General features: G+C 38.7%; 2 protein-coding genes across 2 annotated transcripts; both read right to left on the bottom strand.

Annotated features, from left to right (window-relative positions):
- Positions 1 to 19,549: 19,549 nt before the first annotated feature.
- LOC308677533 (keratin, type I cytoskeletal 19-like) lies at positions 19,550 to 28,647 on the bottom strand. Its single transcript, XM_081344014.1, has 8 exons — positions 27,814 to 28,647; positions 25,473 to 25,555; positions 24,456 to 24,612; positions 23,533 to 23,694; positions 23,002 to 23,127; positions 22,199 to 22,419; positions 20,681 to 20,706; positions 19,550 to 19,992 (listed from the first exon to the last, which is right to left on the bottom strand). The coding sequence occupies exons 1-8, from the start codon at positions 28,384 to 28,386 to the stop codon at positions 19,850 to 19,852; spliced, it is 1,491 nt and encodes a 496-aa protein (XP_081200140.1). The 5' UTR covers positions 28,387 to 28,647; the 3' UTR covers positions 19,550 to 19,849.
- A 16,055-nt stretch (positions 28,648 to 44,702) lies between these two features.
- Positions 44,703 to 55,306, bottom strand: LOC308677538 (keratin, type I cytoskeletal 19-like). Its single transcript, XM_081344019.1, has 7 exons — positions 54,758 to 55,306; positions 49,333 to 49,415; positions 48,863 to 49,019; positions 47,522 to 47,683; positions 47,262 to 47,387; positions 46,169 to 46,389; positions 44,703 to 45,412 (listed from the first exon to the last, which is right to left on the bottom strand). Exons 1-7 carry the CDS (start codon positions 55,220 to 55,222, stop codon positions 45,364 to 45,366), a joined length of 1,263 nt encoding a protein of 420 aa, XP_081200145.1. The 5' UTR covers positions 55,223 to 55,306; the 3' UTR covers positions 44,703 to 45,363.
- Positions 55,307 to 72,089: the final 16,783 nt, after the last annotated feature.

The following is a 72,089-nucleotide window of genomic DNA, read 5'->3' as shown; positions in this document are numbered from 1 at the left end:
GCTGGGATGTCTGCGAACATCTCTTTTTAGTCTTTTATACTTTATATTCAAACTGCAGAGGGGAAAAATAAGAATAAAGCCAATGTCTTGTAATTTGGAGGTATCATTATTATTAATATATATTAATTATAAACTAGTCAGATGCAAAGGTAGACTGCAGGGGTGTCAAACTGCCAGCCCGCAGGCCAGACGCATCACAATGAAACCGTGCCCACCCCATTGCCGGCAATGCGGAAAAAGTTCTGATACGTCGCACAACATCACTTGACATTGCGAGTTTGACATGTCTGACCTACAGTATGAGGTTTAATCAGATCTATTTATTAAATTGGGTTTAACTTAAAGGTAAATTAAAAGTAATCTGTTCACTGACAAAGTTTCAACTTTAATTTGTTTCAAGTCAATATCCATATTAAACTCCAAATCTAAATTTTTCCATCTTGTTTGACCACTTCCTAAAAATAATTCAATCTTTTACAAGCAACCAAATTTTGTTTTATTGGGCCAATTTCATTCCACATAGAAAGCTGACATTTCCACTCATTTAGCTAAATGGATATGCCAGTGGTAAATGTCCCAAAAGATTAATAAAATACCTTCTTATAATTTAAAGCCACACGGTGCATGGTAACATTAATAGTATTAACTTACCTTGAACAAAATCCTAGTTTTTAGATACAGTAAAAATTGAAGGGTTGTTTTTTTTCAACTACAAAGGTAAACCTTGTAGGATAGGCAAGCCATGTGTGAGTTCCGGCACTTTTTTTTTAACAAAAAAAGCACTGGATAAAACTTTCTTTTTCCTTGTTGCCCTGGCTCATTCAAGCTATAAGAGACTTAAAAAGTGGTGATTCTTTTTCTAGGATGCATGTTCTATCTCCTCTGTTATACTCACTGCATTTGATATATTTAGGGCTTAGACAGCTTTTTGGCTATGATGGAGAACAATTGATTGCATTGGCTTCTCAGAGTTCTAAAACAGGTAGAAATTTTATAATCTTACTGACAAGGTAAGTTATCTTTGCTGTTATTCTTTAATATCCTCCTCCACACTGTGCACATTGTGCAGAAATATTTGAATAAGGTGGCCAGTGGGACACAGCAACTTTTCATTATCTGTTCCTCACGCTGGGATTTCATTAAGTAAGAAGTCATGGTTCTTATGGCTCATTTTCTTTTACCGGATTCTCTATCCCTCTAACTGGAAACCTGACACTATACTGAGATATATTTGAGACTAACATTGTCAGAATTCTGCAGCAGGGGTTTCTAGGAATCCCCAATAAATCTAGAGGTCACGAAGCTGGGAAGGCTGTACTGTGTTAAGTAAATCGTGTGCCTATTATTATCAGGGAAAGCATTGTTCCTCCAAACTTTTTTGCAACAGCAGATGGCGCTAACACCTAAAGAGAGACTGCTTCACCTGATAGGTTTTAAAATGTGTGGACTGGATCAAAAAATGTGTGGATTGTTAGTTAACAGAGTCTTCCCTGTGGATAGTGTGAATAGTAAGAACTTCATGTATCCAAGTTGGAGCAAATTGCTCTAACCATCCCTGCTACCAGTTAAGATCTCCATAAGTACCATGGCAATTTTGAGTGGCAAAAAAACTAATAATAAAAATAGTATCTGCATATATAGGGAGGAAAGGAGAGGAACAGTGGTGGGTATTCAGCTGGTTCGCACCACTTTGGCAGAACTGGTAGCTAATTTTTTGTTGCCCAGGCCCAGAATGGACTTCTGGAAGCAGCATCCACAAAGAAACCAGTTGTTCACCTATTTGAGTCCCACCTCTAAGGAGGAAGATAATTTGATTAAATAATTGATCATTAAATTGCATCATCCCATCCGAACACTGATCACCCCAATTATCTGTTGAACAGATGGCAAGTTCACAGGTACAGAGATACTAGAGAACTTGACATTCAAGTTGAAGCCACGTTTGAAAAACACTGCTCTAAGGGATAGCATGGCCCAGAAAAATCGAGGAACGGTTGAGCAAACTGTTTTCAAATTTTAAAAATAGATGACCAAGGGGAGTTTGAGAAATTTTGTGGCAATGGTCTTAACAAGCATTTTCTATTTCAACAACCAAGGGAAGATAAAGAGAGTAGTATAGTTTAGAAAAGTAAGTCCTTCCTGCTACTTTGCAAATACCTAGCCTATTCCTATTCTCTCATGAACTGGTATAGCCAGACCTGTTTAAATATGTAGTAGAGATAACTTCAGATTTATATGCCATATTTATATGCCTGCTCTTTTTTTAAAAGAATGTCTTTACACGCTAAAATGAACTTTTAAAAGGGTGACTTGCCTGTACTACATTCCTTTCTGGTAGACATATTGAAGAAAATTTGCAATTTGCTCACCGGTTGCTCTCCGGGTGAGGTTCAAGGTGTTAGTTATGACTTACAAAGCCCTTCATGGCATGGGTCCGGATTACCTACGGCAACACCTGCGACCGGCGTCAACTTCCCTCCGTCCAGTGCGCTCCCACAGAGAGGGCCTCCTCAGGGTGCCACCGATCAAAGAATGCCGATTGGTGACCCCCAGGGGGAGAGCGTTCTCTGTGGGCGCGTCAGACCTCTGGAACCGCTTACCGGTTGAGCTCCGGACGGCCCCCGACCTTCTCTCCTTCCGGCGTGATCTTAAAACATTCTTTTTTGAACAAACTGGCCTGGTCTGACGGGATGGGGTTGGGTTTTTAAAACTAGTTTTAACTTTAATATGTATTGATTTTATGGGCATGATGTTTAATGGTTTTTTAATTTTTGTATTCGATTTTTATTGTGTATTGCCCTGTTCACCGCCCTGAGTCCTTCAGGAGAAGGGCGGTATAGAAATCAAATTATTAAATTATTATTAAATTAAATTATGTTTCATTTAAATAATTTTATTTATTTATATTTATATTTTTATTTAGTGACTATATATTCCACCTTTAGTATTTTCACACATAACTCAAGGTGGCGAACATATTCAGCACACCTTCTGCCTCCTATTTTCCCTACAATAACAATCTTATGAAGTGAGTTGGCCTTGGAGAGAGTGACTGACCCAACATCACCCCTCTGGCTTTCATGGCTAAGGTGGAACTTGAACTCATGACCTCCCCGTTTGAGCCTTAAGCACTAGACCAAGCTGGCTCACATAATAATGAATGGGGGGAGAGGAATTTCTTTATTTCTTTATAAAATGTAAAAATTTGTAACTACTGTATAGATTTATTTTGCACCAGGGAAAGAATGCAGACCAAATCGCACTCTACACACAGACATTAAGTTAGTTTGAATCATCTATTTAGTGAGCTAAAGCACACAACTCTATTTGATTAGATTGTTCTTCACAGCTGTGGGAGGACAGTGCACACCCACCCCACCACCACCCCCTGCAGAGAAAAAATATTTTGGGAATATTAAAAGGCAGGATATTATATTTCCCCAAGGATCTTAAAGGCAGAAAAGTAGACCAATTTTTTCTTAATAGGCCCCAGTAAAAATTCAGGAGATCACCTTTTAGGAATGCAGTTTTGATAATCCCATTCTGCCCCATTCAATGGGCAAAAGTCCATTCAAGACAAATTATTTGGAAAACCCCTACAGCAAAACTGACAGCTAACAATAGCAGAGTGAACCAGCAACCCCTCACCCAAAAAATCCAACACAGGAAGGAAGCCATCAGCCACAGCCTCAGAGAAGCAGGATATGACCTTTAGGACATAATAGGATTAACCCACCACCATTAGAATAGCAGAAAGGCACATAGAATCTCAAAGTTCATGTCACAGGAACAACTCCAAATACAAAAGCCCCCAAAGTATAAAAACCCACCACTCCCAGCAACATGTGGTCAGCTTTCCCAGAGTCATATTTCTGTCTGTCTCTGCTCTTCAATAAACTACAGCCTTCTTTCTAAAGCAGTCTCCAGTTTGTTTATTCTCAGCTTGGACTGGACCCTGACGAAGATTTTTGTTTCAAAACATCCTAATACCTTTAGCTACTTGCACATTTTAGAACTGAGCATTAACAACAACAACAACAAAAACCCAATCCCTATACAAATTAAGTCTTGCTCTGAATTCTCTTCTCCATTTGGAAATGGTTATTCTCCTTGTCATAAGCCAGAAGTGTGTCTACCATCTGTGTCCTCAGAGCTTTTGTCTATGGAGATTCTCAGGTCTTGGTTGTCCCAAAGGTACTTTTTCAAGGCCAGCTGGACAAGGATTAACAAAGAAAGTCCAGTGCATTGACTCCAGGATCTGGCATCGAAATAGAGCCTGGGGAGTGGGGGGGGGGGTTTAGCCCCCAGCATGCAGGGCTTGCAATTCAGTGAGCAAACAGGAGTACATTCTGGATTCTGCCCACCAACTGCCTAGCAGACAAATGACTGGGCAGTAGTTGTCTTTTGTAGGTCAAAGAGCTTATTTGGCCATCTGGGAAAAAAGTTAAGAGCATACATCCATTTTTATAGGAAGCAGCTATGTACTTGGCAAAACATGTGGGAATATAAGACTACAGTTAAAAAAGTAGCAAGAACAACTTACAGGGGTGGGTATTATTTGGTTGCTAAGAGACACACTGCTTAAAAAAATAAAGTTTTAGAGATTGCCTCTCATCAAAATAGACACCTGATGATGGAATGATTACAAAATCAGATAAAATGTCTCTTTTTCAATAAAGCTGTATACACCTAACACAGTTTTATCACCACCATTTATCACTGAACTGAGTAGGAAATTATATCTCCATTTATAAGCACTTTGCTGAGGATTTTGGCAGTGTGAGTGTTCAGTGCTCCAGAAAAACAAAAAAAATGGGTTGGACCTGCTTGCATCCTCTGAGCTGTCTATTTCAGTGCTAAAGACTGGAACTTCTGATTTTTTAAAGTATTGTGGTTGTTATTGCATTAATATCACAATGTACGTTGGTGCTCCTGCCTGCTGGGACAAGGAAATGAACATGAATCTTAACAGGAAAAACTTTTCATTGATTTATGACATTTGGAATTATTCCCAATCAGTGTTGCAACTGTAATCTCGAAACTAATTAAAGTTATATATTAATGGAAAATGCCAAGTTTTTAATACCTTGTATTTGTTTTAGACATTGCGGGGCAGTATACATGTGAATTTAAAAATGCATCCTTTGCAAACACTGTAATTGCAAATGCTGTAGCCTTTGCATGCTAAATATGATGCATTTTTAAAGTACTTCGGTCCTCAAGAGCTTTACTAAGATAGTATAGTTTTACATTACAGCCAGCTTCGATTACAGTCTTCCCATTTTGGCTTACATATATTGTTGAAATCTGACTTCAGCCACCATTATCATTATATCAATGGTCAGTCGTGTCATAATTGTTATTCAACAACATCTAGAGCCCCAAATCAGGAATAATATCAACAGTGTTAGTGTAATCCAATGGTTTAGATGTTTGCTCTTGTTCACTTATCTGCCATCTTTTAAAGTATTTTTTTTTCTCAGAAAACCTATAACATACCAAGGGAGCCTTCATGTTTCCTTATTTTTTTTATAAATTACAAAGAAAAAAGTATCCCTATTAATTCACAAAAGGGACCAAGTTCACAAACTGAACTCATCATCTATTGATTTTCATTCATGCTTGCAGTCTTCTCCTTCTAACATCCTTCAGTAAATAGCAATCTCAAGAGTCCAGCTGGGTGTTATGTTTTGGTGTACATGTACATTAGAACCGTCCTCCCCCCCCCCCCAGAAGCTGATCTTTGTCTTCTAAACAGTGGTTTTTAACCTGTGGTTCACAGACCCCTGGGGGTCCATGATGTCTGCAAGGTCTTGAAGAAATGTTATGATTTAAATCTTGAGTTAAGTTGTGGGGGTCTGTGGTCATGAGTCATGGCCACAAAAGGTACTTAAAGGAGGTCCGTGTTGAAGAAATGGTTGAGAACCACTATTCTAAACAATATTAGATTTTTAAAATTAGTTTCCCCTAATAATAGAACTTTGCTGCTTTAAAACATCAAGATTTTCCAAGCACCATTTACTGGGAAAACTATTGATGTGGTAACCACTAACTGATACCTAGTTTTCTTACCACCCCAGGAGGAATGCAAAAGAAATGATACAAGGAAAATAATAAAGAATACGACCTGCCTTTCATCTGTTTAATTTTCATTAGGTATTGTCTTAAACTGAATCAAATCAAATCCTGGGAGTGGAAAAAAAGAGAGAGCGAAGAACTTCTCAATATTGCAAGTGGAACACACTGATTTTGGAAGCTCCTGTACTGATTCATTATATGTTGCAGGAGCTCCTCGGTGGTGCAGTGAAAAAGCACACATCAGACTCCTGGATCTTACATTCCAGAACAGCATTCTCCTGGTGTGCACTCCTTTCAGATAGTTGCTGAAGAGGCTATTCAAGAACTCCCTTCTTTTCTTTTCCATTGCAACTGCAGCTCTCTTCTTAATGGTGAGCAAAGGAGAAGTTAAGAGGGTGGGCCAGATTCCAGTTCCTGAATGATGGGACACGGAGAACTCAGACCTTGGTAAGCGGGGTGGGGGGAGTAAAATGATGGAGTGCTTTAGTCAGCCTGGAAGAGGCAGGCAAATACTAGATTTATGAGGAGAGCTGTTTCAAGACTGACATTTGATTGGAGGAAGAATTATTTAAGTGGGAATTGGTTGCCAGTCTGGATCTGGATGAGACTATGGTTTGTTAAGATGTAATTGCACTCTTAACTTGCATTCCAACAACTGAAGTTGTCATGGTAATGAAGAATTGATTGCTGCAAGATAGCACATTAGGTGACAGAATCACCCAGATTTCATATGTGCCATGCTGGACCTCTATCTGACCACTACCTATTTTAAATACAATGAAGTTTTTACAGGCAAAATCATGGCTGGGCCATGGGTTCATCTGTGTCCTCCATTGTGGCCAATCTCTACATGGAAGAGTTATAAACCAAAGCTCTGAACTAAATTCCACCCACTCACTGATAAAGGTTTATGTGGCTGATATTTGGGTCTAGATTAAAACACAGGAATTGGAAGCATTCGCCAAACACATCAACTCTGTGGATAGGTACATCATGTTCACTTAGTAAGATGTTAAAGAAAATAGTCTGGCCTTCCTGGACTGTGCAATATGCATTAAGGAAGACAGAAGTTTTAACACTGAAGTGGATCAATATTTACATTTTGATTCTCACCATCCACTGGAGTACAAAATGGGGGTGATCAGAACCCTATACCATCAGGCTGAAGACCTGTCTACCAACAAAGATAGAAAAGAAAAAGAACTAAAACACACCAAGGAAGCCCTTGGTTATTCCAATGGGGTCTTCATCAAAACAACAACAATTTCTACTACTACTACTACTACTACTACTACTACTACTACTACTACACAGCAGAAGCTCTTCCATAACAGACAAAGAAAAGAGCAAGAAACGAAGCAATGTTGTCATTTCATATGTTGCAGGAATATCTGAAAAGCTCAGGAGGATTTTCAACCAACACAACATATATGCACACTTTAAATCCAAGAATACACTGAGGCAAAAGTTTGTCCACTCCAAGCATAAAACACCCAGACACAACTGAGCAATGTAATATATGCAATACAGTGCAGTGGGACATAGGCAGATCTGTACATTGGAGAAGCAAAACAACCACTTCACAGACACATGACACAACACAGGAGAATAAACCCATCAGGACAAGTCAGCAGAGGCTTCCGGTTTGACGTCGTAGTGAAACGGATGCAGGAATGCAGGGCTTTGCTTTCTGTGCCTGATTTCACCCTGCAGGGGCCCCTGAAAGGGCCTAAAATCACCCCAGAGAGGCGATGAAGAAGGAGGGGTGCCTCATGGATCACAAAGGGATTGCAGTTGATTCATTTGATCTGAGAAAAGCCCTCTGAACTGGAAGGGTAAAGACTAATTAGCAGATCATAAACAGCGTGTTTGGAACTGGGTGAGAATACTGATCTTTTCTTTACTATTTTACAATTGGATTTTCTGGAAAAGGCTCCTAAGAAGCTAAAAACCTCCAAATGCAAGAAGGAAGAGGATTGCAGCCCCACTCTTCCAGAGGAATGAAAGCGGCACTTTATTTTTTTTATGGGGGACAGAAACATTTAACACTCAAGTGGAAGTAATATAAAGCTATAGTTTTGACAAATCTGAGAACTGAGAAAATTGTTAAGATTTTCTCTTTGAAAAAATACTGGGGTGAAATATAAGAAATCAACCTTCTATTTTAAGAGTTGGAAAATGGATATTGAATGACATCTAATGGTGGATTAGAGTATAGCACCACAGCTGCAATGCCTGATACAGACCTGGCAAAAAGCCTAGAAATAAATAACAACCTACTTTCTTTGTTGTTTGATGACTTTTAACTCAACAGAGAACAGCTGGCAACAGAGAAAAATATTTTGGCATACTTACTACAGTGTGAGAACTGAATTGTTTTGAAACCTGTTGACCTTCTGGGATTATAAATATATACTAAGCTCTGATTTTAATCTTAAGAACTGTTTGGAGAGGAAGAAAAAATTGACTTCTGGCTATGTTTGTCTGGGGAAAGTTTTTGGATTGCTGTTAGGCTGGTTGAACATTTTGAACACTCTGAACATTTTGGATTGTAAATTTTGGCTGATTGACAATTTTTGGATGCCTGAGCAGAAGGACTACTACAAAATATTGCTTTCAGTAGTTGACCTTTATTCTGGAACTTATTGGATTATAAAGGCTATATATAAAGGCTAGAAGAATCAGATGAGACTTTCTTTTACGGATATTAAGATTGGTGGTATAAGACAAAATTAGTATCAGGGGATTACAGTAGTTCTGACAGAATATCTGGAGGGGGGGGAAATAAAATGGATCCTTTATATCTAGCCAAAAATGGTAAGAAAACATACCTAATACTCCCATCAGAAGCCCCCAGCCAGGTTTACCAGGGAACTATAGGAGTGATGCCTCAAGATAAAGGAAACATTTTTCAGAAGGAAATACATTCTATGTTACAATTAATTCAGGAGACAATTATTTCACATAAAGAAGATGCAAGAAGAAATCATGATGGGATTAAAAACAATTTTGATAATATAAATGAGCAAATGTCTAATTTAAATTCACAACTAGAAAGTATAAAAGTATAAAAATCTATTTACATATATGTGTTATTTATTCTTTTGTCCACATTCAAGCAAATATTGGCTCATATAATACCCCATCTGGTATGTCAGATCTTCTGTTTTTGAGTCTAACTCTAGCTTTCTTTCTTTCTTTTCACTACAAAGAATGAACAAACAAGTCAGAAAACAGAAGATGGACCAGAGGAAATTTATCTAAAGACACAAGATATAAAAGAAGGAAAACATAAATTGGCACAGACAAATAAAAATCTGCAAGACTTAGCTATAACACTGAAAATGGAAAAGGCACCTTATTCTTTAGGTTTTCAAAATATACCTGAGGATAAGGAAGATGATTTTAAAAAACAGATTATAAAGCTGTTAGGGGAAATGTCAGAAATTGGGAGACAAAAAATGAAAAGAGAAATTGAGGGAAAAGGAAAGTGGTAGTTGTTTAATACAACTGGGTGGAATTCCCCCTCAAAAATACCCTACTTAAATTGTTTTCCCCATTCCAAGCAGTATTTACAAAAACAAAAGAAGAACTTGTTAGTGATTTAATTACTTTGGCCTGGAAAGCTAATTAGCAAAGAAAGCAAGCAAGCTAGAGTTAGACTCAAAAAACAGAAGATCTGACATACCAGATGGGGTATTATATGAGCCAATATTTGCTTGAATATGGACAAAAGAATAAATAACACATAGATGTAAATAGATTTTTATAATAAGAACGATATGATTTATAATTAGAATAGCACTCTCTTTTGATATGGGAATTATAAAAACACCAGGATGGCTTATAAAAATGAAACTTTCGGCTACACAAATGTAATTAACTTTGAGAAAATCAACTTAAATAAGAGCTTGAAAAACAGGACATTGATTTAATAAAGACTTTAATTGCACATGCAATTTAAATATAAAGTGGTTAGAAAAGAGGTTAAAATTGATACTATTTGTATAATACTAGATAAAGAGGATGTGTATATCTAATTTTGTATGTATTAATAATAGTAAGAATTGTATTTGTTTAATGCTGAGAAAGCCAAAGATGGAGAAGCTCTATACAGTCAGTAAAAACAAGACCAGGAGCTGACTGTGGCTCAGACCATGAGCTTCTCCTTGCAAAGTTTAGGCTTAAACTGAAGAAAGTAGGGAAAAGCACTAGGCCAGTCAGGTATGAATTAAATCATATCCCTGTTGAATATACAGTAGAGGTGACAAATAGATTTAAGGAATTAGATCTGATAGACAGAGTGCCTGAAGAACTATGGACAGAGGTTCGCGACATTGTACAAGAGGTAGCAACCAAAACCGTCCCAAAGAAAAATAAATGCAAGAAAGCAAAATGGCTGTCTGAGGAAGCTTTGCAAATAGCTGAGGAAAGGAGGGAAGCGAAAGGCAAGGGAGAAAAAGAAAGATACGCCCAATTGAATGCAGAATTCCAGAGAATAGCTAGAAGAGATAAGAATGCCTTCTTAAATGAACAGTGCAAAGAAATAGAAGAAAACAATAGAATAGGGAGGACCAGAGATCTTTTCAAGAAAATTGGAGAAATGAAGGGCACGTTTAATGCAAAAATGGGCATGATAAAAGACCAAAATGGCAGGGACCTAACAGAGGCAGAAGAGATTAAGAAGAGGTGGCAAAATTACACAGAAGAACTATACAAGAATGAGCTTAACGTCCCTGATAATCACAATGAGGTGGTCACTGACCTCGAGCCAGACATCCTAGAATGTGAAGTGAAGTGGGCCTTAGAAAAACTGAGCAACAACAAAGCTAGTGGAAGTGACAGTATTCCAGCTGAGCTATTCAAAATCTTAAAAGACAATGCAGTAAAAGTGCTACACTCAATTTGCCAGCAAATTTGGAAAACTCAACAGTGGCCACAGGATTGGAAAAGATCAGTTTACATTCCAATTCCAAAGAAAGGCAGTGCCAAAGAATGTTCAAACTATCGCACCATTGCACTCATTTCTCATGCTAGTAAAGTCATGCTTAAAATCCTACAAGCTAGACTTCAGCAGTATGTGGATCGAGAACTACCAGAAGTACAGGCAGGATTTCGAAGAGGCAGAGGAACTAGAGATCAAATTGCCAATATACGCTGGATCATGGAGAAAGCTAGGGAGTTCCAGAAAAACATCTACTTCTGCTTCATTGACTATACTAAAGCCTTTGATTGTGTGGATCACAACAAACTGTGGCAAGTTCTTAAAGAGATGGGAGTACCAGACCATCTTATTTGTCTCTTGAGAAACCTATATGCGGGTCAAGAAGCAACAGTGAGAACTGGACACGGAACCACTGATTGGTTCAAAATTGGGAAAGGAGTCCGGCAAGGCTGTATACTGTCGCCCTGCCTATTTAACTTATATGCAGAGCACATCATGAGAAAGGCAGGGCTAGATGAATCAAAAGTTGGAATTAAGATTGCCGGAAGAAATATCAACAACCTAAGATACGCAGATGATACCACTCTAATGGCAGAAAGAGAAGAGGAACTGAAGAGTCTCTTGTTGCGAGTGAAGAAGGAGAGTGCAAAAGTTGGGTTGAAACTAAACATTAAGAAAACCAAGATCATGGCATCCGGCCCTCTCAATTCCTGGCAAATAGATGGGGAAGAAATGGAGGTAGTGACAGATTTTATTTTCCTGGGCTCCAAGATCACTGCAGATGGGGACTGTAGTCAAGAAATTAAAAGACGCTTGCTCCTCGGGAGGAAAGCCATGGCAAATCTAGACAGCACACTAAAAAGCAGAGACATCACCCTGTCAACAAAAGTGCGTATAGTCAAGGCTATGGTCTTCCCAGTTGCAATGTATGGCAGTGAAAGTTGGACCATAAGAAAGGCTGAGCGCCAAAGAATTGAGGCCTTTGAACTGTGGTGCTGGAGAAGACTCCTGCGAGTCCCTTGGACTGCAAGGCGATCAAACCGGTCAGTCCTAGAGGAGATCAATCCTGACTGCTCTTTAGAAGGCCAGATTCTGAAGCTAAAACTCAAGTACTTTGGCCACCTAATGAGAAGGAAGGACTCACTGGAGAAGAGCCTAATGCTGGGAAAGATCGAGGGCAATAGAAGAAGGGGACGACAGAGAATGAGGTGGCTGGATGGAGTCACTGAAGCAGTAGGCGCGAGCTTAAATGGACTCCAGAAGATGGTAGAGGACAGGAAGGCCTGGAGGAATGTTGTCCATAGGGTCGCGATGGGTCGGACACGACTTCGCAGCTAACAACAACAATGCTGAGAAAATGAAAACATCATGGGAAATAAAAAGGTAAAGGTAAAGGTTCCCCCGCACAAGAGTGCTAGTTGTTTCCGACTCTAGGGGCCAGTGCTCATCTCCGTTTCAAAGCCGAAGAGCCAGCGCTTGTCCGAGGACGTCTCCGTGGTCATGTGGCCGGCATGACTAGACACCAAAGGCACACGGAACGCTGTTACCTTCCCACTGTAGTGGTCCCTATTTTTCTACTTGCATTTTTACGTGCTTTCAAACTGCTAGATTGGCAGAAGCTGGGACGAGTAACAGGCGCTCACTCTGCTACGCGGCATTCGGGATTCGACCTGCCAAACTGCCGACCTTCTGATTGACAAGCTCAGTGTCCTAACCCACTGAGAAATAGAGGGGATCAAAAACAATAACAATACTGGACTGTGCAGCATTGAATAGATTTATACTGAAGTTAAGATGCAACATTGAGTAACAATCTGAGGACCCAGATTGTTGGGGGCAATAAGCTGACTTTGTAATAATGCCGCTTGGGGGGGGGAAAGCCCTAATAAGCAGGCATATACATAGAATGAAGGCTATTGCTAAGCACATTGATTTGTGCTTTAAATTGTAAGCCGCCCTGAGTCTTCGGAGAAGGGCGGGATATAAATGGGATTAAAAAATAAATAAATAAAAATTAAATGTATTGTGTAGTGGGTTGAAAACCGCATGGCAATGAAGAGGCAGATGAGTACCGCATGTCAGCTCTTTATTGTGGTAGGCACGTACTGGACGAAGGGGGTTACCTGGACCCCTTATATACCTAGCCAGGTGACACTCTGGCCAATCCATCCGTTCGTATCTCCCGCTGAAACCCTTCCAGCCAATCCGGCCAAAGCACAGCGCCACCTGGTGGTACCTGCAGAGCTGCTGCTCACACCCCCATACATAACAAAATGTATCCAGAAATCACTTTTGTTTACTAAGCATTTATGATTTGCAATAATAGAAAATCAGTGAAACACTTATAAAAAAAGAGACAAGAGTCAGCAGTCCATTTGCCTTTGAAGACAGCAAAATGCACATTCTGGACAGAGAGGACCATTGGTTTGAAAGAGGTGTCAAACAGGCCATCTATATTAAAATTGAACAGCCCTCTCTCAACAGAGGGAGAATAATATGACACCACCTATGTCCTGTTTACAACACAGTCCTTTCAGCAGTTCAGCAGTTCAAAAAAAGGTTCCCTATCCATTTGCAGCATTCACAGTATTTACAAATAAACCTCCAAATGGCCTCATCAACTTTCAGAAAGAGTGCTAACAACCAGATTACTGCAAGGATTCTAAATCCTTCCATTCCCCACCATTCAGTCAGAACTGAAGAAGCTTCCTGGATGAGAAGTGACATGTCTTCAAGGAAAAATGATGAAGTCTAGCTGCCTCTTGAAAAAGCACCTGTGGGACAACTATGAACTGGATGACTGAGAATCTCCATAGATTGTGTACACACACACACACACACACAGAGAGAGAGAGAGAGAGAGAGAGAGAGAGAGAGAGAGAGAGAGAGAGAGAGAGAGAGAGAGAGAGAGAGAGAGAGAGAGAGAGAGAGAGAGAGAGTCTGCATCATTGCCCTGTTCTTAATAATGTGCTATTGATTCTTTCTGTATGTTTCAGGCAATAATCATATCCCTGCCTTGACCCTGCCATGGTCATGTGGCCGGCATGACTAGATGCCAAAGGCGGACGGTACGCTGTTACCTTCCCACCATAGTGGTCCCTATTTTTCTACTTGCATTTTTACATGCTTTCAAACTGCTAGGTTGGCAGAAGCTGGGACGAGTAACTCTGTTACGTGGCACTCAGGATTCGACCCGCCAAACTGCCGACCTTCATATCGACAAACTCAGCGTCCTAACCCACTGAGCCACCGCGTCCCTTCTAAAGCAATAGAAAGATATAAAAAAAAAATCTTCTAGTGCTTCCTAGGTTGTGTTGGTCTTCAACTTGAATTATCTATTATCCTCACACTTTGGGGTTGTGTGGGAAACAGTCCAACACATCTAAAAGGCCACAGGTTTGGGGAAAACTGCATTGCAACATGTATAATAAAGGAAACATTTTTCCCCTCTCCATTTATTTATTTATTTATTTATTTATTTATTTATTTATTTATTTATTTATTTATTTATTTATTTATTTATTTATTTATTTATTTATTTATGGGATTTATATCCCGCCCTATCTCCTGAAGGACTCAGGGCGGCTAACAACAAAACATATAATAAGTACAGAAAATAAGATAAAAATAAAATTAAAATCATCTGTGGAATAAATTAAAATTAAAAACTGAAAATAAATTAAAAATTGTAAATATAATTAATTAAAATGCCTGTCAGTCCAGGTCAGCCTGGTGGAAAAGGAGTGTTTTGAGGCCGCGGCGAAAGGATTGGAGATTTTGGGCCATCCAAAGCTCAGGGGGGAGCTGATTCCATAGGGCTGGCGCTCCCACAGAGAAGGCCCTCCCCCTGGGGGTCACCAGCCGACATTGCCTAGCTGATGGTACCCTGAGGAGGCCTTATCTGTGTGAGCGTACTGGGCGATGGGAATTTGTTCCCGGCAGCAGATGGTCCTGCAAGTATCCCGGGCCTAAGCCATGTAGGGCTTTAAAGGTAAGTACCAGCACCTTAAATCTCACCCGGAGGGCAACCTGTAGCCAATGCAGCTCACGCAGGAGGGGTGTAATATGGGAGTATCGGGGTGCTCCCATCACAACCCGTGCAGCTGCACTCTGCACCAGCTGAAGCCTCCGGGTGGTCTTCAAGGGCAGCCCCATGTAGAGAGCATTACAGTAGTCTATACAGGAGGTAACGAGTGCGTGGGTGACTGTACGTAGGGCATCTCAGTCCAGAAAGGGGCGCAATTGGTATATTAGGCGAATCTGGGCAAATGCCCCCCTAGCCACAACTCCAATATGATCTTCAAAACTGAGTCGTGAATCTAGGAGGACGCCCAGATTGCGTGCTCTATCAATGGGAGGTAACATCTCTCCTCCTATAGTCAAAGATGGAACCTCTTGGACTAAACGAGATGACGGTATGTAGAGCCACTCAGTCTTGGCCGGGTTGAGTCAAAGCCTGTTTTTTCCCATCCAAATCTGTACCGCTTCTAGGCAACGGGACATCACATTTCCCCTTGGGAAGCAGCCAAAGCATCATTTGGAAGGTCAGGAGAAAAAAAAATGTATTTAGAATATAGCAGATATGATTTTCATCAGAAATTGATAACGATCAGAAGTCTCATGCATCAGGCTGTACAGTTACAGTTTGTCCTCGACTTATGACCACAGCTGAGCCCAACAATTATGTTACTAAGTGATACAATTAAGAGAATTTTGTTCCATTTTACACATTTCTTGCCACAGTTCTTAAGTGAATCACTGCAGTTGTTAACAACACAGTTGTTAAGTGAATCTGGCTTTCCTATTGATTTTGCTTGTCCAAAGTTCACAAAAGGAGATCACCTGACCCCAGGACACTGCAACAATCATAAATGTGAGTCACTTGCTAAACGTCTGAATTTTGTGATCATGGGGATGCTGCAATATTTGTAAAGGTGAAAAACAGTCATAAATCACTTTTTTCAATGCATTGTAACTTCAGTCAGTAACTAAATTAGCTGTTGTAAGTTGACGACTACCTGTACACTCCCACTGGCATTCTGTACTTGAGGGCACGATGACCAGCTGAATTTATTTGACAGCAAAAGCAAGACATGCTCAGATATAATAAAGTAGCATTTCTTTCTATATTTAACTAGAATTCCACACACTAGAAGAGACAGACAAAGCCAAAAAGGAAACTGTTTTTCCATTGTATCATTCTAGAGAAAACCTGTCTACCTTGGACAAACATGCAAGATGGTTTCTCATCACAGTAATTACCTGAGTCAACATTGGTTTTTCTAAAACTGAAATCCTCTAGGCATCTCTATTATTACATCTAGCAGGAAGTGGTGGCATTATATAGTCCTCTGGGCTGTTTCTCAACTTCCCCCAGGCTCTTTTGTGCTGATAGAGAAAGATCACAAACTAGATATGCAGGTGAGCATACAGTGCTTTGAAGATTTCAACAACACGGCTTGATTACTTGCAAAGTGATCTGCTGATTGTAGTTTGGTTTGGTTTTTCATTTTCACAAGTTTAAGCTACTTAAAGGTAAAGGTAAAGGTTACCCCGCACATGCGTGCTAGTCGTTTCCGACTCTAGGGGCCGGTGCTCATCTCCGTTTCAAAGCCGAAGAGCCAGCGCTTGTCCTAGGACGTCTCCGTGGTCATGTGGCCGGCATGACTAGATGCCAAAGGCGCACAGAACGCTGTTACCTTCCCACCGTAGTGGTCCCTATTTTTCTACTTGCATTTTTTACGTGCTTTCGAACTGCTAGGTTGGCAGAAGCTGGGACAAGTAACAGGCGCTCACTCTGTTACGCGGCACTCGGGATTCAACCCGCCAAACTGCCGACCTTCTGATCGACAAGCTCAGCGTCCTAACCCACTGAGCCACCGCGTCCCGGCTAAGCTACTTGGACCCCACTAAGTGGCTGCACTTTCCTTTACAGTAAGCTACTTGTCTTATCATGGATATTTGTTCAGAGTATATAATTATTCAGAGCATTTTCACAACCTGCAGGAGGCATGGCACTGCCTTTTCTAGAAAATACAAACAAGGATGTTGTTTGGGACTTCACTGAACTATATAAGGCAGGATTAGACAACTTTTAACTAAAACCATGTTCCTAATGTCTCTTCAGATTGCAGTTATGCTGAAATGTTGAGACCCTGCCAGTCTGGAAATGTCATTGCATTCCAGACATGCCTTCTCCTGTCTCAAAAAGAAAAAAAGGAAAGAAAAGAACATGAAGATGTTCCTCAGCCAGAAAAATTTGCCCATCCCAGTACAGGAAGAATTCCATCCTCGGTAAATTATGATCGCTGCAAGACCTGATTTGTAAATTTCCTGCTTCTTGACCCTCCCATTTATTTGTAGAAGGCTTCAAATTGAATAATCTAGTGGGGATTATAGAATGCCAGATTTGAAAAGGAATAGTAATGGGTTTTGGTTATCTTGATAATATGTATTTATTATGCAGCCTAGGATGGATAGGTGGATGGAAAGATGGATAGATATTAGACTATTCATATCAGATTCTTAAGAATCTGGGACAATATTTTCCAGTGGTAATAATCTATGTATTTGGCATAAATGTTCCCTGTGAATTCCATAGAACTTTTCTCTCTTTCATACCACAGCAGACAAAACAATTCAAAACAATTTCTAGAGATAAAGATTTGGATGCAGTGGGTGGGGAATACTCACACTTTGTTCCCAAACTGTAACAAGTTGCTTTCTCACAATTTAGGTAGTACCTTGTTTGTGAAGTTGTATGAGATCACAACTATATCAATAACATTTGCATAATGAGAGGCCTTATATAAAAAAAAAGAAATTCAGCTATTGATATTCCTAGCTTTCCCCCCAAAATTTCATCAGAACAGAAGTCTTCATAGTATTCTACATTCATCGTACAATTTATCTGCCTTTAAGGTAGGGATCCGCAGCCAGAGATTTACAGACAACCACCAAGTTGTCTGCCACCCAATCCTGAAAGCAAAAATGTAATATAAACCTGGTGAGTTGCAAAACAGAATGCCAGTTTTGGTCACCTTTATTTCCATGAATGTGTCTGTGGCCTACAGGAACAGAATACAGAATGGGTGATGACATCACAGTGCTTTATGTAGAAGTGAGATTCCGGCTGCCTTCTCTTTTCCCTGCCAAGAAGACAAAGGACCAATGTACAGGAGAGAACATTCTGAGGAAATAAGGATAGATTTGGATCTCTATTGTTGTTAAACTTTTAAATGTTTAGGACACAGTCTGTGACCCATTGGGTCATCCTTTCAGAGTAGTTCCTTAGCAGGATTCTCAGCACTTTCAACAAGGATGAAATTCCCAATGTTGATGCCATGACTTGAAAAGCTGGGTATATACTAAAAGATAGCTCCTGTTGCATGACGCTATATAGTGCAGTCAAATGACAGCACAAGCAAGGATTCATGATGTTTTGTATTATGTTGTAATCCATTATCTAGCTGTGGATGGATATTAGGTGTGCATCCCCATGTACCTCAGAGCAACCATGTAGCTTTGAACATGAAGGGTTGTAAGCTACAAAAAGAGACCCGTGGTCTCAGAAGTCTCAGGCAAAGTCTGTTAAATCAAAGAAGGGAAAAAAATGAATTGTGAAAGATTCATCTGTTTAAAAGATCATTAATCTTCTTTTGGCCTTTCAAGAATATTTATTTTCTTACAATGTTTTAATATTGTATGTGCTTTCTATTTCATTCTACAAAATAAATAAGACCATTCACCTACCCATGTTTTTGTAATGAGAGTTGACTTTTTGGGTTCTTTTATTCTAGGATCCCTACTTCCCATTTACATCTTTTAAAGGAACCATCTAGGAAAAATATCCCAGGTCTAAGAGGAAAATGCAGAGAAAACCAGACCAACTGTTGGAAATGTTTTAGTATGTTCACTTAGTTATTGTCTTGTATTTCTCTGGGTTCAGACTCAGACCTGAAAAAGGGAATAGAATAGAATGGACATAAGGAGCAAAAAGAGTCTTGCTTCAAATGTCTCTTGAAGCAGATTTGGGAATATTGCCTCCCCACCCCCACCCCAAAGAACCAATGGTGGGATAAATAATCAATAATAGTGTTAACTATTATTCAGCAATAACAATATCACAGAGATGGGGATTAGTATTATTTTTTAAAAAATGCTTGTAATGGACTAGATATCTTTCACAGAATTTGTTTGACCTTTGAAAAGCATAGTGCGTTTCTAGCAGACTTCTTGCTGAAATACTTCTTAATTTCTCTAGAGTTTTCTGAGCAGATGGCTATGTAATTGGTGTAATCACATGGACAATCCAGAATGTACTAGGGATGTAGGGAGTTAAAGCAAGGTGGAATAACTTCCTTAGCTCTTTGTATATTCTAGAAAAAGCAAGCATAACATTCACCTTCTCCATTGGATCTGGTGAATATTTCTTCAGATATCTTTTAAGTAATGAAGCAAATTTTTGAAGATCATAACCTCCCTAAAGGGAAGTTCTTTCCATGTACTTTTTTTCTGGTCTGCTTGCTGTTTTTCCAGAGACAGTTGTCAAACTCTGAACGAGTGGTAAACACCCATGGAGCAAACAAGAAAGACGCCAAGCCATTTTTATTTGCAAAGTCAAGCCCAAAGAGGATTTTTATTATGATGCGCAATACAGAATGAGAATTAGCTAAGATGAGTCAGGCAAAGCTGGAAAGGAACCACTATGAAGAAAGTAGCCAAGCCGAGGCATACTTCTGCAAAAAGGATTTGTGGCTATGCTGAAACTGCTTTCTCTTTAAGGAAGGAAGCCCATCCAATAGGTGAGTGCACTTTTCAGGAGATTCAGAAGTTTCCAGAACGCACTTTGCCGGTAGTAATGCTGCTGCCGCCGCCACTGCTGTAGCCACTGCCGCTGATGACACCACCACCACCACCGCTGCCACCACTACCGTAGGTGATTGTGGTGCTGCCTCCTCCGTAGGATGCTGTTGCAAAGAGAGAAAGCCGACGTAAAATAAACAGTAGAAGGCCTGTGTATCTCGCATACTGCAATGAAAGTTGCCTACGGCCATTCACATTCAATCCCTGCAGTGTTTCTCACTCCCTAAACAGAACAATTTCCAACTGATAGCTAATAGTCCAGTGGTACAATTCTGTTTTTGTGTATGCCCTGAATTGTGCCTATTCCTTTAACCAAGATGAAAACCAATCAAGCTTAGCACTTAGCTGCAAATGCAGCTGCCGACCCTGCCTGATTTGGTTTACAATGTTGTATGAATAAAGTCATAGTAATCTATGGATCATTTTTACCATGTTCAGTTCTTGTCTTCCAAATATAGAAAACTAGTTGGAATTAATGAGATTTAAGTTTGTCAATGAGTGTACAATAAACCTTGACACATCTCCATGATTTCAAAGAGAGCCCTGAGTATTTTACATTACATCAGCAGGGGGGCAACACAATTTTACTTGACAAGGAGTTTTGCATTGTTGTGAACCCTTCATGCAAGAACCAAACTAATTGGAAGAGGTTTCTGCACAGAAGTTGCCAAGTACAGTAGGTGCAATGCAACTTCCAAGGAAAGTTTTACTCAGACTATAGTCACTGTGAAGCACTCCTTTGAATCTTTCTATCACCCCAAAATTTGTGACTTTAACTAAAGTTTTTCTTACCATCTTTTGGAGACCAACCTGGGAGTCTGTAAAGGAAAAAAAAGGAACAGGATTGTTAGAGAGAGGACAAAGGCAGTCCTGGATTAGTCATTAAACAAAATAAGTATGTGCTTAGGGCGCCAAGGTAAAGGGGACACCATGGATTTCTTCTCCCCCCCCCAGCTATTATGCCAGTAACATTTTGACAGCCACATTTAACATAAATCTAAACTAATTTTCAGTTTTAGTGTTATTGAATCTTAATGTCAGCTAAGCAATGGGAAGGCTGAGGAGCTCTACTATTGGTTACATCAGTTTATGGCATCAGTTGGCCTCTGTCTGGCCTTGAGGAAAGAACTTTGTCCTGGCCTTAAGGAACAGCTGTGAAGTGCCACTGAGATTGCTAACCTTGTAACCTGCTAATCTTTCTGACATTCTAAGTGACATGGCAAATGGAGAGGGTTTCTTTTTAGACTGTCAATGTGCCCCAAGTCTGTGTTGATTCATGGTGACTGACTAGGCCGGGGGTAGGCAACCTCGGCTCTTTTATGACTCATGGACTTCAACTCCCAGAATTCCTGAGCCAGCTTGGCTGGCTCAGGAATTCTGGGAGTTGAAGTCCATGAGTCATAAAAGAGCCGAGGTTGCCTACCCCTGGACTAGGCTGTTTCCTCCCAACATTTTCAGAAGTGATTTGCCCTTGCCTTTTTCCTAGGGATAAGATAAATGGACTGGCCCAAGGTTTCCCAGGTGGCTTTGTGTTTAAGATAAAACTAGAACTCACAGTCTCACTGTTTCTAGCCTTAAACTAAACACCAAACTATCTTGTTATTTGATTAGTATATCTATATTTTCAAAGTTTACTAACTGAAGCAGATTCTTCATATTGCAGTCCTCAGCACTGTTTATCATGATTATTTTGAATTAAATCCATAATTGAATGAAACTTATTAAAATGAGACATCAGTTATATAGAGTATTAGCCAAAGTGGAAATCTCTCAAAAAGTAACTTTTACTATATTTGATTGAAATACAAATTCTAAATAACAAAATAAATGCACCAAACCAGATGGAAGTGAAATAGTTTAAATTCCATCTTTTCATTTTTCTGCACCTACTTGTACCTAAGGAATATGTAAAGCAGCTAAGAAATGGATAACAAAATCCAGTTCAAGAAGGTACTGCAGTTCAGAATTCATACTATATAAAAATGTGTCCTTTTTATTGTTGCAGAATAAAGATAAAATCTAAATATTAGAACATTTAGAAAATAAAGAAGTTTATCCAAACCCTGGCACTCTCTAGGTTTAGAAAGGCAAGCTGGCAATTTCTTGTTACCTATGGTAAAGATTTTTTGATTGACTGACTGATTGATTGATTAGTCTGAATTCAAGAAGGCATTTTTCTCAAGTGCAATATGGGCAGCAGACTAAGAGTATTGCTTCCATAGTCAAGTGTGATGAGCTATTGAAAACCTCGTCACTTTCAATAATTTTTTTACATTACTAAGTTGTTTTCATTGTGAGTTAGTTACATACTTTGAGTCCTGGCCCTCCAACAGGTTTCGATAAGTGGCAATCTCCTGTTCCAGCCGTGTTTTGATATCCATGAGCATCCTGTATTCATGATTCTGGCGCTCCATATCATTTCTTAACTCAGCCAGCTGTTCTTCTACACCAGTGATTAGGTTCTGGAGTTGTGCTAGCTGAGCACAGTACCGTCCTTCTGTGTCTGCTAAATTGGATTCCAAGCCAGCTTTCTAATAAGGGAGAAAAATAAGAGGATATAGAAATCTGAACGGCTACCAACACTGAATTGCAGAATCTGATCTCCATCATAAAACAGCTTGATTCCACTTCTAAGAACTTGAATAATACTCATTGGCACCAGTAGGTTATTAAATGGGGACAGATAGTGCTACTGTATCTTGCAATTATTTCCATCTAACTTGAGATACTTTAGAAGCTAGATTTTTTAATGGACAGACAGGATAGATAAATCTTGCAACTTCACTGTCCCTCAATTTTTCATTTTTTCTAAACTACTTATTTCTTTCAGTTTCCTGTTTTCCCATTTGGATCATCCCATTTCTATGCTCATTTGAGACTTTTGCTTTTAAAATTCTCAGTAAAATGTGTATGCAATTTAACATATTTATCCTAACATTATTTGTTACATTATTTTCGAAAATGTAAGTATTTATTTGATATACATATTTTAAATTTTGCATTGTAAAATTCAGAGAAATGTGAATTTCAGTGGAGAGCTGAATTTTGATTTACTTATTGTTTGGAAATGAAAAGCTACAAAAATACTACCTAATTTGAGCAAAGCAACATACCATGCTAAGATGGGATTGCAGCTCAATCTCCAAATTCTGTATTGTACGTCTTAGTTCTGAAATCTCAGTCTTGCTTGTCTGTAGTTGTTCAGTGTGGGTAGCAACTTCACGATTCAGTTCTTCGGTCTGGGTACAAGAAGGATTAAAATAAAATAAAATATATTGAATAATGTTGCAAGGCTTTGACTAGCATATGTCTAATTAATTCCTAGTAGAGTCAAATATACATAATTAGGAACATTCACAGACTTACAGTATAATCTGAAACATGTTTGTACAGGGATATAGAAATAATTCTATCCCATATATGTTACATGGAAGCTGTAACTCAACATATATCTGGAATAATATATATAAGGGGATATCCTGAATTTCCCCATTACTTCTACTGTTTTGTTTGGTTTTTTTTGCAGGAAAAAAGGAGAGAGGAAGAATGTTCTGTATTTTTTTATTTAATAGAATAAAGAACCTTCTGAATGAAAATCCCAGGATGTTGTGAAAAGACAGACTATTTCCGGAAAGGCAGCATACCTTGGTAAAGAACCAGGCCTCAGCATCTCTGCGGTTCTTCTCAGCCATTTGTTCATATTGTTCTCGCATGTCAGCCAAAATTTTAGTGAGATCAACTCCAGGTGCAGCATCCATCTCAACGCTGACCTTTCCAGTTAGCTGAGTACTGTATTCTTTCATTAACTTTAGGGGGTGGGGAGGCAAAATAGGCAGAAAATTAGTTTTCCCTCCACGTAGTACCTTTTTTCAGCTATCTGCAAGCAGCAGCTGTGTCCCTGAACACTTTAATGCTTAGAGTAATCTTCTGATGAGCAACAGTAATCAACATTATCGATTGTTCTATATATTTTTGTTAGGCTTAAAGGCCAACTGGCATTTCTAGTAGCCATCAAGAGCTGGTTTCCTACTCCCAACTCTAGAAAAAGAAAATAATAATATTCAATTCCGCCCCCCCCCCCGCCCCCCATCTTTCCCAGTGAAGAGATTTTTTTGGGAGAGAAATGACAGGCAGGCTCTATATTTATGTGAATGCTGGCTTCCAGCAGCCCAGTCCAACAATTCACATAGGTGCCATCTTACTATAAGATGGAACCTGGTACCATTTGAAGAGGCACAACCTCTATTTATGTAAAGAAGCTGAATGCAATGTGTTGCCTCCTATCGAGTGTCATCCTAGAATTCATCCAAAATTGTTATCTTACTGTGTTGAATTAATGATTTGAAGACATCAATCAGATTTCATTTCTGCCTTAGTCCTACCCATATTTTTGTCTTGGCCCCATCCAGCTTTTTAAAAATGCAGCCATCAGCCATCTGCTGATCAACTTTTTTATACAGAACTCATGAAACAGTAAGAGTCTACCTATGGATGTGATGGATAATTTTATGCTGTCTTCTCATGTGACTGACATGCTCTTCTCCTTTTCCTTTCCCCAGTTACCCACCTCCTCATGGTTCTTCTTGAGGTAGGCCAGATCTTCCTTTTTCTCTTCAATTTGCATTTCCATGTCAGATTTAAACAGAGTTAGTTCATCCAGGACTCTACGCAGACCATTGATGTCACTCTCAACACCCTGGCGGAGATGCAGCTCATTCTCATACCTGACAACATTCAAGGAAAAAAGTTCAAGAACTCCAAATAGGAACAAAACACCTTGCAGCTAAAAAGTCTTTCACACGTTTTGCTATCTCTATGTATTGAAACATACAATTTTTCAAGCACTTTTCCATTTTTTTTCTCCCTCTCTTCACTAGAATGTTTTTTTTAAGGAGATCACATACCTACTTTATAAAAGACAGTATTATGTTTGAGGGACTACCCAGTGTGATTCCATTTTGAAGGTTGTGATATTGCTGATCAGCAGCTGGAACTTGTATGCTTAACAGACATACAAACCATCTCCCATTTGACCCATTAAGATGAAATAGTTTCAACAACTATCTAAGTTATTAAATTTGCATCATACATATAACTCAGCATTTGAATGCTCTATGCAGATTAGCATTTCTATCTGTACTCTTTCCCCCTTATTTGTGACAGTGGATTAGAAGCTATCTTACTTTTATTCTGTTAATGTTTTAAGCTCAATGAAACTCATCAATTGCTACATATCTTAGATTTGAGAGAGAATGTTCTTTTCAAGGGCCCCTGCATGCTTAACTATCCATTCCCACACCACCATTTTTCTTTACTACTATTGCTATGCTTTTTTCACATAACAATGAGAAAGCCTTTTCTCTTCTTTTCTTCTTATCCATCATTGTTTGCTCAAGGCCATCAACCAGCTAATATATATTCCAGCCTTGGATAGGGCTAACTCATGGAGACATAGACTTGTATATACAGTTTCAAAGGGGATCTGGTTCACTTTTATCTGAATTTTTCTATTATCTTTTTCTTCCTTTCTTCAGCTCAGAAAGAGTCTTTGGGGAATAGAAAAATAAGTGGAGAAAAAACTCACTTCAGTCTGAAGTCATCAGCAGCCAGTCTAGCATTATCAATCTCCAAAATAATCCTAGAATTGTCAATCGTACTGTCATTAATCTACCAAAGAAGAGAGAAGACAGGGAAAAAATATGAATATAGGAAGAATTTTTAGTCCTTGAAGATGTTTAGCTTAGTCATTAAAACATGTGGAGGGGTTAGGCAATTTATATACAATTTCTCCTTTAGCTGTCTAGTGTAGGAGGCATTGAGATGGCTTTGGAGAAGATGTTCAGAAACTGTCATAACAGCAAAAGATGTTGAAGCATGTGTTAAACTATGATTCCACGGGTATAAGAAAGAGGGAAGATAAATTATCAGCAGACTTGCAAGGTTGTTTTTACAACCTATGTCAATAAAGTACAGTTTTAGGCTTCCTATGCAGCCAGTTTCATGATCTGGACTATCTCTTAGGGCCGACAATTAGGGTTTTCCCAGTACTAGTCAGTCTTCCTGGATAACTGAAAGTTTTAGGTTAGTGTAATCTGATTTTGCAGTGCATTATGGGTTTGCCCGGAATCATATTCAGTCAGCCAGTGGAAGCTTTGCCTCCATCATTACTATATGAAGTCTTTTATAGCAACTGTCTGTAAAAATTTTTTTGACGTATGGCTAAGAAGAGTTCTCTGTACTGTACCAATATGTTTAGGTAAGCAATGTTAATCCTAAATATCAAAATAAAAAACAGAAAAGCATGACTGGAATAATGTAGGTGGTGCTGAGGTATTGACTGGAATATTCCTTAGCATCACTTCCAGTCATCCAGATATACATATTGGATAGGATTCTGTTCTTGGTAAGAACTTAAGCAATCCTCTAGGTAACTTTGACATGTTGTGATAATCTGGCATTGTAGCTTAGTTAATATAAATATATTATCTAAGTGTGTCCTTCCTGGCTAATAAAGTATAAATATTTTTATATTGATTCTTTACATGTAGCTTATTACATATTTATGCTAGATATTAATTATGGTCTTAGTGCTATAAAATGTTTTTCTTGGATCTAGAAAATGCAAGTATAGTTTCTACATTAAAATTTAATATGGATTTAATAGGAAGAGCAGAATAAAAAAAATGTTTAACATTTTAAAGACAAATATGAATTGTATGAACTACGTATGTATCAGTTTTGACTTTCCACGTTTACCCTACTGTATAGAGTGATGTGGAAAAGATCATATGTATTTCTTAAACTTGGCGACCTTAAGGTATGTGGACCAACTCCCAGAATTCATCACAAATTCATCTATCTGAATTATGTTTGGCCAAAATAAATTTACTTACTAAATATTGGCTTGATCTTTTTAACAAATCATATTAAAATTCAGCCATCATTTGCCATTTTTCATTAACATAACTAGTTAATTTACCTAAGATAGGAACAAACATTTCCAAACCATTCATTGTAGGCAAAAAAAGGACTAAGGGGGAGGGGGAGCAAGAAGAGACATGGGATTCTGTGATTCATCAAGGATACATTCTGAAATCAGTTGGGACTTAGCATTTTGATTCTAAGTCAGTCAAAAATAGGGATATTCATGTTTGCTTCTGGTGGATTCATTATACCCTGTATTTCCCAGTTCTCTCTTTTCTAAATGGAAAGAACATGTCATAGAAACACTGATTGAAGATGAATGATAACAGGTTTAGCTATTTCTTCACATAGCAAAGACCTGTACAGGTGCTAAATAACAAAGTGCAAACTTTTTACATCAGGGAAGGTTTGCATTGATTTTAGTGGAATTTTATCCTTAGGCAAAACAGAAAAGACAAGAACCCTAATTTCTTTGCCTTGAATAGTGCAAGAAGTAGCATCAGTCATTGACATTTGGGAGAAATGGTATCCATTGTGATGCAAATCTGAATTGCAACCAAGCAATAAATACCATACAAACTGATGCTATAATTTAATTGTTGGTTTTTATTAATATGTATTATTTTAACTGCCTAGGGAAATTACAGAAAAGCAATACAATATATGTGTTTCTGTGTGTGCATGTATATGCACAAACACAACACACACAGATACACATGCACATATATACATACAAAGATCAAGGGAGAGAGAGAAAGAGACAGACATATATACATAGATACAAAGGTGTTTCCTTGATCTATTTTTGTTTAAAATCACAATCTGAAAGCATAAGTTATCATACAGAATATGAAAATAATCATAGTTGTACTTTAGAATAAAGGATAAAAGTATGAAGGAGGAGGAGGAGGAGGAGGTGGTGGTGGTGGAGGAGGAGGAGGAGGGGAAACTTTCAAACTTGATCTGTTAACATCAATGTAATTCTTTGTTCAGAATCCTACCTTGTCACGGATATCCGAAATTATCTTGTAATAATTGCTGTAGTCCTTGGCTGGGCTAGTGGGTCCCTGCTTTTGATGCCAGTCTCGGATCTTGATCTCTAACTCAGTGTTTGCCTCCTCTAGGGCTCGCACCTTATCCAAGTAATTTGCCAGGCGGTCATTGAGATTTTGCATGGTGATCTTCTCATTGCCAGACAGAAGGCCTCCATCACCGCCACCACCACCAACCACAAAGTCGAGGCCACCACCATAGCCTCCACCAACTCCACCACCATAGCCTCCACCAACTCCACTACCATAGCCTCCACCAACTCCACCACCAAAGCAGCTTCCATAGCCAGCTCCACCTCCAGAAACATATCCACAACCACCTCCTAAGCCACTTCCATATCCATAACCGCCTCCATATCCTGAACCAGAAGATACAAACCTAGCTGAAGAGGCAGATACACGGCCACCAGCTCCCCCATGGATACTGGATGGTCCAAGACGGACAGAAGCCACACGGCCAGAACCGCCACCACCACCACCACCATAAGAAGAAGCGGAGCTTTGGTAATAGTATGTAGACATCGTGAAAGAAAGTTCAGATGCAAGACTGTTACTCGGCTTGGTTTAGAGTGAAGAAGCTAGCAACTGCAGTGTTGCCTTCCTACATTTATAGTCACAGAGGTGTGCTCTGTTGCATTACCCTAGTATATTCTGCCAAGACACACCCTTTTGGGAGAGGCTTAGTGGAATAATCTGCTTGTTTTGAAATGTAACAGTTCCTATTTGTATTGTATTTTGGAGTCTGGATGGCTTTTCCTTAAAGTCTTATATGCCCTTGAGTGTTCTTGCATTGGATAAACCAGCATTACTCCTTAATCCAGAATTCATACTTTATAGTTATTACTGTTTCAGTTCTGTTCTACTTGACTCCAGTAAAGCATGTTCGTGTTTGCAACCTTCCGTCTCGCTTATTGCCTGCAAAGAACCGGCTACACAACAATTCCCATATCCAAACTGGGGAGTTCATATAGAGAATAAGAGAGAATAAAGGACACACGCAAATCTGATCCTGAGAAAGCTTTGGAAGATCAGTTCTTGCACTGGTTGGAATGAAATGTTCCTTTGGATGTGTAAAAAAGTACATGGCTTCAATCCTAGGCAGGCTGACCTAAAAATAATTGTGAATTAAATATGCAGATTACTCAGCTGAATGCTTGACTTTGAGAAATTTTCTTTAAACTTGACTTTGAGCATGTGTGGAGTAATTTTCCTTCTTCTTTAAAAGATTCATCAGGAACTTTACAACTTTCTGATTCTGAGATATCCAAGCCTACTTTACCCTTCACTCCATTTTAATTATTTATAAACTCTGATATTAATGGTAGTATTGGGCAAAGTTTTTTTTAACAAAACTTTTCTCCTGTGATAATAAATTATCTCACTTATGGATGCATTTTCAATTGCACTTCAGTTGCATAGATAAGAGAGAAAGAGACAAATAATAGGGAGTTTTTCTCTTAATCAAGAACTGTATATGCTGACCAAGCAACATTCGTTAAAAACAGGAATGAAGACTGAATTGCAGATATGTATGTTACAGGCAGCCAAAAGAAAAGATGGAAGCGCTGTGTCCTGAGACTAGAAACTAAGCTCAGACATTCTTTCTTAGGAACTGGTTTACCCCCAATAGCCTCTCTGTGTGGTGGGAAAAGTAGTCCCTGCAGCCTCTGAAAGAAATTACAGTATTGCATTGTCAGGTTGGAAAAACATGCTTCAAATGAAATTGGCTTTGAGCCATGGAATATCAGCAGATCTGCCAGGGGAATGACTGATATTTGCAAGCATCTTTTGCCAGATCTATATATCACTACGGATTTGGAACTTGAAGAAGCAAGTTTAGACAAGTCCTGTGTGATTATGAAAAAAATTCCAAGAGGTTTATTGAATGTGATTAATGGTTAATCCTAAACTTCATCTTATTGCTAGCCAGTTCTTCATTAATGGTAATTCTGTTGTTTGGCTCATTTTGAAACTAGCTAAGGATATTATGACTGGATTCACACATCAATTATTTATTGAAAAAAATACAGTTGCTTAGATATGTCAACAGACTGAGCCATAAACCATCTTTTACAAACCACAAACTTTGTGATTTCAAAACCCACTAAGCAAAAATTGGATCTTGATGGTTTTTTTGCCAACCAAAAAGTTTTTACCAACTAAAGAGTATCACATTATGCTTATTTTTTATTTTTACATTTTGTTGTCTCTTGTTTCACTGCCTCCCCCACCAAACAGATTAGAATAATCAGTTCATTAAGAATTACCTCTGTATATTTATATATCCACACAATAATCACAAAGATACTGCTTCAGTTGATAATATCTGCAGCAGGCAACAAAATATTTCCCATGAAATTTTAACATTAGTGGTGGACAAAAAAAGAGCAAGAGTCACAAAATCAAACTTATTTTAAAAACGTCCCTGATAGGTGAAATATATGTGTTAGTGTGATTACATCAAAATTGAGAAAATATATGAGATAAATAAGTATAAATATGGTATAATATGACTAGATTATGGGTGAATGGGATAGAAAAATTGCCTTTCACACAGTGGTTATGGAAAATGCATAGAGCAGCCACAGAAGATAAATCCCAACATCAGGAAGCAAATTCTGTCCCTTCCATAATTTCACAATGAAACACAAATTTTGAAATTATTATGCTTAAAAACTGAGGCTGAGTCCAATGTTTATAAATCAGGTCTGCATATGTGTGGGACTACAATTCTCATTTTTCAAAGCCATCATCATTAGCCAAGATATTATTTTGTCCAAGTATTTCCATTTAGCAGGCATGACTAAAAAGAGTAGTTTATGATGTTTCTGTCTAACAAAAAGTAAGAAGCGAATTTTCCATGATAGTTCTTCCTCCCTTTACAAAAATTATACCTTAAGGAGGCACAATTTCCTTTGGTGCAATAATTCCAGAAGGTAGGTGTGTTTGTGTGTGTGTGTGTGTGCGCGCACGCATTTATTTTATTTATTAAATTTATATGCCACCCATCCCACCATGAAGTGACTCTGGACAACTTACAAACACATGCATGTGTGTAAAGTTAAACTATTACCCTGCAATTTAATATTTTTTTTCAATCATGTCAATATTTACCTTCATGCCAAACTGATCGTTAGTGCTACATTCAGAAGGCATTGAAAGAATAGTCTTACCTGGTGCAAAGTTCAAGCATCTTTAGAAGATGGAAAAACCAGAAATATTGAAATTCCCATCAGATGTCAGCATTCGGGCAGCAAACCAAAGCATTTTGTATATAATGCATGGCATTGTTTCCTGGGAATGCCTTAAAACATATCCATTAACAAATGTACATTTCAATCTATAACCGGATTCTTTTTAGTCTTCCTCTTTGATGATATATTTCTTTTTAACAACAACAGCAGCAATAATGAATGTTCTTAGCCCTGAAGGAACCAGAAAGCAGGCTGTTGTTTTTGCTGCAGAAGATTAAATAGGCAACTCCATCAGTGCCGTTTTGACTATACAGTAGCTGTCCACTTTGCATCACATTGATGAAAATGAATAATTTAAAATGCATCTTACTTTTTTCAAGAGATGTCCTGTTGCTGAATCTTTATGGGGCATAAATAAAGCAACATGTTTTCTCAGTGGCAATCTCTGTTCTTTGGAACATTTTTTTCATTGGAGGAAGAGATAGCAAAGCCAGTTTAATCTTATTTAAGCACTACATGAAGTTAGCTTGGGTGATTCAAGACAGAAAATAAGCTGTGGTTTATTGAAGAATAATTGAAAAATAAGAATGATCATTCATTAGAAAATGATGAAAATTACCATTGAATGAAAATTATTCTTAGGAATGTAATGTAATGTTCAGTGTAGATTGAGCAAATGATCAGGATTTAATATCACTTTGCTTTTTTGTGTATTACAATATTGTCATAATGACACAGCTCATAACTTCAGGTTAGCCCCAATACATTGTGTTTAGATTTCACTGATTAATTTTATGTTCAGCTTCTCTCTCTGTTACAGCTAATAAATTGTTTTTAGATTTCACTGATTAATTTTGTGTTCAGCTTCTCTCTGTGTGACAGCTAATAGATTGTGACACCAGAAATTTAATCTATACCTAAATATCTTTTGTTCTGAATTTAATCAGTTCAGAATTACTTAGTCTCTTAATTATGATATCAGTGTCTCATACTCTGTTGTGCAACTTTTGTTGGGTGGTGACTATAATAAATTAGATTTGTTGATTGACTGGTTGGTTTGAAAAAGAACTATTATAAAATAATCCCTAACACTATTTGAATGAAAACTATTAATATTAAATATAAAGAAAAAAATTCAGCATTCTATCAATGTTTCTAAGACCTTTGTTCTTTGGAGCATCAGAATAATTCAAACCATCTGCAGATTAAAATTGGAAACAATATTGTTCCACTCAAAATGACCAGTGCATACAATATAGTTCAGCTTGCCCAGTCTGGTATCTTAAAATATTTTGAATGATACATTCTATTATTCCCTGGAACTGTGGCACAGATTTTTCTTAATTAAAAGTACTCTGAAAGTGAACACTAGATTATAAAATTATACTGGCTCAAAATGATGACATTTGTAATCATAACTGGAAGTTAGTACATCAGAAAAGGCAGATGAATTTTCCTCCCAGGCTTGAAAACAATGTCCACTAAACTTTAATTCATGGATATTTACTTCCAACATCCCGTTTTCCCATTTATCTATTCACTGGTTGGGACTGGACTTTCTAAGAATAATTTTGCTTTTAGGATGCTGGTTTAGGATAGGAGAGACAGGCCATGGTCTAATAGAGCAATTGCACTCAAATAAGCAGGGAGTTAATAAACTACCCATACTGGCTCTATGCCTATGTCTTGCAGAGGAGAGGCAGGATTTGAAAGTTTGTTGCTAATAAGTCTGTGCAAATCATTGTGAATTTAGGCCTTCAAGTACTTAGACAATGCTGATAAATTCTCTGTGAGTTACTTAAAACAAATTTTAAAAACCCATCATTTGTATAGTTCATCTTCCCTCACATATACAATATTGATTGTTTTGGAAAGAAAGGATTAAAGCTTTATTATTATTGATCATTGCACTGTCAGATTGAGTTTGGCATTTTTGTATACTTATCAAGTCCTTACCAAGGATCTGGGATAGGCAGATCTGGATGTTTGATGGAGTTAGAGATATCATCGCAGGATGGAAGCTTTCCCCAGAAAAGCTGCCTTTTGCAATTGACTGATGGCAAATTTGTCAATGCCAATGGTGTTCAAGTGGTATTCCAGTTGTTTTAGGATTGCACCCAAGGCGCCTATTACTATTGGTACTACCCTTGCTTGCCTTTGCCACAGTCTTTCTATTTCTATTTGTAGGTCTTTGTATTTTGTTATCTTCTCCAGTTCTTTCCCGTCTATTCTGCTGTCTCCAGGCACTGCCACATCCACTATCCAGACTTTTTTGTCATTCTTATCAACAGTTGTTAAGTCCGGGGTGTTATGTTGCAGGTGTTTGTCTGTTTGAATTCTGAAGTCCCAGAACAGTTTAACTTTATCATTTTCTATGACTTTCTCTATTTTATGATCCCACCAGTTCTTGCTTACAGGCAAATGATATTTCTTGCAGATCTTCCAATGCACCATTGTTGCTACTTTGTCATGTCTCTGCTTGTAGTCAGTCTGTGCAATCTTCTTGCAGCACCTTACCAGGTGGTCCATTGTTTCTTCAGCTTCTTTGCATAGGTGGCACTTACTGTCTTTTGCTATCTTCTCAATTTTGACTTTGTATGCATTTGTCCTTAAGACTTGGTCTTGTGCAGCCAGAATTAGTCCTTCAGTCTCTTTCTTCAACTTTCCTGCTCTTAGCCATTGCCAGGTCTTGTTATTATCTGCTTTCCCAGCTATTTTTTTTAATGTACTGGCCATGTACTGCTTTGTCTTCCCATGCCTCTATTCTGTTTTTCATTTGGTCTTTCTTGTAGACCAGTTTGGTCTCTCCAGTAGTCAGTAAGCCTTCCTGATATACTAATTTCAATGCATCTTCATCATTTTCCTTCAGATATTCTTCCAAAGCCATTTTTTCTTCTTCAACCATCTGATGTACTTGCAGCATTCCACGTCCACCTATTTGCCTTGGTGGATAGAGTCTGTCAATGTCACTGTGTGGATGAAGGGCATGATTCATTGTTAGTATTTTTCTGGTCTTCCTATCCATTGCTTTTAGTTCTGCTTGAGTCCAGTCCACTATTCCAGTTGTGTATCTAATGACTGGAATTGCCCAGGTGTTGATTGCCTTCACGGTATTTCCTCCATTGAGTTTGGACTTTAAGATCTTCTTCACTCTCTTGATGTATTCACCTCTAATCTTTTTCTTGACTTCAGTGTGCTTGATGTTGTCAGCTTGAAGGATACCCAAGTATTTGTAGAAATCTTCCTCATCCAGACTCTTAATGTTATTTTCATGGGGCATCTTGATTCCTTCAGTTTTCACTATTTTTCCTTGTTTGAGAGTAAGTGTGGCACATTTGTCCAAGCCAAACTCCATTGCAATATCTTGGCTATATATACGGACAGTGTTCAGTGGTGATTCTATTTCAGATTATGTTTTTCCATACAACTTCAGATCATCCATGTAAAGGAGGTAGGATAGTCTGGCAGACGTTTTTGATGTTTGATAGCCATGTCCTGAGTTATTCAGTATTGTTGACAGAGGAAACAGCGCAATAACAAATAGTAGTGGTGATAATGAATCTCCTTGAAATACTCCTCTCTTGATATTAACCTCTCCCAGTCTTTCACCATTGACCTGCAACTGTGTCTTCCATTGTGCCATCAATCTTTGCACAAATTTGTTGATGTTTCTACTGACTCCTGTTATTTCTAGGCACTTGATTATCCAGTCATGTGGGAGAGTCAAATGCCTTTTTGTAGTCAATCCATGCCACATTCAGGTTGGTCTTCCTTTTCTTACAGTTTTCCATGACCATTTTGTCTATTAGGAGTTGATCTTTTGTTCCTCTGCTATTGAGGCGGTTTCCTTTCTGCTCGGGTGGAAAAAGATTGTTTTTAACTAGATGCTGTTGTACTGCATCAGCTGCCACACCAGTTAGCAATTTGAAAGTTGTTGGTAAGCATGAACTGCTTGGCAATGAGTGGGTTTATAACAGATGTTTCAACCAAAACCCATGCAGTTCATCTTCACCTGGTGCTGACCAATTTTTGATCTTCCTTGCTTTTTTCCCCCTACCATTTTTGTTGTTATTACTAGTTGTTTCATTTCAACTTCTGTTTTATTTGTATCCACCTCTTTTAACCAAGCTGCATCCTTGTTTTTTAATTATGATTATGATTATGATTATGATTATGATTATGATTATGATTATGATTATGATTATGATTATGATTATGATTATGATTATGATTATGATTATGATTATGATTATGGTTATGGTTATGGTTATGGTGATGGTTATGGTGATGGTTATGGTTATGATTATTATATCTTCATTTTGATTCACAGTCTGGGACCTTGGATAAGTATATAGGCAGTTCTGAGTAGGTAGCTTTTTGCAAAGTCAGAATATTCAGATCTAATAATTTTTGAATTTCCTTATAATCTAGGCAGCCCTTTGGATTTTGCTCCAAGGGTTCCTATTACTATTGGTACAACCATTCATTTCTTCCTCCAGAATTGTTCAACTTCAATTTACAAATCACAATATTTTGTTATGTTTTTCAGCTGTTTCTCTTCAATTTGTGCATCACCTGGTATTGCAATTATTATTACTACTATTTGTAGTAGTAGTAATAATAATAATATACATGTAATCAAATGAAACTTTTATATAGTTTTCTCCAAAATATATATTTGATATGAATGTTCCTCAAACGTATGTATTTCTATGAGAGAAAAATCTGGAGCTGAGTAGATACTATTATTTGTTCTATGATAGCTTTCATTTTAGGAATACTGTATTTGTTATTTCATGTGAAAATAAATCTGTGATAGATTTCTTTTACATTCCTAGGCACTGAAAAGGAAAGATGATAGAGTGAAAGGGATTGGAGATAAGAAAATCTAAATGTCATTGAACTGTTCTCTCTTTTGAGCGTGTAAGAAGTATTTCCAGTAAACACTAATACTCTTGAATCTTCTTGAACCTCTATACTGGATGTTTAATTTTCTTTCCAGGATTGCTGGTGTTTGTCACTGTTCACTGTCTTGCTACATTTACAGTAGATGCAATCCCTGTCTCCTCCTTTCTTCCCAGATCCTTTTCTAACATCGTCTAGATTTTATCTCACATTGAATTGTGACATATTTCTAGTAAGTGGATGTGCTACAGCATGATTTCACTGTTGCTAGGTGATTGTGCAGGTTTTGCTAACATTGTTTTAAATAATGCATCTCCTTTCCTAACTTTGATGAGCCATATAAACAATATTCTTGACTTTATTCAAAATTTTGACATAGATCAACTTTTGATCTTGGCAAACTGGGCCTAAATTCTTCCTTTCATTGATGGAGTTTTACAAGGTTTGGAGAGGAGAGGAAAAGCAGGATTTGGCTTGCCCTGGCATTTAACTCTCAGATCGTTTTTTAGTGCCAAGGGACAGCCCTGGGACATATGAAATGATTAATCAAGGAAAAGCTCTCACAGTAGGGATGGGCAATTCTGTCAATTTTGCCTGATTTCTCATGTATCACTCTCAAGTCTTGTTGGTTATTTTGTTTAGGAGATCAAGATGACAAAGTATAATATTATTCTTGATCACATAGTCCTGTTCTTTTCTAAAGGTGCATTGGTGAAGAATATGTGAGCACTTTTCTTAATACACAACCTTTTTGAAAGCAATGTTTAAACAAGAAAATGCATTTTAAACTATTCTTGGTTCTAATGAATGCATCTCCTTTTTTGGGGGGGGGGTTGTTTCCTGTGTAGTGTTCTGGAAGCAGGGATGGAGACGTGATCAGGCATCCAGGTTTCTTCTGGAAACATTAAAGAAGTCCGAATTTTTTATAGTCACATAACAATTCTGACAAATCCAATTTCATATTCATCTTCATTCACAGATCTTCACCTTGGTTTACTTAACATTCGGACTAGACTTTAATAGCTTTTCTAGAGAAGTTTTAGGGAAAGTCCACAGAGTGAGACTCTCTCTGAAGGATTTTTTTCTTGTTTTGTAATATACTTTCTTGGGTGTGTGCATTGTTGCATTGTTTTATGGCAGGGATGACAATCCTTTTATATAGGCAGCCATATAAATTGAATAAATGAACTTTAAGGATGGAAACAATTAAATGTGGCTATCTTAAGCCTGATCACATTCACATTTTCAAAAAAAAACACTGCAAAAGATCCCTTGGCTTTGTTTGAGACAATTATGAGAAGCAGTTCTTACTAGCCATCTTTCTGTAACAAAACCTAATGGAAAAGATATTACTGGGGACCTTTAAAACGTCTGTCAAAATGTTCAAGCAAGCTCAAGTTCATACTAGTCCAGAAACCTTGCAATTTAACTATTGAGAAGCAAGTCAACAATTTTATATCAAGTCAAAATCCCTTCCACAGTTTGATCTCTCTCTCTCTCTCTCTCTCTCTCTCTCTCTCTCTCTCTCTCTCTCTCTCTCTCTCTCTCTCTCTCTCTCTCTCTCTCTCGTGTGTTGTGTGTGTGTGTGTGTCCCTAATTCCATTTCAAAGCCCTCCCCCTCACCAAACCCCCAAAATTGTTCAAGGGAAAGCCTTTTCTCTGATTTTGCATTTCTCATCTGCTCCAGTTTCACTGCTCCCAATCTCAAGTATCCATCAGCCGTCTCTGGGCAGCTCATCCAATATTCCCTTTATTCTTAAAGTACACTCCCCAATTCTTTTCATGCTTTTATCCAGCCTTTTGCTTAATCATATTCACTGCATATCTTGCAAAAATAAATTAGACAATGGGCTAGATCTAATGACCTATCTTTGGCAGGATGAGAACATCATTCTCATTTTCTGCAGTCAATTTACATCAAAGAAATTGTTGCAAGAATAGCTCCACCTATGATAGAATCATGATTCGCCAGATCTTAAAAAAATATTAACAGTGGCTTAGATTGTTCTGCTATGGGATGAAATTGGAAAAAAACATTCATGATCAAACATTCAAGTTCATTTTTGCATGTGCATTTTAACATATGTTAGTTTTAGAGTACATTCAGACATGTTGAACTGGTTTTGAAAATGATATCAATGATATAAATCTGAATTTGTTCGCCCTGGAAAAATATATCTCCTAAAGAAGTGGTTTCAGCAGAGAACTAGGAAGAATTTTTGTTTGTTGAATTGATTCAACATTGTTGAAACCTCTCTTCTCCTTTTACTGAGCACAAGCTTATGCTATGACTCACTTGATTGAAAGGATAAAAGCTGAATCTTTTTAGATTCTTTAACTGCAGATTCTCCAGCAAGGGTAGTAATGTAACTTAAAATACTCTTTTCAAAGATGAGACTTAAGTTATATATAGGCTTCCTGCTCTTTTCAAGCTGGTATCTCTTTTTGCCTTCATAACTGGCATACCAATCTACACACCAGCGGTCCCCGACCTTTTTGGCACCAGGGACCGGTTTCGTGGAAGACAATATTTCCACAGACTGAGGGGGGGGTAGGAGGAGCATTTAACCTAAACTCTGTGCATGTCAATTTCATTTGCCCGCCTCTCATCTCCATCTGTGAGACCGGGTTCCTAACAGACCATGGACCGGTACCGGTCCACGGCCCAGGGGTTGGGGACCCCTGCTAGATACTTAACACTAGCACAAACCTATACAGAAGCTGTATAGCTGCACTACATGGCCAGAAGCTGTTTATTTCCATTCTGTCCTATCTCCAGTCAATTTCATTTCATGTAGCTCTAGCTGGACCCTTTTAATTTATCTCCTCCATTTTTACTAGAAACTCTCCTGCATTTTTCCTCTATTAACTTTCCTAAGGTTTGATAGCAGACAGATTCCTTTTGAAGTTCTTAATAAAGAAGAAAAATTGAGAGACATTTTTACACAGTGATGTTCTTGCTTTCATTTGATTATAAAGCAATAAAGAGCTGATATGGTGATTTTGGTTGTTCACTCCAGTGTTTTACAGTCTCCTGGTTTCACAGGCTCCCAAAGGAAGGCAATAAGAAAGATTCCTCTTGCTGGGTTTTTTTCCCCAGTTCTTTTGCTATGGTCATGACTAAGGTAGAGTCCTATCTGTGAGAAATTGCTTTCTCCTGGGGGAAAAAGTCAGTTTCCCTGTCCACAAGTCTGGTGGAGCATTTATGCCTAGCACCCTGCTTCTTTCCCCAACTCCACTTGTTATTTTTTTTCCCTTTCAGTTCTATGTACCTGCCTCATGGCTTCACCCAGACAACTTTCTTACTGCTTCCTTTTCTCTCTCTTTCCACTAATTTCTATTTTGGAAGGCAATCAAAAGCAAAAAATATTAAACAAAAAAAATAACCCCCTATCTTTAACTATTGAAAAATTGTGTACACTAGCGCTTCTGTGACAAAACAGGTCACAGAGATCAACCCATTGTTCAAAGCTATTGTACACATGAGCATGTGCAGGAGGTAGTTTGTGTCAAGACAACAGAAGTCAACCACCATGTGGTTGATGCTGCCATCTTGACTTTTTTTTGACACCCCCAAGAATATCTCATTGGATGCAATAAGCACTTGAGAATTAAATCTATCATAAGGAAAGTGAGTTAGCAATATTCTGTATCACCCTTGAATTAGCCAGCCACTAATATAATAGTAGATTGAGGGCATATATTTGCTGCTTATGTAGCTCATGTGCTGTAGTATTTTTTTTAAAAAAAGATGTAAAGACTGACTGTGAACTTCAGAGCTAGTTATTATACAATGTGCTAAGTTATAATATGATTTGTAGTTTTGGCTTAGCATCTTATATAAATTGATACTCAATACAATTTACTGACTAGCAAATATATAGATGATTCAAGCATAGTAGCAAAAGCATAACTGGTTGACCTTTGCAATTTTTAGGATTTGAAACATTCATACTGAGTTCTCAGACTATGGAAAACATTCCCATTAATTTTGTACATATCCAGGTTATAGCTTCTCACAGTCTTGCAGCACATCCCCAGTCTAATTTAGTGCAATATATCATATTAATCTGTTTGCCTCATAGGGCAGTCAAAAGCTCCCTTTGAAGATTTATTGCTTGCTACCAGGTGAAATCATCACTTGCTAGATAGATTGCATGAATTCAGCATGCTGTGATAATTAATTGATGTGTGCATCTTTTGCAGGACTTTTATGATTATTGCTTGCTTTTGCTAACTTTCTAATGGTCTACCTATCACTAAATATTCCTTTTACCTTTTTAAGAGTATCACCCAGTTTGTCCTTGTCCTTAAGAACATATTAAGCCTTCAAAGCTACATGGCCTGGGTCCGGGCTATTTGAGGGAACACCTGCTGCCGGCATCAAACGCCCTTCGCCCAGTGCACTCCCACAGGGAGGGTCTGCTCAGGGTGCCGCCGGTGAGAGATTGCCGGCGGGTGACACCCAGGGATAGGGCCTTCTCTGTGGGAGCGCCTGCCCTCTGGAACCAGCTGCCGGTGGAGCTGAGGACTGCCCCCGACCTCCGATCATTCCGCCGGGGCCTGAAGACCTGGCTCTTTGAGCTCTCAGGCCCAGGCTGAGGAGAAATTTTTAATTCGGGTTTTAATGTATACAGGGTAATTTAATATCTTTTAATTGGTTTTTTAACTTTTGTATTGTGGATTTTTAATTCCCTGTAAACCGCCCTGAGTCCTCAGGGAATAGGGCGGTATATAAATGCAAATAAATAAAATAAATAAATAAATAAAGCTGAAGATTTTGACATCTGAAAATTTGTTTTCAATGAAAACAATCCATCACATGATCATTATCATTATTCTTGATATGTGGCTACCCTGGAAAGTATTTAGAAATTGCAAATGATGCAAAATGTGGCAGCCAGGCTACCTACCGTGCATGGATAAAAATTATATGATGCCTGCACTAAAACATATGCACTGGCTACTGATTTCCGGTTGGACACAGTTTAATAATTGGCATTCATTATTAAAGCACTAAACTGCTCTGGGCCAGATTATAGGTCTCTCTAACTATGAAACTGTCCTATTATTCAGATCAGTAGGAAGGACCCATTTGGAGATCTCTACTGCTGCTGCTAGAAGATGGGGAAGAGCATTCAAGAAAGATCTTTTGTGGAGAAATACAAAGATAGCCTTGAAAAAGATATTCAACAACTGTTACATTAGCACGATCTTAGTCCCGGAAGAGAGGAAACAATAAGCAAGAAACTCAAAACTACTGTTCTTGATTCCTTTTGTATCAAAAAGAAGCACAGAGAATCTCTTCCAGTCTTTCAAGATTCTGCTATTTAAAATAATGTTCCAATAGTTGTTGTGATAATTGTTTCTGACTTTAAATGGCTGATACCTATATTGCTCTCAGATTCTCAGTATACACTCCCTAAGGTTTGTCTCCTGACCCCTGAATGATATGGAAGATGATAAAAACACATGCAAAGATGATAATGTTCATTTAAACACATTTTTGTAATATCTTAAGTTATTATATTATTGAAGTAAATACTGAAGATAAAATTTATTATTTAAGGATGTCTGTATTAGTTTGAATTACATGCCTGTTGTATGAAGATTAACAATAGGAAAAGAGAAGTGGATTCTTTATTCCCTTCATGTTGCTATTGTTCACCAATGGAAACATACATTTATGTTTCCAATTACTCACTGGAGTGAGGATCTCATATTACTTGCAACTTTTGAATGAGTTGCTTACAGATATAGATGTTGTGGACAATTACAATAGAATATGGTAATCCTTTATGGAAACTGTTGCAAAAAAAAACCTGGGTGAAAAGCCATTATATCATATATTTGATGTTGTATTGCTTTCTTTTCTCCTTTTGCTATTTTATTTTACTTTTCTATTGATTTATTAACTAACACAAAATAATTTTAAAAGGCATCACTTTTACCAACGTTTGTAATTTGTTTTTAATGTTTGGTTTCGATTTTAGTTCTAATTATATCAATTTTGTTGTGTTTTATAGCTAATTTGTTATTACGCTTTTTGGATGATTTTTTTTTCATCTCACAGCCCACTTTTATGCTTTCGCCCTGACTTCTCATATACCCCAAACTGTATAATTAGCCCTTGAACTATATTCCTGAACACTCCCTAATGAAATCAGGGAAACAATTTCAAAAATTTATTTAAAACAGTAGAATTATTTTAGAAATGTTCAAAGGGTTTCATGATGTAACAGCTTGTGGAACATTTTAGGATGAGTTTCCCACTTAGACATTCTAAAATGAAGGATTGGAAAAACATCTGATAGATTTAGGTAATTTTGCCCAAACTACAGTACTTCCATACAGCTTCATTTTTACATAAGAATAATCTCTAACACTTGACAGTGCAAATGCTGATAATACTATGCCTATACAGAGATGGAAAGTATCCAGACCAAGCATGATGTGATGTGATCTCAGGGGATTGCAGAGGTTAATCCAGGCCCCAGGTATCTCATAGTCTGCAACATCATGACTTGATCCTCCCATCAACTATCCTTGGGCCATACTTGGCAGATGTAGCAAGAAAGTATATTATACTCCCCTCTTGGGTGTTTGCAATGGTATGTGAGAATGAACTTGGGAGATAGGAGGGAGAGCTGCAGACTAACCAGCATATAAAAGATATCTCCTCCTGGCATGGAATTTTTAAAAAGGGACCTTTCATAGCTTTCTTGAGAATAAAAGAAAGGGAGAAATACTGTCAATCTTGTTCATGTAACCTTATAATAAAAATAGAACTAGTATTTGTGTTTCTGTCTCTTGTCTGGAGTACCTTGCAGGAATAATAGTGCCTGCCATTAAATTCCCTTTCTAGTTATGAGCTGATTCAGTAGACGAACATCGAACATTGATTTATTTCCACCCCCCCCAGAAGTTATATGCTCAAAAGTGAACAGTTCAGTGTGTTTTTGTGTGCATAGGTCTGTACATGAATATAGAATGTTTTCTGCTCAAAAAACTCATCTCTAATAACATGGATTGTGTTGACCAGGAATGATGAGGATCATAATACAAAAACTGGATGAGATTAGGTTAGGAAAGCTGAGATTTTATATGGTACATAATCCATCCAGCTACACTCTCCCTTCCCAACCCACTCCTCAGACTGTGTACAATTGAAGAGTTTTAAAGATGTATTAAATCTGTGATATACCCATATGTTATACCCACATGGAGGTGGTGGCCCTGTGAGAGCTCTCTGCAATGAAATTTCATTTTAATGTATGCCAATTAGTGTACATTCAAAGTCACAATAGTTATTACTTCTATTCTATTCTATTCTATTCTATTCTATTCTATTCTATTCTATTCTATTCTATTCTATTCTATTCTATTCTATTCTATTCTATTCTATTCTATTCGTGGAAATTTCAGCTGTTTTTTAAGTGCCCATCAGTGCTTGCTGTATTTAAAAGCCAGGTTTATTACTAGAAATAAGTCTTCATTTAGAATTTGCAAGACCCAAAGAACTTTATTGGAAACCACAGAGAAAAGCAAAAGCAGGAACAAGTCAAATTGTTATATGATCTCCAACCACCAAGCACATGCTTAAGGAACTATTGCTATGTGAAACATTAAATTTCCATCTCTTGGTGATGGTAACTACCCATTGAAATCTGTGAATTGAGTATTTGTGTATAACATAGAGGGTGTTCTTCAAGGCTTCTTACCAGCAACTGCTTTGTCTATAGCAAAACAAGGAAGAAATAAACATTTATTAGACATAAATTATGTTAATAAATCAATTGTATTTTAAGGAAAGAACATTGTATACTGGGGCATCTTTCAGAAGTTAGATAAGATAAGATAATCTTTATTGTCATTTTTTTACTGTGTGCACAACAGCACACATCAAAAATGAAATTTAGTTGCCCGCTCTCAAAGTGAAATACATACATGACACACAACTAACCATACTATATACAATATACTGTATGTATAGACCCACACCTCTACATATACATAACAAATAAATAATAAATACTGTCCATCTTGAATATATAATGAAAGGAGGAAGCTTGAGAGTTCACAAGGTTAATGCGATATGGAATGAAACTATGGCTGAATCTGGATGGTCTGCTACGGATACCATGAAGCCTCCTCCCAGAAGGTAACAAGGAAAACAGGTTGTGAAGAGGATGTGTAGTGTCCCAGATAATACTACAGACCCTGCTCAAGCAACGCTTCTGTGCTATGTGCTGGATGGGAGGGAGGAAACTGCCAATGATCTTTTCGGCCATCCTCACCACTCTCTGCACCACCTTCCTGTCTGAAGCAGTGATGCTTCCAAATCAGACTTGTTTTTGTGTTTTTATTGTTTTTGTTCTGAAGCATGTCATGAAATTATCAGTGAACATGCAACTTTTCATGATATTTCCCAGCCTTTCTGTAGATAAGTCTGCCTCTATGCCACTGTAACTAGGGGATTGCAAGATATCTGTCATTTATCTCTGATTCTCACCAATTGCATGGACTCATGAACTTGTGCTTTTACCACATTACTTTATTGCACTTATAATTATTGGTTTTCAATACAAAATAAAGAAATGGCATTGAAACTGGTCCCAGATGGGAATATGATTTAATTTATCTTGAAAATGCCTAGTTTCTAAAACAGGTTTTTTTCAAACTTGGTAACTTTCAAAATTGCCCACACAGTGGCTTGAAAATTCTGAGTGAAAATTAAATCATCTCTTTTGGCAGTCATTCCCTTGAAAGTTGAAATGATAGTAGCAGTATAGGAAATGATAAGTATCTTGATACCTTCTCAGAGTTGTACACCACAACTCCCATTGTCCTTTGACATTAACCATCAGGCTTAAACTGATAGAAAGTGAAATCCAAAACATATGGAGGACAACAGATTGCCCATTTATACAGTGATGCAACAGCCTCTGTCTGCAGGATGTATATGATATTTTAGACATTATCAACTATATCAGGCTGATATGGTTGATAATGAAAAAGAAGTGGGTGATGGCACATAAGAAGTAAATGTGGACTAGGACTAAGTCAAGGGAGATGGAGATATTGACAAATAACAACTACTAGTTAGTCCAAGAAAGGTCCCCCACAAAACTGTCATATTCTAGTGAACATTTAGACTAAAAATATTTACAGTATCAGGATTTTAAAGAGCAAGAGATGACAGGTTGTATATTTTGAAACATAATCCATCACTCCTGATTTTATTCTATCATGGAACTCAAAATTGTATGAAGGAGAATTCACAAGTTGTAGGCCAGATCTGAATTTGATTACCTTTAGCAAAATGGCTGTCCATTATGTACTTGTCCAGCCCATATCTGATAAACTATATTAAAAATTGCTTTCCATAACTTTCCTTCCCTTAAAATAACAAAACCTTACCATACATTCCTGAGGCATTACCTGAAAAGCTGTATGGGAAAAAAAGAAAAAGAATGAATACTTACACTAAAAATCACAAAAGACAAATGGACAAACAAAAATAACCATTTTTCAAAAGCGAATTCAAGAGAATATGTAATCTTTATCAATTTAAGTACTAAAGGTTTAAAAATAGCTTAAAGCATTGTGCTTTTTAAAAACCAAACAAATAAACAAAGAAACAAATAAACCCTGTTCAGAATTAGCCTGACTGATAGGAAGCAAACACAAAGGGCTGTTAGGAGAATCAGAAGTATTCTTCCCCCATAATTAATTTTGCCCCACTTTCATCCCCATTGATGGCAACCTGTGGGTTCAACAATTTGACTAGCATTAAACCGCCATTCCATGCATCCTTGCAAAGCAATGATTCTCATAGCTTGCTGGAGAATTTTGAGAGTTGAAGTCCACACAGCTTAAAGTTGCCAAATCAAAAAAATACTGTTATAAACTGACCATATCATGCTTCATCCTTGGCAATGTTTGGTGGGAAGAGGAACAAAGCTAGGGGATCTATGGGTCGTTTCTTTAATTTGTTTCCAATGTGTAATAAGGGCAGCACTATTTTCCAGCCTTGTTATTTTGGCAAAATAAAGATTAATAATTCCATTTGCTCAAGGCAGCTAACTATACAGATGCAAAACAACATATATGGTATATAGACAGACAGACATGATACAACAACTCTAAAATGAAGGTGCTTAAAGATACTAACAGTAAAATGTTTGCATTTAGAAGCAACTTACTTAAAGTCCTGGCCATCCAAGAGCTGACGATAAGTCCCAATCTCTTGCTCCAGACGGCTTTTGATGTCCATCAACATCTTATAGTCATTGTTCTGTCTCTCCATGTCATTGCGAACGTCAACCAGCTGGACTTCTATGTTGCTGATCACACCTTGGATCTGGCACAGCTGGTTGCCATAGCGAGCTTCTGTGTCCGCTAAGGTGCCTTCCAGAGCAGTTTTCTGAGAAGGGGAAGGCATTGGTGAGAAGAAAAATTCAGTGCTTTCTGAAAAAATCTGTGGCATCAGTTTGAAAGAAATGTCAAACATTGTTTTGAAAACTGGGGCAAGATAAGCTTAAAGAAAAGTAATTATGTATAAAGTGGTAATGGTTATATTTGTTAATTTGCACTGAGCAGTAGAAGTCCAATAGATTAGAGGACTGCTGAAATCTGATACAGTATTTTTCAAAAGCATTGGTTAGATTGATTTGAACATTTATGCCATGAGGCTGCCTAATGTTGATGAAAAAAACCCTTTTTTCATCAACATTAAAAACACTTTTTTTTGTTCAATTCTGCCAACACTTTCTGGGCTGACACATATTTTCAGCCTTAATGCAGATTTCTTAAAAATTTATTGTATAGAATGTTGATTTCAGCTCCTGTCATTTATATATCATATTTACAGTTCAGTGAGTTATAGTCAGTGGTGGGATTCAGCTGGTTTGCACCATTTTGGCACAACCGGTAGCTAATTACTTGTTGCCCAGGCCCATTATGCACTTCTGGAAGCGGCATCCTCACAAAGAACCGGTTGTTCACATATTTGAATCCCACCACTGGTTATAGATCTAATTTATTATGCTTTTATTCAGTAGGCTGTGCTTAAATAATAGCTTAATAGAGTGATGAATTAAATATTTTACTGGTAACGTCTGTTTAGATCTATTGAAGATGACAGAAATTGAACCTCTGAGTGTTTAGTTGACATCTCTTTGCACTCCATATATGTGCGGGCGCATACATATACACACATTGCTCAAGGGTTCAAATTAAGTTACTTATTTCAAGATTCAGACATTGGACTTCATTCACTCCCACTGATCCACGTACCATACTAAGCTGGGATTGCAGCTCTATCTCCAAGCTCTGGAGAGTCCGTCTCAAGTCAGTAATTTCTGTCTTGCTGGTCTGAAGCTGTTCATTGTTGACGGCAACCTCTTTAGTCAGTTCTTCAGTCTATATATTTTTAAAGGGAAGATGACATTGGTAAGTCTGATTATGATTTGGACAGCCCAGTTGTCTCTTACCGAATTATTCTCTTGAAAGACCCCCCTGTCCCATTTAATTCTCTGCCCATTTTTCTATCTCACCTTGCTCGTAAACCAGGCCTCAGCATCCCTTCGGTTCTTGTCAGCCAGCAGTTCATACTGGTCTCTCATGTCTGCCAAGATCTTGGTCAGGTCAATGCCTGGAGCAGAATCAACTTCAACACTCACTTGGCCACCCACTTGGCCAGATAGAGTACTCATTTCCTTTAAAATGAGAAAAAGTCCAAACATTAATTGAGGATCTATTTGCATAGCAGCACTAAACTGCATTTAACTTTCTCCACATTTATACTTTTTGTTTCCTTTTTAATTTTTATATGACCCAATGAATGCCTAAAAAAGAAAAAAAAGATGGAAAAGCTTAACACCTCCTCTCACTATTTACGTATACCTTCATAGCCATTTATGAGCAGCAACCCTAACAGTTAAATTCAAAAAGCATACAGTAATCTAGTATTAGGCTAGAATTTCCATCTGATTATCTCTGATCATCAGCTTTGAAAGCTGAGCTGAACTGGAATTGGAGTGCTATAACATTTAGAGGGCTGCAGTTTTCTCACATCACATTTCCAAAGTGGTTAGAAAGCATGAATCTGATAGCAATGTCAAAATTAATTTCAAAGAAATATATCAACCCCAGAACTGAACAGCTTTCTGACAGAGTTACTTAATTGTACAACCAAATTCATCCTGCAGAAGAAGTGATTTCTCTATCTCTTTAATAGTTGAGAAATTGAAATTATCATATCCTACAAGCCATTCTGTATATATAAACCTGCAGAATGATTTGATTTTGAACAATTGATCTAATCCTGTAGGGACCATTCAATTGTTAGGCAAAATACAGGATGCTAGAAAGGTAGAATTTGTGGTGGCACAGTGGTTAGAATGCAGAACTGCAGGCTAATTCTGCTGACTGCTAACTACCAACAGTTTGGCATTTTGAGTCTCGCCAGCTCAAGGTTGACTCAGCCTTTCAGTCTTCCGAGGTTGGTAAAATGAGGACCCAGATTGTTGGGGGCAATATGCTGACTCTGTAAATCGCTTAGAGAGGGCTATAAAGCACTGTGAAGCAGTATATAAGTCTGAGTGCTATTGCAATTGCTATTGACAGAGAAAGCTAAGACTATCTGCTGATTTTAGATTCGGTGTATCATGTTGTCGTATTGACTATGCTGAAAATTCAGCCCCTGTTGCAGTTAGCTTTTGTACATAGAATGGAGACTGCATAATGCTTTTTAGTGATATCTTAAGAAGACTGATTGATGTTTATAGAATTTAAATTTGTTACATACAACTTCAGTCCTGCTCTTTGTAAATGGTTTTATTTTAATCATAACAAAATGAGTTTGCAGCCCAAGGAGCACTTGTCTCTTTCATTACCTCCTCATGATTCTTCTTGAGATAAGCCAGTTCTTCTTTCAAGCTTTCAATCTGCATCTCCAGGTCAGCTCTAGCTAAGGTCAGCTCATCCAATACTCGGCGTAGGCCATTAATATCAGCTTCCACACTCATGCGCAGGGCTTGCTCAGTCTCAAACCTAGTTAAAGAAAGAAATACCTTACTTTTCTTAGGCATAGTCTAAAATGTCACTGATTCTGTTTAATTTTGTTGAGCCGTTTCCTGATGTACAAAAGTTTACAATATTAGACTGGTTGATATGGAGGGGATAAAGATATCTGGACACAGAAGACTGACATTATGCTATTTGTGTGACTACTTCTTTTGTAACAAGTAACAGTGCTAAGTAAGAGATCACTCATCAATAGATTCCTTCTCCTATTCCCTTCCATAATTTGCAAATGGAAAATATACATTTCCCCCATTTTCGGGTCCATGAAAGGTTTACTTACTTGGTTTTAAAGTCATCAGCAGCCAATCTAGCATTATCAATCTGCAGGACCATTTTGTTATTTTCAATTGTTGCATCCAGGATCTGCAAGACAAGAAGTAACACAAGGTTGGAGTGAATTACTTTTAGTCATAATGTATCTTTAAAAAAAAACTACGTTGGCTTACACACACAGTTGATAGGGTGTATATATGTGTCTTTAAGTTTCTTGGAGTAAACTGTTTTTTTCTCTAAATTGATCCACTAGGAATCCATGTTGTATTTTCAGTTGCTTACCTGAAACAACATTGACCCAAAAAAGATTTGATTGGCTATTAATTCCTTTGGAATCAATGGGATTAAAGTTCTTTAAATTCCTTTATTTGTAAGGATATATTTCATGACTAAATATGGCTGTTTTGCCATAATACAATCATGGGATATAGTTTACATTATCCATACTCTATATCAGGGGTGTCAAACTCAATTTCATTGAGGGCCACATCAGCATTGCAGTTGCCCTCGGCGGGCTGGGTGGGTATGGCCAGGGTGGGCGTGGCCTACTGGGTGGGCGTGGCTAGAGTGCATATGGCCTACTGGGTGGGCATGGCCAGCTCTACATCGTTGGCATCAAGGGTGTCTATGGGGGCCTGGGCAGGAGTGGGACAGATCTGAGGGTCTCTGGCAGAAGGAGGGTCTCTGGGCCAGGGCCAAGGCAGCGGGGGCTGTTCCCTCACTGTTTCCAGGATGGCTTCGCGGGCCACATGAAACCACTTTGCGGGCCAGATCCGGCCCCCGGGCCTTGTGTTTGACATGTCTGCTCTATATAATACTCTATTGGTATTATAAATCAAACAGGAGCTATTTACTAGTTTGATTGGACTATGCAGATAACAAATTGATTCACCTGAAAAATTCAGTGTACACTCTCATCAGAGCATTGTAGACTGTATGTTGACATAAAGATATCACTTGCTCCTTGCAATGAGACATTTACAAAAGCTACAATGTAAATCCAGCATCACAAACATTAAAAGAAAAAGTGATAAAAAGAGCTTCTGCTTTGAAATTACTAGCTACATCTTAAAGAGACAAGCCCATTTCATGTGGTTAACGTCAAGTAGCAGCAGATATAGGATTAAGGAAATCAGCCAAAGATGTAGTGCTCCATCAGATATGGGTTTGTTTGTTTGTTTGTTTGTTTGTTTTAAATACATTTCTTGGATTTCTAATCCCGCCTTTTCCACAAAAGTCCAAGGCAGTTTACATGGGAATCTCCATTTTATTGCTTTTGCTGAGAGTGACTGACACAAGGGCACTGTGCTGAGGTGTAGTCTGGATTCCCAGGAAGGAGGAATTGCATTCCAGATGACAAAGAGGCAGAGAAGCTTAGATCAGGAGAAAGACAGTTAAGAAGGTGCCTCCCTAGCAATTCTTAGAGTATATGTATAATGATAGAAATAGTTGTTTTAGTTTGGCAAGATTCCTGTCTATAGGTGGGAAACAATAAAAGAAATTGCTCAGAAATAACTCTGCATGTCTTTCTTGGGTCTTGGGGCCTGACAATCACCTAGGAACTGAGTCTCTGGTCCTAGTCCAGCATCTTAGCTACTGTACCATAATCAATGTCAAACATTCACATTTGAGAATCTGTCCAACTTTACTGGTCACAGATAAATTTTGGCCTGGCTCTGCACTTTACAGGCTAACTTCCTTTGTGGCTCAGTTTCAACCTGTTTAAAGAACCAAATTCTTTAAAACTAACAGCCAACTTGGAAGTTGGTAATCATTAACTGCTAGGGTGCATTGATTTTTTCATAATAACTGTTTGTTTTTTATTTTTATTCTCTGTACTTTTAGGGCGTGTATGTGTTTCCTGTCCAAACAAACTGGGGGTTTAGTGATTCTGCTGTCAGAAAATAAACTTTGATTGTATGTGTATAGAAAAAAAAGGGTTTACTTAGTTACTGGTTTCTTGCCTTCTTTTTCCTCTTTAGCAAATGGCAGAAACAAAGACAAAGGTTTGCTGTGGTAACTGAATTGTTGAAAGGGAGGTCTCTGCTCAGATTCCAATTCAAGATATATAGGAGGCTTTTAGGAATATTAAGACAATGAAGGAAGGGAGGAGCTACAGAGATCTTTATCTCAAAGGGTTCCAAAGGAAAATGTTTGCACTCTGTCTTCAAGGATGGGGGCTTTATGCATCTTTGCAAAAGAGAAAAAAAACAATACAGAGCAAACAAGCACCTTGAACAAATACAGACACACATGTAATTATAATTTTTTTATTTATTTATTTTAATCCCATTTATATCCCGCCCTTCTCCGAAGACTCAGGGCGGCTTACAATCTAAAGCACAAATCAATGTGCTTAGCAATAGCCTTCATTCTATGTATATGCCTGCTTATTAGGGCTTTCGGGGGGGGGGGGCAAGTGGCATTATTACAAAGTCAGCTTATTGCCCCCAACAATCTGGGTCCTCATTTTACCTACCTCGGAAGGATGGAAGGCTGAGTCAACCTTGAGCCTGGTGGGACTCGAACCTGCACTAATTGCAGGCAGCTGATGTTACTTAAGGAGGCATTAGCCCACTGCTCCACCAAGGGTCTTTTAATTGGTATAATTTAAATAGACATAGGAAACATCTTGCTGAAATGGAGAAGACTGAGATCAGGTGCACTCCCTGCCAAGACGTACTAAAGGAGAGTCAAGAAAAATTAAGAGATCAACACGTGATCAAAAGAATCATCTTCACTTTTTTGACTCTCCAGTTATTACTCAACTTGAAAGCCTCTTTTTTTCTCTTCACAGATTTTCTTTTAATGTTTTAATGTTTAAAGTGGACCTGTATTAACAATACCCTTCAAATAAAGCATTGTCTTTGGACAATATTTCCAACATGATACTTTCAAGATGAGGGCTTTTCTCAGCCCCTTCAAATACAATCCCCTGTAAAGCAAAACATGGTATTCCTATTTCTTGGAGAAATAACTACGAGCAAGTTAGCACTACGTATGGGAGGGGTGGGTGGAAAGGAAGATGTGAAAAGATGGATTTTTTTTGGTCAATCTATTGGGTAAGTTGCTATTGAGAGATGTCATAAGCTTAAAATTTGGTGTGGCCTTCAGCTGATAGATGTGCACAATTTTGATATTAAAAAGGAACAGCACATGAGATGGTCTGTGGCTGGAGACAAATATAAGAAATAAACTAGGATGCATGGGCTCCAGATTGAAACACTTTTAAAACAGAGCTGGTGAAACTAATGGGACAGATGTAAATTATGACTTATTTATATCCCATTGATTCAGTGCAACCCAATGTACACAAGGTGACATGCAAATATCAACAGATTTTCTCAGAAATGCATTTCAGTCCATCCTCTCAGCACACAAGCATTATTGTATTTAAAGAGCACATAATGATGATTTTATCTGCAGAAATAGCGAGGAAGAGAAATAAATATGGTAATGTGAACAGCTTAGAAAATGCAGCAGTCCATCGTTTAGCTAACATGAGAGTCATGCTAATAGCCGAAAAGAGATGCTAAATCAAGAAACAAGGGATACCTCAATTCTCAACAGCACATAGATCTAAATTTGGAAATATAAAATCTTGTAGCTATGAGATATGTCTACCTTAGGCGTCGACTCCCCTCCGCCCCGTGCGTTCCCACAGAGAGGGCCTCCTCAGGGTGCCTCCAGTCAGAGAATGTCGACTGGTGGCCCCCAGGGGGAGGGCCTTCTCTGTGGGCGCTCCGGCTTTGTGGAACCAGCTGCCGGTTGAGCTCCGGATGGCACCGGATCTCCGCTCCTTCCGGCGCGGGTTAAAGACCCATTTATTTGAACAAGCTGGCCTGGCCTGATGGGGAATTACTTAGGGTTTTAATATTTATATATATATTTTATTGTTTTTATTGTGGGCAATAATTTAATTCTTTTTTAACTTTTGTACTTTTGTAGTTTTAAGATGCCCTGTTCACCGCCCTGAGTCCTTCGGGAGAAGGGCGGTATAAAAATTTAATTAAATAAATAAAATAAATAAATATTGTTTAATTAATTATTAAGCATTATTTGATAAATCAGTGGATCAAGCATTGCTCCGAATGACATCCTGATTAAAACAGATACAGCTAAACTATTGTCTATGCTATAAAAATCTGATTTTGATTCCTGTCTAATATTAGGTTAACTTTATTCAGTTTCTTTAAAGTGAACAATGCCAGAATTATGCTGTGCACATACAGCACTCTCTATCTACAACTTGGCAAAATGGACAGTAATTCTTAAATACAGGTAATCCTTGATGTCAAACTGTTCATTTAACCATGGTTCAAAGTTACAACAGTTTTGGAAAAAGTGCTTTTTGTACTGTATTTGCACTTATGAGCATGATATCACCTCCATGGTCACATGACCACAATTCTGATGCTTGGCAACCAGCTCGCATTTACAACTACTTGCAGCATCTTGTCCTCATGTGAATTGCAACTGGCAACCTTTTAAAAAAGTATTCATTGGGGAACCTAGATTTGCTTTATAACCAGTCTAAAAATGGACATAAAATCAAGTCTGGTCATGTGTGGACTTGACTCACACTGATTTGTGACTAAAATTCTAGTCCCAAGTCAAGGACCAATTGTATAACAAAAAGGAAGTAGAGGAACTTGAATGCTTCCTGGCTGATGTTGATGCTTTACAATGTACAGTGAGTAAAATGTTTTGCCAACCGTATCCTATGATTCAAGCTAAGGTGCTGTTACACTCTCTTCACAGAGGGGAACAGTGATTGTTAGGGATTTTTTTAAAATAAATTGATGGCTTATTTTCAGAGAGATACTGGAATTAAGGTTTGTCATATTAATGCCTCCATGCCATGTAAAACTTTCCTCTTTGTAATAATGCTTTTGTGTTTTTAAGCAAATGCAGAACAGCCAAATGTTCAGATGATTGCCTATTTCATCATGTTGACACTGCAAACCAGAAAAAAGTGCAGGAGATGAACCTATGGGGAATTTGTGACTGTTAATTGCTCATCTCTAATTCTGAATCAACATGGTCAATGGTGGGGCATGTTGGAAGTTGCAATTTAGTTTTCTCTGCAAAGCCAGAGACCTCTGCCATTTTAGGAACTTCAGAAATATGAGAAAATTTTCAAACACAGAGCAGACTAAGTTTACACTTTGTGCTAAGTCATGGTGCTCTGCCACATTTGGCAGAGTTGCACAACATGTAAAGCCATAATCCATGATGTACAAAGCAAAAATTGCATAATATATTAATCCAATGACGAAGAAACCTTTTTATAGTATAGCATGATCTGCAATGCTTGTCGCTGGCTGTCCAAAAACTGTTATTGCTAGAACCCACATATCACAATGGAAAAACCTTTCACAAGAAGTTGAAACATGAATACATCCCTCAGGATTCCAAGTCTGAAGTCCTACCTTGTCCCGGAGGTCTTCAATGGTCTTGTAGTATGGGCTGTAATCACGGGTCGCAGTCGGGCCCTGCTTCTGGTACCACTCTCGAATTTTAACCTCTAGTTCAGTATTTGCCTCCTCCAGGGCACGCACTTTGTCCAGGTAGTTTGCCAGGCGGTCATTCAAATTCTGCATAGTTATCTTTTCGTTTCCCGAAAGGAGGCCATCACTGACATTTAGGTTCCCGCCAAAGCCACCTCCAGCCCCACCAGCTCCACCAAAGCAACCACTCCCATAGCTAAAATTTCCACCACCATAGCCACTACCTAGGCCTCCTCCAAATCCAGGAGAAGCTAATCTAGCAGAAGAGACAGAGACACCATAGCCACCAGAACCCCCATGGATGCTTGGAGTTCTGAAGGAGGAACCACCACCAAAACCTCCACCACCAATGGTGGAAGAAGATTGCCTAAAGCTGTAGGTGTTCATGATGAAAGGATGTCTCAGACTAGCTCTTGCAACCAAGTGACACGCTTTATGCTCTGGAGACAGTGTGAGCAGTTCTCCCCTCTCCCTGTCTCTTTTATTCTGTACTGTTGTGGGAGTTGTCCATCTAATCTGCTGATATGTGAGCAGTTTGGAATGGACCAAACCCTTTGCCAGCATCTAATTGGTCAGTCAGAAAGAAATGGGCTGTTTCTTTTCCAAATATTTGCTTAGAAATACTTTCCTCCCCTCCCCTTGTCTGACAGTGTGTGTCCCCCCCCCTTCTTTTTAGAACAAAAGTTGTGATTCACAGTAGGTGGCTTTCTGCTCATAAGCAAGACATTGATAAATGCTAGGTGATCATTTACTTAAGCCTCAGTAAAACCTTGAGCACACATACCTGTCCTGACACACACTGGTTCTTTTGTGAAAGGGGTGGGGGTGGGTGGGGGAGTGAAACAACTTGGAACTGAAATCCAGCATTTGAGGCAGGTAAGATATTGAAACTGAGAGAAGGGTGAGAGCTAAAGAGTTCTTGCCCCCACCCCACTCCTGAAACATTCATCTTCTTGTCAAAGGGCTGTGAATATATACCTAGAATATCTCAGTTGCTCCTCATTGCTACAAAAACAGATTTATTTGAAAGAAGAACGTTAAAACCTATCTCTAATCATATGTATAAATATCTGTGTAAATCCTTAATATCTTAAGAGTGTTTTAGCTGGGGAAGGAAACTCTAGCATACAAGTGCTTCTTTTCTGCATGGAAAACAGGAAATTCTTGAGGGTATTTCCTCACATGGATGAGCACTTTCATGCATAGCCGAGCTTTGTGATTTCTCCTGTGTTGCATCTTAATGACTGAATTCAAGCCAAAGATTGTGTATCGTGTTTGTTCTTACACTACGTTGATGTAGAGAAAAAGTAGGAATCTAGGGTGAAGCTGTTCATTACCTAACATCCATGTTGGTTTGGCATTTTACAAATGGGATTCCACATACACCAAATGCCCTAAGATGAGAAAGGTGCCTTATCACTGCAAACCTTCTAGCCAGTTGTGTTTTTATAGATATATGATCTCCAATTTCTGTGAATGGCTCTGAATGATGGGGGTTGTAGCCTGACACTTTTGGATGATCCTGCTTAGGGAGTCCTTGTTTAGCCTTCTTTAGCGATTGTTTGCAATTATGATAGTGATAAAAAATAACTTTGTGACAATCCTTGCATTTACAACCTTTGCTGCTCTATGACACAAAGGAAAGCTGAAGTAAGAAGCCTAGTCATGGTTTCACTTAGATACTATGTTGCTTGATGGCCAAGTTGTCAGTCCCTATTATGGTCACTAAACAAGGATTATCTGTATAGGGAAGGTTGTATCTTATAATAAAGGTTTTTCCAGCATATGTATTGTTAGCCTTCATTTTCCATAGCCTGGAAAAAAAAAGGGCATTGTTCTGCTTGCCTTGTACAAAAGCCTTGGTGGAGCAGTGGGCTAATGCCTCCTTAAGTAACACCAGCTACCTGCAATTAGTGCAGGTTCGCATCCCACCAGGCTCAAGGTTGACTCAGCCTTCCATCCTTCCGAGGTAGGTAAAATGAGGACCCAGATTGTTGGGGGCAATAAGCTGACTTTGTAATAATGCCGCTTGGGGGGGGGGCTGAAAGCCCTAATAAGCAGGCATATACATAGAATGAAGGCTACTGCTAAGCACATTGATTGTGCTTTAGATTGTAAGCCGCCCTGAGTCTTCGGAGAAGGGTGGGATATAAATGGGATTTAAAAAAAAGAGAGAGAAAGTGGATAATCACTCAACTGCCAGAGTACTTTAATATATCTGATGGAGAGAATTTGAATTTATTTCTAACAAGATATATACATGCAAGTATATATATCCTAGAAACTATACATAGTTTCTATCCTAGAAACTATACATTTCCTGCTCCCAAAACCTGTGATGACTCAGCAGCCATCCCTTCCTAGGTCAACCTGCATTTCCCTATAAAGCTACTCAAAAGTGATTGATTCGAAGTGGTTTACAGTGAAGCTAATAACAATAATTCAGAACACTGATCTAACCTACTGTTTGTCAACCTGGGCAACTTTAAGCTGTCTGGACTTCTACTTCCAGAAATACCCAACCATTGTGATGGGAGTTCTGGAAGTTGAAGTACACACGACTTAAAGTTGTCAAGTTGAGAAACACTGATCTGATATAACTAAGGCAGCTCTTGTAGCAGATACTCTGTGTGTAAGAAGAAAAGTTCTCAAAACTTTATTGGTAGACTAGAGGTTTTCTCAGGAGACATGAATTCCAAAGGGTGGGGATGGCCACTAAGAAGATATGTTGTCAGGGCAAGCTCCCTGCCTCCCACTGGAGGAGATCTGCATGTGAAGGGTTTTGAAACAGAGCAATGTATTTAAATTAATAGTAATACAAAATATGAAATAGTTGTTCATTAATAAATTCAGAATAAATGGTTTCTCAGGATTGCAGTAATGAAAGGGCTAAATGTATATCATAACAGTTATGGACTATAGGCAGCTCTTGACTTACTACTCCAATTGGAACTACTGTAGAATTTCCATTGCCAAGCAAGAAATTGTTAAGCGAGCCTTGCCTGATTTTATGGCTTTTTTGTCACAGTTATTAAATGAATCACTGCAGTTATTAAGTTGTTAAGCAAATCCAACTTTCTCCATCAAGATTTCTTGTTGGAAGCCAGCTGGGAAGGTTGCTTCCCAGAAGAGCAACAGGAAATGCAACCATTGTAAATACATGCCAGTCGCCAAGGGTCCGAATTTTGATCATGTGACTTTGGGGAAATACTACAGTGGTCATAAGTGTGAGGACTGGTTGTAAGTCACTTTCTTAAGTGCTGCTGTAACTTCAAACAGTCGCTACACAAACATTTTGCTTTATATAATAGTATAAACTAGCCATTTGTATAACAATAAATCAATCTAATCAGTAAAACCCAAAAATCAAAGTTTCACTTTTTTGCACCTCAAGCACAAAGTCCTGAAGTGGTCTCCATGTAGAAACAAAAGTACTTATATTTGCAATATATGTTTATTTAAAGCTATGTATAGGATACATATGACTGGATGTTTGCAGTTTTAATATTTCCAAAGCATACATTTCCCTTTATTTTCAATGATTTCTCTTCTCTTCCTCCTTCTCTACTCCTTTCCCTCTCTCTCTTTGATTTCCCTCTCCCACCCGCTTCCCCTTCCTCCTTCCTCCCTTCCTCTCTTTTATAATATATTTTTATTAAAAGATTTGACACAGTTAAGATAGAGAAAAGATATAAAAAATAGAAAAAGTAAAAGATGAAGTGCTACAGATAAGAAAGAAAAAGAGAAAAAGAAAAAGAAAGTTGAGAAGCAGCTTCCAATCTTCTTTACAGCAGTTACAAACTAGCTTCTACCATTTCTTCTCCCTTCAAAGTTACATTATATAGAATCCTTTTCCCCTATTTAACCCTTTTTAAATTAGCAAATCCAGAAATTAGGGTGAGCCATTCTTGTAGGCCATGAAGACTTCGAATTTTCCATCAGTTCCAAGCTGACCTCAGCATGATCTCATTCTTAATTTGACCTGAGCCATATTTCATCATAAAGCTCTTACTTTATCATGGACTGAATCAAAACATACCTTAGGGCAAGGTGTAGCATAGAGCTTAACAGATTGACCAGGATAAACTTGCCCAGCAGGTTATACCAACTTTATTTTACTAGTAATCTATTTCTTGATCAAATAACAGAATCATTGTGTTGGAAATTCTTCCAAAAGATCAGCTAGATAAAGCCAATATTTTACTACCCTAAAGAAGAAAGTGGCTGGGAATTATATTCCTTCAGATTTGAAGAATACAAGTTTAGAGCTCAGAGGTCTAAGGAAAGGATAGAATACATAAGTCCTGTTCTCATAACTTCATACTTGCACTTTCTAAGTGAAATTGTACTGGATCAGACCTATTCAGTGTCCTATTTCTCACAAGGTCAACTTGATCATGTCCTTCATCTATGCAGCAATGTTGGCAGATGCTACACACAAGGAAGCATAAGTGGGCAAAGAATGTTGCAATTACACCAGACAGTTAAGAAAAAGGGCATTGAAAGAATATGTGAAGGATAGTGAAGAAGATGAACTGAACAAATACACTCTGAAGGTTTACTGAATTCCAGAGAGACCAGACTAGTCTCTAAGAAAGACCAATGGAGAATAATGAAGAGAAATGGCAAGGTGAAGCATTATGTAACTAATACACCAAATAATTATCAGGCAAAACAGATAACAGCAAGAACTGGCTATAGTTTAAGAGCAGAAAACTTGAAGAAAGATACAGAATTCTGGCTGCATAAGACCAAGCCTTGAGAATATTTTTTTTATTTTAATTCCATTTATATCCCGCCCTTCTCCGAAGACTCAGGGCAGCTTACAAGCTTAGCAGTAGCCTTCATTCTATGTATATGCTTGCTTATTAGGGCTTTCACACACACCCCAAGCGGCATTATTACAAAGTCAGCTTAATAGCTCCCAACAATCTGGGTCCTCATTTTACCTACTTCGGAAGGATGGAAGGCTGAGTCAACCTTGAGCCTGGCGGGATGTGAACCTGCACTAATTGCAGGCAGCTGCAATTATGCACACAAAACCAGAACTGAGAAGACAGCAATGGATGGCAAATGCTTATTCTGCAAAGAAGCTGAAGAAATAGTTATCTGCTGCAAGAAGAATGCACAGACTGACTATAAACAACAGCATGACCAAGTAGCAACAATGATGTATTGGAAGATCTGGCAAGAACTTGTTCGCCTACAAGCAAGAACTGATGGGATAATAAAATAGACAAAATAATAGTAAATGAAGAAGATGAAGTGCTCTGTGACTTTAGAATTGAAATAGAAAGCTGTGACATAACACCCCATAGTTAATGATTGTTCATAAGAAAGCCAATGGATAGTGGAAATTTTAATATCTGGAGACAGCAGAAGAGAAGACAAAAAACTGAAGCAAGTCATAAAATACAATAACCTGCAAATAAAAATAAAGTAACTGTGGCAAAAGAAAGCAAAGGTAGTCCCAATAGTAATTGGCACTTTGGGTAGGGTTGCAAAACTTTTGGAGCATCATCGGCATTGACAAAATAACAATAAGTCAGTTGCCAAAGATAGTTTTGTATGGAACAGCTTACATCCTACAACAATGATGATGATATGTTACCCGCTCAATTGTATCTGACTCTTGGCAATTCTATGGGCCAGGTTTCTCCACATCTTCTTCACTATTTCCTTCATTGGTGTCAGCTTTGATGGTGTCCAGCCAACTGTGTTTGGCAACCTGGTTTCCTTTTACTGCTAATTCTTCAAAATATAATAGCCTTTTCCAATGAATTTCTCTGCCTGACGTGGCCAAAGTAAATAATGCACAGTTCTGTGATTTTTTTTTACAACAATATCTTTAACATATTAAAATAACATCTGCCTAATACAGATCCTTGGAAAGGAATTGATTATTGGATAAAATTGCCAGATCCGGTCTAAATATCTGGCTGACTGTGCAACCAACCATATATGATAGAAATCTGCAGAAGTTGAATTCTACAACGACCTCTGCATTCTCTGTAGAGAATCTCTGCAGAGTTCTATTTTAAATCATTAGTGGTTATCAGCTCTTCTTCAGTTCATTATTAGTTCATGTTTTGGGGATTTGAAATTTTATGGCATTGGAGGCACAAAATTGGTCAGACTATTTGGTGCCAGACAACTTAAATATGCTTTTCACATATTGTCTCAGAGGTCTTGGGATGCTGGCATTTATTTCAGAGACATGTAAAATGTGATACAATAACAGAAAAGGCACATTGTTCTTCTCACAGGTTGGCTGCAAATATAATAGAGTGACAATGTAATAGCTCAGGCTGTGATCCCCTATCAATTTACCTGGGAATGAACCCTCTGAACTTACTTCTGAGTAGGCAAGCTTGTATCTACATTGGGAGTGATATTATATCCAAAAATCTGACAAAAATAAATTCATCTTAACTTTGAAAAGTTGTGGGGTGCTTCAGGGCTCAACATTCTCCCTTCCCCTGCTTAACATGTACATGAAACCACTGGTTAAGTCATCTGAGAGCTGGAATTCAGTATCAACAGTACACTGACAATATGACCTTGATGCCTCAAATCGGTCTGCCCAGGTAGAACTGTTGATCTACTGATCCAGTTCTGGAGGCTGTTTGGAGGTCGGGATAGGGTGAAACAGACTTTCATTCAAGACTAACTGGCTCTGCTGATCAGTGACCTAGGACAAGGGATATTTCCATCAATATGCCTAGATGGGACTGCACTTCCCCATTTATCACTTGTGCACAACTAGGTGCTCCTGCTGGGCCCATAGCTATTTCTCAAAAAGCAGGCAGCAGTATTGGCCAGGAGGGCCTCTGCATAGGTTCGTCTTGTGTGCCATCTAAACTCCTTCCTGGGTGTTCTCGAAAACCATCCAGAAGCTATGGTTGGTGCAAAATGCAGCAACATGAACAGTAATGGGCACTTATTGATTTGTCGGTGTGTTATTGCAGTATGTGGGCTGCATTGGTTGCCACTTGTCTTCTAGGTGCAGTTTAAGATACCATTTGATACCTATAAAGCTCTATATGGCTTAGAGCCTGGATGTCTGAGGGACCTCTATTTCCAATTGTTTCTGTCTGCCTGGTACATTCCAACAGAGTGATTCATTCCAGATCCCTTTTATTAAGCATGGTCATCTTGTGGGGCTGAGGAAGTGCGTCTTCTCTCTCATGCCCCTTCCCCTTCCCCAAGGTTTGGATGGGTTCTGAAAAGCTCTGAAGACCCGGCTTTGGTTTCAGGCTTGGGGTTTTTTTTTAATCTCATTTTATAGCCCGCCCTTCTCCGAAGACTCAGGGTGGCTTACAATCTAACAAAATCAAATGTGCTTAGCAATAGCCTTCATTCTATGTATATGCCTGCTTATTAGGGCTTTCCCCCCCCCAGTGGCATTTTTACAAAGTCAGCTTATTGCCCCCAACAATCTGGGTCCTCATTTTACCTACCTCGGAAGGATGGAAGGCTGAGTCAACCTTGAGCCTGGTGGGATGCAAACCTGCAATAATTGCAGGCAGGTGGTGTTACTTAAGGAGGCATTAGCCCACTGCTCCACCAAGGCTCCACCAAGGGTTAATGGGTTTATGGGGCCCCTGTTGTGGTTTATTAATATTATTAGGATTGCTTTGCACCAGACTTGTCATGTTCTTTATCCTTTCAAATGCTTTTATTGTTTTTATGTTTTGTAAAATGTCCAGAGTCTACTGGAATGGGTGGCTATTAATATATATAAACAAATGAATAAATTAATGCAAAACAGTTGATTTAAAAGGCAAGAACTGTGACAGATTAGGCAGTGAGGAAATAATTACAGCATAGCATCTACGATTTCATTTAAAAAAATGAATACACTTTTTTTGCCAAAGTATAAATAACTGGCTCCAAACACAGTAATAGGATGCTGAAATAGGTGGAATATGTAATATGTTCCAGGATGAGCAGACTTCAAGCTTGCAGACTGATATAAAAGATGTATAGTTAAAATTACACAAATCTGAGTCCAGGTATTTGTTTTCCGTAACAGAATTCAATTTAAAAAGCCACTTTTTCTAGTACCTGTCTTTATTTTGGCAGCAGGATTTAGGCTGGAAGGTAAATATTTCCAATAGCTATTTAAGACATGGAAGTCTGAAAATTTTGCTGGCAGTGCAAATTACTGTGAGTTAATCAGTAAATCCAGGTCTATTTTCTATTAATCTTCTATTTCAATGAAGACTTTCCTGCTTGTGGGGCCAGTTATATTTTGTTCCTCTCTTTTCATCTCAGGAAAAAAATTTCTAGGTGGATTTTGGGATTGTTCCATTTATTATAGGAACAGCCAAGGACTTCTCCCATTATTATGAAAATAAATGACTGAAAATAAGACCCTGCAGCCCAATATTTTTTGGATAGAAGAGAAGAGTTGAAAGTTGAATTAGCTGAGCTGAATTGGCTCAGGGCTGAACTGTGGGATCTTTGATGCTCTCTGAGCTTGGTTGTTTTCTTTCATTATCAAACTAAATAATATCATCAGTTCACTGATGGGAATGAAACATCTGATAGAAACAACCAAGCTCAAAGAACACTAAAGACCCCAGTATTTTCTCCTTCTATTTATAATTATCTTCAATTTCTTTTGGCCAACAGTATATCATTTTTCTTTTCCAAAGAAGCCCTGTGACATTTTCTCCTAACACATTTTTTCTCTCTCCCATTCAAGTCTCTATTTGTCTTATTTCCTTCAAATCTCTCTAGTATTTCTAAACTTTCTCTATTTTGATGACTTATGAGCAGTGCTTTTTTTGTAAAAGAAAAAGGTGCCGGAACTCACACATGTCATACAACCCGCCATGCCTACCCTACAAGGTTCCATCCAAAAAAGGTGCCGGAACTCCGTTCTGAGCGTTCTATGAGAAAAAAAAGCCCTGCTTATGAGCAACTGGAATGTCTTCTTGAAAACTTTGACAAATAGAAGACTTCCTTGCACCTCTCTGATTATAGTCATCAATATGAATCCTTACATAATTCTCACGCAAACAAAATCATTATTTTCCTTGCTTAATAGCAATTTTAGTCATTTGTAAGCATCAACATGGGGGTGATACAAGTTTGTGAAATAGCTACAATTGCCATGTAACACCATTAAAGTTTCTATTTAAACAGCATTCATCAGTATGGGAAAGTTTGGAATAGAAGAGATACTTCTACTATTGTTTTATTTGAGTGCTTGAAGAAGAATCTTGTTTACTGAGATAATTTCTCTACATTTCCTTTGAATTGTAAAGGAATAACCTGATTCAGATTTCATTCCATTCAATATAATTCTGGGATTATAGAATTAATGATTTCTAAGATGGCCTTAATATATTAAATACATTTTGAAAATCTGCAAAATTCAGAACAATTGTGCCCATTCCAGGACTGAGAGGCTTTGCTCATAGTCTCTCATGCCTTATTCACTTCCCAACTGGATTATGGGAACACACTTTATAGGGAGCAACTGTTAAAGCCACCTGGAAGTTAAAGCTAATTTGGAATGTGGTGGCACATGCACTACTGGGTACCTCTTGGTTTGCCCATGCCAGATTGCTATTATTATGCAAGCTGCATTCACTCCCAGTTTCCATCTGGATGCAATTCAAGGTGCTAGTTTTCACTTTCAAAGCCCTACATTGCACCAGAACCAGATTATCCTGATCCTGAGGGTATATGTCCATTGTACTGCAAGCCTCTTTCCTTAAATGTTGCCACCTTGTAGATACTTAGAAATGTGCCACTTCCATTTCAGTCTTGCCCTATGGCAAGGCTTTTCAACCTTTTCACCCATTGTACCACTTTTAGGATATGGCAACATCCAAGTACCACCAGTCGCCTAGCAAGGTGTCAAAAACTTGAAGACCAAAAAAAAAAGGAAAAAAGTGATGAATTACAGGTAGTCCTCAACATACAACAGTTCGCTTAGTGACTGTTTGAAGTTACAATGGCACTGAAAAATGTGCCCCCTAAGCACAGCCAAGCAAGACACCTGCCTGCCCGCACAGCGGCGCTATTCCTCCTGTCCAAGGTTTTCATTGTTGTGACCATTTCTGTTGAGGATTGGCAGTGGGGGTGGGGTGGGAGGTGTTTGGTTTTTATTCCCCCCGTCTGCTGGGTGGTTGAAGCAGGTTTTGGTCACTTCACATGATCCTGGGACACTGTGACCATCATAAATATGAATCAGTTGCCAAGTATCTGAATGTAAATCACAAGACCCTGGAGATGCTGTAACATTCCAGCTGATCGGCGCTTCTTCTGGGCTCAGCAGACGTGCCAGGATCAGTGCCAAGCTCCAGCTGGAGCTTGGCGCTGATCCTGGTCCTTCCGCTGAGCCCTGACAGCCCTGAAGAAGCTCTGATCCTGGCGCTTCGGCTAAGCCCTGACAGCCCTGCAGCTCCAGCCATCTCTCGCTCAGGCTTGTGTGGTGCTGCCAGTGGTTCAGCTCATTCCCCTCCCCCGGTACCACTTTTCTAGGATGATTGCGTACCACCTGTCAGGTGCCAATGTACCACAGGTGGTACCCATACCACTGGTTGAAAAGCCCTGCCCTATGGAATATCCTCCCCTGGAAGTCACGGAAGGCCTTGCCCTTTCAATCTTCCAGAGAGTACATAAGACTAGTGGTGGGATTCAGCCGGTTCGCACCACTTTGGCAGAACTGGTAGCTAATTTGCCCAGACCCAGAATGGACTTCCAGAAGCAGCATCCACATAGAGAACCGGTTGTTCACATATTTGAATCCCACCACTGCATAAGACCTAGTTCTTCCTCAGGCCCCGGGAAAGGGTGAATTCAGAGAAGGATGAGAATGAAAGGAATGAATCTGTGGTTGCAGCACCAAGATTTTTGTACATATTGCCTTTATAGTTGTGTTATGTACTGGGCTCTTGAGGAATACCATGTGGGTTGCTGGAGCAGCTAACGGCTCTCCAGCAACCCAGACTACAAGTCTCCTGTGCTGCAATTGGCTATCTCCAGGCAGCAATGGTTGATTCAAACCTATTGGCTGCCACCTAGGGGCTAGACTATATATTGTGGCTAGTTGCAGCCATTTCCCCAGTACAGTTTCTGCACAAAATAAACTATGAGTTAGCCTGTACTCAGTTACGTGTCTTCATTCCTGTGCCAAAGAACCCGCTATTTAACAAGTTGGGTTGTAAGCAGCCCAGAATTTGCTTTTAAGATGGGTGATATACATATGTTATAAATAAGTTACTGGGACCTCAGAGGAATGCCTTCTACCTAACTACCCCCTATCTTAGAAAGTCTTCAGAAGACTCCTACCTTTTTAGATTTCTGAAAGGTGATAAAGACCTTCCCCAAGCAGTGAACTAAGATGGGGAGGAGCCAACGGATATACAACTGATGGGTGCTCTGGGGAGCATGCTATTCCATGCATGTATAATATGATTGATTTATTGTTATTTTTATTGATTTTTTTTGTGAACTGCTTAGGATTATTGTATATAAGGTAGCTAGCCATAGGCATTTTATGAATGAACAAACAAGCAAATGAATGAACGGCTATCTTAATAAGTGGTAGATTCCTTTCATTGCATTTTATACAAAGGCTGGATAGCCAGTTGTCAAGAAAATAATAATGATGATGATGATGATGATGATGATGATGATGATGATAATAATAATAATAATAATAATAATAATAATAATAATAATAATAATAATAATAATAATAGCCCATGGCTGGGCCTGGACAGCTATTGAGTGCAGTCCCTATGGTTATGGGATTACCGGTCTTCTGATTGGTAGTGGTTTAGCCACCATGAACCAACCCAGGCACCTCCCATCACCAATGATGAGAAGAAATAAAAAAAAATCCAGACTGGATCGGTCATCACCCGGATCAACAAGGACCGTGTCAGATGCTATGGCTCCTGAACATCTGTCGAAAAATGGGCCACAGAGCTCAGTTGCTACTGCTGGGAAACCAGAGCGTACAACTGTAAAGCGACTGGAACAAAAGCGCAAAACCTGGACAACCGAAGAAAATCGAGAAATCATCCAATGCTACTACCAGGCAGAACCAACAGCCAAGGGATTTCAAAAACGAATGATGCAACTGTGGAAGGAAAAGCATGCGGAAAGTGACGTAACTGAACAATGATTAATGGGTCAAAGATGTTGCATCAACCGTAATAAAGTTTTTACAGATGTGGAAATTCAACATATAGGAACATTGGCTAAAAAGAAAACAACAAGCAATGATGATGAACAGGCTGAAGAAATTGTTCCAATACCTGAACAAACTGAACAACAAACTGAACAACTAATGGAAGAAGCCACCACGCAGGATGAAGATTCCTGTGCAACAACTCGAAAGTGTAGAGCTAAGTAATCTAGCAAAAATGCTGAAAGAAAAGATTGAAAACCACATCAAAGAAAACACAGAAAGAAAAAAGACTGCCTGCCATCTGTGAAGTGCACAGCAAATGAGTGAAAGATCTACTAAATGCTGTGAACAACACTTTAACTTCCATCCCATCCAGCACACTGTATGAAACAAACCAACTAATGTACAGCCACTGTTATAACTGCAGAATTGGGTTATAAAATGCCAAAAAAGAAACCCACTGGAACACCAAAGTGGAAAATTCAACTTGAAAATAAAACAAAAAAAAACTATGAGATGTCAGCAAATTGAAATACTTGAAAGAAAGAAAACTAAAAAACGAAAAGCTGAAAAATAGTTTATACAAAAAATATAACCTGGAGGAAAAAACAATAACAGAAATCATGGAAAACCTAAAACAGCGTGTAATAGCAACAGCAAAGAAAATTGAAAGATATGAAGGATGAATAAAACAATATTGTGAAAACGTCCAGTTCAGAAGAAACCAGCACCTCTTCTATCGGTCACTTGATGAAAATAAAGTCCAAACTACTGTTCTACCATGTAAAGAAAAAACCTTAAACTTTTGGAAAGAACTGTGGGAAAACCCAGTGGGACGTAATAAAACTGCCTCCTTGATCAAAGATATTCAAAAACAAGCAACACAAAACAAAATGGAGAATATTGTAATAACCACTGATATGGTTGCAAAAACAAGTAAAGAAGGTCAAGAACTGGAGTGCACCTGGCCTGGACGAGGATACTGGATACTGGTTGAAACACCTCACCAGCCTCTGACACTGCATGGCCACTCAATTTGATGAAATGCTTCAAAATGCCACAAGTGAAAAATTTATTTATTTATTTATTTATTTTATTGGATTTATATACTGCCCTTTCCCGAAGGACTCAGGGTGGTTTACAGGGTATTTAAAACAAAGATCGATACAAAAGTTAAAAATAATTAAAAAAGATTAAATCAATCCCTGAAAAAAATAAAAACCCCAATTAAAATTAAAATTCTCAGCCTGGGCCGGAGAGCTCGAAGAGCCAGGTCTTCAGGTCCCGGCGAAATGAACGAAGGTCGGGGGCAGTCCTAAGCTCTACGGGCAGCTGGTTCCAGAGGGCAGGCGCACCCACTGAGAAGGCCCTCCCCCTGGGTGTTATCCGCCAGCAATCTTTTACCGGCAGCACCCTGAGAAGACCCTCCCTGTGGAAGCGCACTGAACGAAGGGAACTTGATGCTGGCAGCAGGTGTTCCCTCAGATATCCCAGACCCAAGCTATTTAGGGCTTTATAGGTCATCACCAGCACCTTGAATCTCACCCGGAGGGCAACCAGAAGCCAATGCAGCTCGCGGAGTAGAGGTGTTACATGGGAGTATCGGGAAACCCCCATCACAACTCGCTGCATTCTGCACCAGCTGAAGCCTCCGAGTGGTCCTCAAGGGCAGCCCCATGTAGAGAGCGTTGCATTAGTCTAAACGGGAGTTCACGAGTGCATGAGTGACTGTGCGTAGGGCATCTCGGTCCAGGTAGGGTCGCAACTGGCGCACCAGGCGAACCTGGGCAAAAGCCCCCCTGGACACGGCTCCTATATGGTCTTCAAAATTGAGCCATGAATCCAGGAGGACGCCCAAGTTGCGAGCCCTATCAATGGGAGGGGGGTAACACCTCACCCCCCCATCATTAAAGGTGGAATAGTCTGGTTAACCCGAGATGCCGATATGCACAGCCACTCAGTCTTGGCAGGATTGAGACGAAGCCTGTGTCTCCCCATCCAGACCTGGACCACCTCCAGGCAACAGGACATCACGGCGAGGGCATCGCTGGGTTGGTTCGGGATGTAGAGCAAAAGTTGGGTATCATCAGCGTACTGATGATAGCCCACCCTGAAACAAACCACGAATGATCTCACCCAGCGGCTTCATATAGATGTTGAACAGGAGGGGCAAGAGAACCGACCCCTGAGGAACTCCACAAACGAGAAGCCTCGGGGTGGATCTCTGCCCTCCCGTCAACACTAACTGTGAGGGGCCCAGGAGATAAGTGGAGAACCACCATAAAACGGTGCCTCCCACTCCCAACCCCCTGAGACGCCACAGTAGGATACCATGGTCAATGGTATCAAAAGCCGCTGAGAGATCTAATAGGACTAGGACAGAGGAACAACCCCTGTCCCGAGCCTGCCAGACATCATTCACCAGCATGACCAATGCCGTCTCCGTGCTGTGTCCGGGCCTGAAACCCGATTGGTACAGGTCCAGATAATCAGTTTCCTCCAGGAACAGAGGAAGCTGATGCTGGTCGAACATACTTGATAATGAAAGACCCTGAAAAGAGCACAGAACCAAGCAACTACCACCCAATTACTTGTCTGCCAACAACATTCAAACTTTTTACAAGAATACTGGCAAATTCAGTATTCAATCATCTGATGGAAAACAATTTGTATCCAGCAGAACAAAAAAGAAATTATAAAAAATCAAGAGGAACAAAAGATCAGCTGCTCATTGACAAAATGGTACTTAAAAATGCAAAACAATGAAAAACAAATTTAAATATGGCGTGGATTGATTACAAGAAAGCATTTGATTCATTACCCCACAATTGGATTGATGCGTGCTTGGAAAACTTTGGAATCAGCAAAAACATCAGTACATTTTTGAAAGCAAATATGCAAAAATGGAAAACAGTTCTAACAGAAAATGGGGAGAACATTGGTGAAATCAACATAAGATGAGGAGTCTTCCAAGGGGACTCACTTTCACCACTACTGTTCAACATTGCATTAATTCCATTGACAATAATATTATGAAACACAAAACTGGGATAGCACATCTCAAGCCAGCATGGCAAGAGAAACCGTCTACTATACATGGATGACTTAAAACTGTATGTGAAAAGCCACACTGAACTTGAATCAATACTCAATGCAGTTCAGCTGTTTAGCAGCGACATCAGAATGGACTTTGGACTTGGAAAATATGCTATATTATCCATGCAATGAGGAAAAATGGGTAAAATAGAAGGAATAGAACTGGGAAACAGAAGTATTATGAAAGCTCTAGTAAAGGATGATGGTTACAGATACCTAGGCATATTGGAAGCAGATAACATTTTGAATGGAAAAGTCAAAGAGTCAACACAAAAGGAATACATCAGAAGAGTCCGCAAAATACTAAAATCAAAGCTGAATGGTGAAATATAATTAAAGCCATTAATACATGGGCAGCCCCAGTGATACACTACCCAGCTGGAATTACCAACTGGACATTGGCCGAATTGGAACACCTAGACTGGAAAACACGTAAACTTTTGACCATGCACCATGCTTTACATCCATGAAGTGACATCGACAGATTGTACCTGCCAAGAATAGGGGGCAGAGGGCTACTGCAAATCCACCAAACTGTAGAAGAAGAAAAATGAAGTTTGAATGACTATGTGAATCAAAGTATAGAAAAATTGCTGCAGGCTGTGAAAACAGAGAGCATTATCAAAATAATAGAAACAAAGGCAGAATATAAGGAAAAACGGCTGGATGATATATTAAATAGATGGAAAACCAGAGCTTTGCATGGACAACATTTGAAAAACATTGAAGGAAAATGTGATAACTTGACATGGGCATGGTTTAAGATGGGAATCATGAAGAAAGAAACAGAAGGCTTAATGCTGGCTCCTCAAAAACAAGCACTACAAACTAATGCCATGAAAGCAAAGATACAAAAATCTACTGACAATCCAAATTACTGACTTTGCAACAACAAAGTTGAAACTGTTTCACATTTAATATGTGAGTGTGGCAAAATCGCGCAAACTGATTACAAAACTAGACATGACCAAGTTGCTAAAATAATCCACTGGGCATTGTGTAAAAAATACAACTTGCCTGTGTCCAAAAAGTCGTGGGAACATAGGGTGGAAAAAGTTATTGAGAATGAGAGGGTGAAGATCTTGTGAGACTTCCAAATACAGACAGATCGCCATTTGGAACACAACACGCCAGATATCACAGTTGTAGAGAACCGAAGCATACAGCTGATTGATATTGCTGTACTAGGAGATGCCAGAGTCGAAGAAAAAAACTGGAAAAAATTACAAAATACCGTGACCTCGCCATCGAAACTGCGTGATTATGGATGAAACGTGTAACAGTGATACCCATTGTCATCGGGGCACTGGGAACTATGTCCAAAAACTTTGCAAAACACATCAAGAAATTGCAGCTTCCTGCAATAACTCCAGCAAAACTACAAAAAACTGCGCTACTCGGAACATCTTACATTTTAAGGAGATACCTGGCTGATACCTAGGATGCTGGCAGCAACCCGTGTCAACCATTAGTGCCAGACAATTTGAGTGTTAAGTTGACTGAGTTTCATGTTTTATGAATAAAAGTTCTATAATAATGGAAAGGACCTTGGAGATCTTCTAGTCCAGACAGAAAACCTTATACAGATAAATGGTTGTCCAGTTTCTTCTTAAAAACCTCCATTGTTGGAGCATTCACAATTTCGGGAGGCAAGTTGTTCCACTGATTAATTGTTTTGTCAGAAAATTTATCCTTAGTTCTAGGTTGCTTGTCTCTTTGATTAGTTTTCATCCATTGCTTCTTGTCCTGCCCTCAGGTGCTTTGGAGAATAGCTTGACTCCTTCTTCTTTGTGACAACCCCTGAGATTGGAATACTGCTGTCATGTCACCTCTAGCTTGTAATATCAGGTTTTCCTACACTGGCAGAGAGTTGATCAAATGACTTTTGAGTAGGCTTCTAATTCTGTGGTCCTCTGTGCATTTCAATAGAAGCACAATAATCATGCACAGAAAGGTCTTCTGGTTACTGGGCTTACAGAAAGACATGAAGGAAAGCAAGAC

This window comes from Vipera berus (genome assembly GCF_964194415.1).
Source record: "Vipera berus genome assembly, chromosome: Z".
In the NCBI taxonomy this organism is placed as follows: Eukaryota; Metazoa; Chordata; class Lepidosauria; order Squamata; family Viperidae; genus Vipera; species Vipera berus.
Note: the sequence above shows the minus strand (reverse complement) of the source record. Positions and strands in the feature narration are given on the sequence as shown.

Bases quoted from the DNA above. Each gene is read 5' to 3' on its own strand.
- LOC308677533 (XM_081344014.1), bottom strand. From the start codon at position 28,386: ATGTCTACATACTATTACCAAAGCTCCGCTTCTTCTTATGGTGGTGGT. The intron at 23,695-24,455 runs GTGGGTAACTGG...CACCCCCTAAAG, and splicing joins TCAAGAAGAACCATGAGGAG to TTAATGAAAGAATACAGTAC. The intron at 20,707-22,198 runs GTATGTAACTAA...TTTCCTTTACAG, and splicing joins TTGGAGGGCCAGGACTCAAA to ACTCCCAGGTTGGTCTCCAA.
- LOC308677538 (XM_081344019.1), bottom strand. From the start codon at position 55,222: ATGAACACCTACAGCTTTAGGCAATCTTCTTCCACCATTGGTGGTGGA. The intron at 49,020-49,332 runs GTAAGTAAACCT...TTCTTTAACTAG, and splicing joins GCTGATGACTTTAAAACCAA to GTTTGAGACTGAGCAAGCCC. The intron at 47,684-48,862 runs GTAATGAAAGAG...CTCATTTTAAAG, and splicing joins TCAAGAAGAATCATGAGGAG to GAAATGAGTACTCTATCTGG.